Below are 54,988 nucleotides of genomic sequence, written 5' to 3'. Positions count from 1 at the left end.
CTAAGATGGAAGGGTGGCCGTTGATTGTCGCACGCCTTCGTTTTGGCAGCCGTGAAGGGAAGGCTGGCATGGCATGGATTAGGCGCGGCATGCCATTGACACATGTGGCATGGTCGGCATGTCTTGGCGTGGTTTAGGCGTGGACAAAATAGGGTTTTGGCGTTGGGCCAAAGGTTACCATGCGTTTTTTGGCGACCTTGGACGGGTATGTTTTGCATCTAAGATGGAAGGGTGGTCGTTGATCATCGCACGCCTTCGTTTTGGTAGCCGCATAGGGAAGGCCGGCATGGTATGGCGCGGCAAGGTAGTTGGCATGCCATTGGCACATGTGGCATGGCATACCTTGGCGCAGTTTGGCGTGGCCAAAACTAGAGTTTGGTCCAAAGGTTACCATGCGTTGTTTGGCGATCTTGGACGGCTAAGATTTGTATCTTAGATGGAAGGGTGGCCGTTGATCATCGCACGCCTTCGTTTTGGTATCCGCATAGGGAAGGCCTTCATGGTATGGTGCAACAAGGTGGTTGGCATGCCATTGGTACATGTGGTGCGGTTGGCATGCCTTGGCGCGGAGGTGCGGCTGACATGGCATGCCTTGGCGCGGAGGTGCGGCTGACATGGCATGCCATTGGCGCAGTGGTGCGGCTGGCATGGTTGGCATGCCTTGACGTGGAGGTACGGCTGGCATGGCATGCCATTGGCACAGTGGTGCGGCTGGCATGGCATGCCTTAGAGCGGTGGTGCGGCTGGCATGGTTGGAATGCCTTTGCACGGAGATGTAGCTGGCATGGTATGCCATTGGCACAGTGGTGTGGCTGACATGGTTGGCATGCCTTGGCGCGGTGACGTGGCTGGAATGGTCTGTCATTGGCACAGTGGTGCGGCTGGCATGGTTGGCATGCCTTGGCGCGGAGGTGCGGCTGGCATGGCATGCCATTAGCGCAGTGGTGCGGCTGGCATGGTTGGCATGCCTTGGCGCGGAGGTGCGGCTGGCATGGCATGCCATTAACGCAGTGGTGCGGCTGGCATGGTTGGCATGCCTTGGCGTGGAGGTGCGGCTGGCATGGTTGGCATGCCTTGGCGCGGAGGTGCGGCTGACATGGCATGCCATTGGCGCAGTGGTGGGGCTGGAATGGTTGACATGCCTTAGCGCGGAGGTGCGGCTGGCATGGTTGGCATGCCTTGGCGCGGAGATGTGGCTGGCATGATATGCCATTGGCACAGTGGTGTGTCTAGCATGGTTGGCATGCCTTGGAGCGGTGACGTGGATGGAATAGTCTTCCATTGGCAGAGTGGTGCGGCTGGCATGGTTGGCATGCCTTGGCGCGGTAGCATGAGAATTAAGGTTTGACATAAATGATGTCAGTCAGTGTTAAGGGTTCTGCCGTGGAACATGGCCCATGTAAAAAAAAAGAGTACCCCGGTAATTCTTACGTAGGCATGCTGATTGATTCAATAAATGTGCTAATGGTCATAGTGACGCCATGTCAGATGTACAGTTTTACGATTTTGACCCTAAGTTAAAAACCACCATCAACAGTAGTGTACCTGGATTTGCAGTGAGATGTGAAGTAGCACCAGTGTCCATATAGAAAGCATCGTCGTGTGATTGAAGAATTATGGAATTATACGCCTCCGCAATGTCATCCGGGTGAAGAACTTCAGTGGTGGGAATGAAGAAAGCTTGGCCACGGCCCAGTCCAGGTGACCTTCCGCGTTGCGTGCGCCGTTGGTGTTGCTGTGGGAAGCTGTTGTTGTTGTGCGGTCTACGGGGTGAAGAGGAGGGGTGAAAAGAGGGTGTTGTAGGGTACTGGTAAGGAGTGCTGGATATAGCAAACGCCAGATGTAATGTTTTTTTATCACCATCCATTGAGTTTTTTTTAGAAGATGACGAGGGATGGGTTAGGATGATACCTATAGTTACAGGAAATCCCACAACTACACCCTATTAATAATCTATAGAACAAACTATGAAATCATAATGAAGAAAACTAAGAAGAATTTTATTAAGTTTTAGAAATCAATACAAATGGATAGAGTAAAACTCTAACTTGGGAAACAAATAATCTTCTCTCTCCTAAAGTTCTCTCTTAGTTAACAAAAAGATCTCTCTTCAATACAGTGGTAGTTGGTCCTATATATAGGGTTTTACATAGTGGAGGACAACTAATAAAGCCCCTCTTTTCGGATCTGACGTGTGATGTCTTCGCACGCTTATGTTCGATCTTCTCGCACGTGCTTCTTGAATTCGCACAGATCTCACACTTTACTCGTGACTTTGTGACGTCATCAATTCCGTCATCCATAATATGCTGTGTGCGAAGGAACTCGCTCCCCTGTATTATTTTAACTTCGCACGATAGTTAGGTGTGCGATATTTTGCCCCTACATTTTGCCTCTTCTCTCAGCGATCTTGATTTAAAGAAAGAGCGGTGAGAGAATTCTTTCTAATTTTTCTCCTCGTGCCTTTGCATGGTGTTTGTCGCACACTATCAACCTTTCACATTCTTTTCAACCGACAAGTTTCCGGATTTTGGGCGCAACCGTTCACACATCCTTGTTTTTGCGCTTTTTACCGACACGTCTCCTTTTCCACCTGATTTAGACGGTTGTTTCCCTATTTAATCCCTGCGGGAGAGAGGAAATCACTTTTTTTTACTCTTTCATATTCATCAAACCTTTTCACCTTTGTCTTCTCTGTATCTTCAACCTCTTTACTCCTGCTAGTGTTGGCGTTCAAATGGCTTCTCCGTAAGTTCGTTTTCCTTTTACTATTATTATTTTATTTTTATTGTGTATGATTTGTCTTTGATTCATGATTTTTTTTATTTTTGTTGTACTTTTGTTGCTGTTTTTCACGCATCACTATCGTTATCCTATTACGGTTGTTGTTCTGATAGTTCCCGTATTGGTGTTGTTGCAGTAATGTTCCTTCCTCCGGCAAATCCCGTATTATCATTCAAAGCCCTAATTCTTCTTCAAACCCAAGGATGACAAAAATATCAAAAGGAAGTCTTCGCATGACAAGGTAGCATGAAATACCTTACTCTTGTAAACAATATTGGTGCCTCTGTTTCTTATCTGCATTGTCATTCGCAAGCTGAGATAAGAGATGTTAAGCGCGAGAAAAATGTCAGGAGAGTTAAGCAACCCCCGGTGATCAAAACCCAACTGGATCTTCCTAGTTTCAAGATGCTGCCTAGCTCCGCATCACAGGTCCCTTTGGGCGAGACAACTAATTCCTCCCTTCATGGTACTATTCCTTCCCTTCAAGCGAACATAACTACCTCCTCTTGTCCTACTACTTCTGCTCAAGCGAGCGTTATCGCATCCCTACTATCTTCCACTTCTTCGTTAGTTCAGAATCCTTGTATGGATGTTATCCCTTTAGCCTTTTCGAATCCCCTTCTTTCTTCTGGTATGATTTCCTCTTCCACAGAGTTAATGGTAACTACCCAAGCTATCACCTTTTCTACCGAGGAATCTACTGCCTCCCTCCAAGACATACCTATTTCTAACTTCGTGGCTATTCTTGTATATATGGACTGTCCCACCCTTTCCCTCTCGGAGGCTTCTACTGCTATTTCTTCCCCTAGCACTGTAATGACTACTTCTCCTCTTCGCACAGGTACCTCCTCCCATGCGAGTGTCGTTACTTCTGAGATGTATGCCTCTGATGGATCTAGTTCAGGGACAAGTCCTCTGCTTGGTATCGTTCAGCTTGCATGTTCGTCTTCTATGGATCCATCCCAGCGTCGTTTGTGCGAGTCTCTTGTCAAGCTACTGAGCGATTCTCCTCCAGATAAGTTGGCTAGGAGCGAGATCTTCGCTTAGATGGACCCATCGGTTAATGCAGATTTTGATTTCCTGGTAAATCCCTCATCCTTTCCTTTTCTTAAGTCTTCCTCAATTTATTTCTTTTCTCTTACCAATGTGTTATATCTTTTCCAGGAGTCTCGGCGTCGCCTTATTCAATCTGAAGGTTTTTCAGAATCTAGTTCCACCATCAGAGAACTTACCTCCCAGGTTGCCAGCTTGAAAGCTGATGTTCATGTTGGAAAGTCCTTAGTTGAGAACCTTAGCAACAAAAATAAGGAGATTAAAGGTGTGTCTTCTTTTCTTTTTATCGCCTTATTGTTTTACTTGTTTTCACTCTCTCTTTGAAATATCTTGTGTATTTCTTCGCATGCATGTTTCCTTTCTTTGCCTCTATTCTCACCCGGGTATAGATTTAAACCGGAAGCGTGTTCTGGAAAGATATTAGCATCAATTCTCAGCTGAAGACTCACGCAAAGAAAATGAGAAGTTGCGAAGTTAGTTAAACCAATTGATTAGCCATCACTCGTACACACTTGATCAAATTGATAACTTGAGAAACGAAAATTTCCTTCTTTGTAGCCAAAACGATTTCTGAGTTCTCAAACATCCAACCTTTCGGGGTTATTACATAGTGCTGATTTAAATAATCGAACTTTATCAAAAAAAAATCGTACTCTTGCTGAAAAAAACAGGCTCTTTTAAGCGAGAGAGCAAACCATGCGCAACAATATTTATCTCTCAGGCGAACTTGCAATGATCAGGAGGAATCTCTTCGCGTACTAAAGGGTGAGTATGACGAGATACCAAGAAACTATATTTGGAGAACAAGAAAATTATCAAGAGCAAAATAAAGATGACCGTGGAAATGAATAAGCTTCGCGAAGAGCATACACGATTAAAGGGGTCTTTTAATATATTACAAAAGAAGAATCTCGCTCTTTCTCAAGATGAAAAGAATATTCGCTCCCGTTTGAAGGATTAATAGGTGATGATTTTGACAAAAGTTTGGAGAGTATGAAAAATAGTGGTCTCGCTTTGTCACAAAAAATAGTGGTCTCGCTTTGTCACAATTTCTCAGAAGGAAGGTAGTCACGTTGTCCTGACTGCCTTAGTTAACCCTTTCTTTTCATGAAATTTTCCTTATTTTGTGCGATTTTATCGCTCTTGTATTAATTTAACCTTGTTTTTATTCGCAGTTAGTGAGAATCCAACCAGCTCATGATTCAGAAACTGAGATCTGAATTGGCAAGGGCCCATAAGAATCTTAAGACTCTCTCCTCCACACTTTCTGCTTCTCGTAACAGGACGGACAGAAGAGTCTTATATCTTGAGCATTTGATGAAGATCTATGTGGATAACGCTCAGAAGAATGTCGCGCGCCAAGCTCATCTCAGGTCTAAGGATTATGCAGATGAGATATGCATTGCCAACCAGCTTCCTCTGAGAGAAGTAGCGCTGAAAAAGCGGGGGTCTAACAACACCACCCAATATTTCGATTATCAATCTGTATGGACAAACTCGAATATACTTTTAAGAGAATCAACAAGACTCAATCAATTAAAAGTACATCAACGAGTTTATATCTCTCTCTCTTGATTTGATTTCCTCAAACAGAAACTGCGAGTACTAATCAAATACAAGGAATAACTTGGATGGTACCAAAGATCCATATCCAAGGATCAATCAATGACAATCAACAACCAAAGGTTGGATTACTCTAATTGATGATCTAACGCACAACCTGTATTATTTCAACTATAAAGATAAAACAATAATGCGGAAACTGAAATAACACAGACACCAGAAATTTTGTTAACGAGGAAACCGCAAATGCAGAAAAACCCCGGGACCTAGACCAGATTGAATACACACTGTATTAAGCCGCTACAGACACTAGCGTACTCCAAACTAACTTCGGACTGGACTGTAGTTGAACCCCAATCAGTCTCCCACTGATCCAAGGTACAATTGTACTCCCTACGCCTCTGATCCCAGCAGGATACCACACACTTGATTCCCTTAGCTGATCTCACCCACAACTAAAGTTGTTACGACCCAAAATTGCAGGCTTTGACAATAAACAAATCTGTCTCACACAGACAAGTCTATCAAAGGATCAATCTGTCTCCCACAGAAAAACCCTACAGTTTTTGTTCCGTCTTTTGATAATAATCAAGGTGAACAGGAACCAATTGATAATCCGGTCTTATATTCCCGAAGAATAGCCTAGATAAATCAGTCACCTCACAACAATATTAATCGTATGGTAGCGAAACAAGATGTTGCGGAATCACAAACAATGAGACGAAGATGTTTGTGACTACTTTTTATATCTTTCCTATCGGAGATATTAATCTCAAGCCAATCAATCTGATTGTACTCGTACGATAGAAGATACAAGATCAGATCACACAACTACGATAAAAGTAGTATCGGTCTGGCTTCACAATCCCAATGAAGTCTTTAAGTCGTTAACCTGGTTTTAGAAGAAGAAAACAAAATGTTAAAGGAGAAACGACTCTAGCACGCAAACTAGTATCACACGTGAGGTGTGGGGATTAGTCTTGCAGAGTTGCTAGATGTCCCCTTATATAGTCTTTCAAATAAGGGTTTCTCCTTGGTCACAAAGCAAATTATATCCACCGTTAGATGAAAACCTCAAGCTAATATTTCTCAAAAGTTAGATCAAAAACTTAGCTTGTTATACACAAATGAAATACACGCTTCTAGGTTTGTTATCCGTACCCAAACGTGTACATTGTTGGTTCAACAATAGTTAACCAAAAGGTTAGCCATATGATCATTCCGTACCAACCATATTCTTCTTCACCATAACTAGGTCAAATGACTCAATTGAACTAGTTAGAGAGTTTTTCAATTGCAAGGAAATCTTATGTACTAAACAAGACATAATTTAAGCAAAGATGAATTGATTCACTCGAATCGGTTCATGAACTTTATAGCCACGGTTTGCAAATTTCATTCCTTAGTATTTATAAGTTTAAGTTCAGAAATCATCTTCAGATATATAACCTTCTTTAGTTTGCACACTAGGTTTGCGGACTTAAGCAACCGAGCAGAGTTTACAAACTCCAGTAGAAAATCTCGGCAAAGACTTTCCGCCGGTTCGCGGACTGGTACTCACGTAACAAGTTTTTCAACTCCAGCAGAATTTCTCGGGATGAGAAGTTCGACAGTTCGCGGACTTGGAAACAAGCCATTCTTCCGGTTTCTCTTGATCAACAAAGTTCGCAAACTTTGGTTTAAGGGATAGGACTTATGCACATATGTGTTTCCGCAACAATACTTATGTCCATCATTGGTTATGTAATCTAAACTCCCATTCCAACCATTGAAACATTCTTAGAGGAAGTTATATAGTTGTTACACCATTTCTCGTCAAAGCAATTTTCAAAGTGATTGAAACATATCATGACTTTCGTCACTAGGTAAAGATAAACATGATCCAAGTGAAATGCTTACCAACACATATTTCGAGATATAGATAGGCGAGGTATACTCGGCTCGAAATACCAAATGTGTATAATCTAAGTCTATATATAGCATACGACTTTTTGTCTCAAGAAGTACGAGATAGAGCAGATAGACTTTTGAGTGACATATAAGTTCAAGTCTTCACATACCTTTTTGTCGAGAAGTTCCACCGGTTCCTTGAGTAGTTCTTCTTCTTGTATGATGAATCTCCATGAAGTCCTTGAGCTCAACTGCACTTTTTATCCTAGTCCGAGACTTAGCTATAGTAGACTAGAAATCAAGACTTATAGTTTTGATCACTAACATTGACAAATATGCTTGAGATAGCAACGCATGCGAGTTCGACCGAGAAATGCTCTAACAAGCGCCTCTTGATGTTTCTGACAACCAGGCCATCCCTGCACCTGATAGCGATTATGATTTCGAAAGTGGAGATGAAGAAACCCTTCTTCTTGAAGATCCACCCAAGTAGAATGAGTTTAGTGATGCTGGAAATCCTGGTGTTTTGAACTCTGAAGTTGCTCCATAGGTTGAGGAGGCTCCTGCTAAGGCCTCTATTCTTGCTACTAATGTTGAGGCTGATACTGAAGTTCTTGATTCGCATGATGATTTTCCGCGGAACAATCCGTAGTTTTCTTTTTGCTGCGTTTGGATCTTATTTTTGCTTGTTTTTCTGTTATTTTAAGAAATACAATTGTGTTTCTATGTAGAGTTATTTTCTAAGTGTGAGAATAATACCTTCTTTCCGTGATCCACTTACTTTCCCCTGTTATTCATCTTTGATAATAAACCCACCTTATTTTATGTCTCGCGCTTCGCTCCTACGTTACTCGTATCTGTAACCCATTCCATGCAAAGCATTTGTTTACAAACATATTTTATGCGAAATTGACAAGTTAAATAATAATATTTATGCGAATTCGAACTCTTTTAAAAGAATAAAATTATATGTTTTTTTACTTAAGTCTTGGGGTTTGATGATGAGGTATTATTGAGCTCTCTAAGTAGAGGTCTTAATCAGCCTCTCCTGTTAATAGGACTTATATTTTCCTCAGGGTGTTATTTTGGTTGTGCGATAGAGTCGCATGATGTCTTTACGTGTTCGCGTAATGACCCTTTGACCCTACCTTATCATCTTTCGTATTATTTCCTCTGCAGGATATATTAATGCGCTAATACAATAATACTTATTACCCCCATGAGCAAAAGACTTATGATATTAATGTCTTTGACACAATTCAGCTCCCTAATGGAGGGTGCCGTCCTTATATTCCCCCTAATTGCCCCTTCAAGGAAGAGTACCCCTACCAGGTTAGGGTGGGCCCCTCCTATCCAGTGATGCAACAACCAGTTGTGTTCGCAGCCTCTTATCCCTCAACCGATGTGGCTTATGGTTACGAGACTGCACCCTAGGTGGGGTTTCTTGAGGACCGAGTGTATCATAGCCAGGACTTGAAAAGAGTGGCGAGGTACGTTCCAGACACCCACGATACTCTTGACTCAACCTGAATAGGCGAGAGTACCCAAATATACCATATTCTAAAACTTTTCCACCTATAAGTCCTTTGTCCGAAAGTGATTGTCTATGGACCGAGTCGAAACAATACAAAAAATCGGTATCACACTTCGAGTGATCGTCTATGGATACGAGATCGAGACAATACAATCAACGAAGTATGTTTACTTGATATTAGGTTCGGACTTAACCAAATCTAAGGGATACTTATCAAGTAAATACAATCAACGAAGTACGTTTGTGTATTTTACTTCTAATTATAATAACAATTATAATCGCGGAAATAGAAAATTAAAAGACACAACAAGATTTTGTTAACGAGGAAACCACAAATGCAGAAAAACCTCGGGAGATAGTCCAGATTGAATACTCTCAGAATTAAGCAGCTATAGAAAATCTAAACCAACTTCGTATAGTTGAGACCAAGCAAATAACTCTATGGTTCACCTAGTTTCCTCAGTATCCCTGCGCCTCCAACTTCCAATAAGTCACGCACTTGAACAATTCCTTTGGTTCGTATTCCAAACAGTAAAGGAACAACAAATATGTTCGGTAACAACTCTTTTCAAACAAGTGATATGAGTCTGACAAAGGATCTCTCGTTTATCACATAAACATCTTTGTCGGGTCCTTAGATCTCTTTCTTACCAATCACAACAGTGATTGTAAGCCACAAGCAATCAACACTATTAATCTCAAAGAAGGGTGTTGATGCCGATCTACACAACTATCCAATCACCGATTATTACAAAGACAAATCGGATTATAGTCGGATCCCTTTCCAGCCGAAATATGTATTGTGTACACCAAATATTATGAACCCAAAATGTCTTCTTGTCTTCAAATCTTTCTTGATCTTCAATAAACACATGCACACAATAACCTTAAATCTCTTATGATAGATCCGCACAGAACGGAGTCTGTTAACGTCGGATTATCACAAGACGTCTTTAGATCTACAAACAGTCTAAATATCACCGTCTAAACTTCGATCCAGTTCGAGTGAATCTTATATCAGAAGAGAAGATTCTCAAGAATAAACAAACTAGGTGCAATCAAAGTTCAACCACCGTTAGTCAATCTAATCAATCGAAAACTAATAATAAACCGCGATTATCTAGTTTCCCACCAACGGTACTAATAGAGCTTCTCAATCCCAAAGAAGTATTTAAACCGAGCGGACGTAAGCGATTTCTCCTAATTAGGGTACTCTCCACTCCAATAGGCGGCTCCAACAGTAACAACACAACGTAGGTAGTTTTGGTGGCTCTGAGGATTAGTTTACAAGAGAAGCAAACTTCAGTATTTACGGACAAGGAAGTTTGGACACCAAGGAATTTCCAAAACCGAAAATATTCTCAAGATATGCAATAAACGCAGATTCGGTTTTCATAATTCCTGGAAATGCTTTGTCCAAATATTAACCGAAATTCACTTAAAAAATATTTAATTAGTAAATGCACATTACTAATTAATATTCTCTAAAGATATGTATTTAATTGCTGGAAATTAAATACCATATAAAATTAAGAAACCTTTAATAAAAAAGATTCTCAATTATTTTCGTTCATGGGATTCTCCGTAGCTATCAAGGAATATCTTTGAACAATTAATGATAAGAGTTATATTTCGTGTTCAAAGAATGACGACATCCTTACTTTGTAAGTCCTCTTTCATACTTACAATCTTAGAAACTAAAATCATTCGATTTCTAAGAACCATGTGATTGATCATCATATCAAACCACTAATCATGGGTATCACGGTTCTACCAAAAAAAGTTTCGGTTCTACCTCATGTGAGTACTTTACATAGTCACACTAGTTACCAAAACTCGGTTGACTAGGTACTAGGATCGGTTCCCCACGTAATATGGTAACTACCCGTAATTTGGTGCACATGTGCATAGGATCGGTTCCCCTCACTACTAAAAACTTGTTGCACATGTTCATAGGATCGGTTCCCCTCACTACTAAGAACTTGTCGCATCTCTTACAGGGATCGATTCCCTTCTTACAAAATTTGTTGCACCTCTTACTAGGATCGGTTCTCCTTTCACTAATAATAGTTACTATTTTGTAAGGCATTGATCATACCATGTTGAGTGATTTCTTAAGATCGGTTTACTAATAAAAGTTATACCAATAACTTAAGACAGGCATCCGTGAACAGTTTTACCAACCACATAAGCAAGTTTATGATGGGTTATACACATCACGCATATTGGTTTGTTCACAATAAATTTGCAATATGAATATTATTACCAATAAGCCTAGAGATTTCCCTTTCAATCCACAAAAGACTTTGTGAGCTTACTTCCTTTAAACGAATGTAAACATTGTTTCCTAGGATGAAATATTAACTCACACCCATACATAATCACAATAGCATTTAAACGATTATGTCGATGTCTTATATACAAAGTTTAATGGATAAGCAATAAACCTCGTATTGTATTCCTTAATACTATGTCTATCTAGAGTTCGTACACAGCTTCGCAGTTTCGTTATCAATATGAACGACTTGAAAGATACGTTAAGGAATGAAACAGTTCAAGTCAAATATTACTAACCTCAAGATGAAGGATGATTGTTGTCATTGTAGATCCATACTTCTTCACGTCTTCAAGTATTCAGTAATACTTGTGAGTCTAAAATCCTAATACTTTCAAGCTAACATATACGAATTTGACTCTAGTGGGTTCAACCGAGCAGTGCTCTAACAATCTCTCCCTTTGTCAATTTTAGTGACAAAACTCTTACATCATATGGATAAACAAATTACAAGAATTCATTATACACATACGCTTGATTCCAAGTTCAACAGCACATAACCTGCATTAAATTCAATCTTCAAATGCCGCAGCTGACACCATAACAACAAAGATAATACTCCCCTTAAAGGAAAGCTAGGTAGATTTTCAATCCGCGTAACTTTGTTATTCAACTGTAGTACCTCATAAATACATATCACATGGTATGCGACTCCCCCTTAGTCTATGCTTTCACTCTATTCGTTAGAATAAACGTTTTAGCACATATGTTCTTTGCCTTAGTGATACTAACTCATAGTAAGTCAATACCAGTTGTTTACTCCATATATTTCTCCCCGTTTTTGTCATAAAAATGACAAAGAAACGAAATAATAAAGGACAAACCGAAAGGATCTTACAAATCTCACAAAGAGTAGATGTAAACCTATAAGAGTTAAGCACGAGGGTTTTACACACCATCTTTAGATAATCAATACTAAAACTGAAACTACAAGTAATTTGATTTTAATATGTCATCTAGAACTCAATTGCATAAAAATATTGGATAGTTTAGCAAAACAAAAATCGACTAATCACATAGTTTTTTGCTAAACCGATTATATAAATACAATCACTTGTTCGACAAGACCAAAATAAAGATAAGAACTTAACTTTATTTATCTCATCAGGTTCTAATTTTTCACAAAGAAAAACTTAGACCTCCCCTTTTAACAAGACAGATACTAGGTTAGTTAACTAGTAATTCTCGTTAAGGTATTCGACTAGACTTGAATAGCCGGATCCTACCATTTTCGATAATTCTAACTTGGATCCGAAGATCTTAGTTTCTCTTATCCGGAAATCACTTGGACTAAACAAATGATTCCGAAACCAATTTTTGTTAATCCTTAAACAACCCATACAAACCAATAAATTAACTTGCATAATTGTTTATCTTAACCGGAAGCAATTGAATTAACATAGACATTATAAAGCACCGCAATTGCACATTCCTTTTGTAAGCTTAAACTATTGATATCAAAGACATCAATGGTTTTTCTTAACCAGAAACCAATTGAATCACACACATCAATTGTACCGATACTTTTGTAAACCTAAACAATTGAAATCAAAAAGATAACAAGAGTTTTTCTTAACCGGAACCAATTGAATCAACACATCAATTGTACATAACCTTTTATAAGCCTAAACAATTGAAATCAAAAGATAAGAAATGATTTTCTTAACCGGAAACAATTGAGACACACATCCATACACACACAATGGAATAAACAACAATTGTACCGAAATATTTTGTTAAGCAAAAGCAATAGAGATATAAAATAAAATCATGGCTTTTCTTAAACATGAAAAAGTTAACTAACAAGATTGTTACCTCCAGTTTCGCATCCTCAACTCCAAAATATTTGCATCTTCTTTCCAGGAGCATTGATAACGAAATATCATTATGTTGTCATCCTTATGCAAAATAAAAGAATAACAACAACCAACCTTTACCATAGAAAGGTTGAAAACCGGTTTTAACTATTGCAAGAAAAAGTTAGAACCTTGAAACACATATGATTTTATGTTAAACCGAAATCCAACATATTGTGACTTTTTCGCATATTGTTTCCCAGAACCCCTCTTGATCCTTTGATAAAGCCTACCAACAAGGGCTAGAACTTAAACCCGCTAAATCAAAAAGTCATGCAAACCACAAGGGTTATCACAATATCAGATCGAATATCAAGGTAATAAAACCGAAATCAAACATCTCATAAACATACATAGCAATCATGAAAAGCATTTAAGCACAGGCTATGTAAACCGAAACTATCACAATAAAAATTATAAACCAATAACTTATTCATAAATAGATAATTTTATTCATAATAGACTTTACAATTATTGAAAGCAATCAAAACCTGATGTCTATTCCAATATTGAAGATATTAATCTTCACATGTCTCTACGAACACTACTATCTAAGAAGAAATCTCATCAAGAAGAGACTGAAATTTTCATAAAACATCTTCATAATGACAAAGAGCATTGGAGTGATGTATAACATTGTTCGGGTTGTTAGCCACAACAGTTTTTATTACTCTTTTAAGATAAAGTAATCTTTTCCATTCCAAATCAACTCTTTTGTCAAGAAGAACTCTTCTTCCAATCAGGTCAAGAACACCATCGATAAGACTTGATGCATGCACTTTAGAAGAAGTTGAGAGTTGAATTCGATGATATCATGTATCGTTGCACAAAGTCAATCTATCAGAACCTAAGGAGTCAAGATATTTTTCAATCTTGTTAAGACAATAATCACTGACAATTTCCCTGCAGACAAATTCATTCTACTTATAGAAAATATGATAGCATTTTCCATAAAACATGCGAGCAAGTTTCTTGGTGAGAATCATTGTTGTCAGTTTTCTCCTTAGATCATCATTCGGTGTCCTCTTTGAAAATGAGCTTGTGAGCTCTCCTGGATGAATATTTTGAGAAACCAAAATATTTATCTTATTCGAAAGTAATACAAAAACTTGCAGAATAATCCAAGTTTTTATCTTCGAAAAAGAGAATATATCTATTTTTCGGTAGACATATTTTTGATAACAAGTTTACCTTTTTAAGGTAATAGTACCTTTTAATTATGTGGATTGTTAGAAAACCGGAAGATCCATAGGATCGAAAATTAGCCCACAATCAGTAGACAAAGTTCAAGAACATTCTGAACATAAGATAACTCTTCAAGTTACCGAATCCTTTCATCCAATCACAAGTTTCAAAGAAACCTGAAAAGGCGAGGGTACCCAAATATACCTCAAGCTAAAACTTTTCCTACCTATAATCCTTTCTCCGAAAGTGATTGTATATGGACTGAGTCGAGACAATACAACTAATCGGTTCACACTTCGTGTGATCGTCTATGGATACGAGATCGAGACAATACAACAACGAAGTATGTTTACTTGATACAAAGGTTAGGACTTAACCAAACACAATAGGATTTCTTATAAAGTAAATAGGAATTAACGTTTGTGTAATTTACTTTAATTATAATAAAATAATTATAATGCGGAAAATAAAAGTAAATGACACGGCAAGATTTTGTTGACGAGGAAAACTGCAATTGCAGAAAAACCCCGGGACCTAGTCCATAATTGAATACTCTTAGGATTAAGCCGCTACACAAAATTATACTAACTTCGTATAGTTGAGACCAAGTAACTAAACCTATAGTTCACCTAGTTCCGTCTGTATTCCCACCCCTCCAACTTATAAATAAGTCACGTACTTGGATCAATCCCTTTGGTTCGTATTCCAAACAGTAAATGAACAAGAAATCTGTTTGGTATCAACTCTATTCAACCAAGTGATATGAGTCGGACAAAGGCTCTTCCGTTTATCTCAACATAAACTCCTTCGCCAGGTCTAGATCTATCTTATGTTCAATCACCCAAAGGTAATCGATTAAGATTAAGCCAACAACACCTTTAATCCGAAGAACTGTGTTGATGCCGATCTACTCAATTAATCAATCCAATCTACCACAAGGATAAACCGATTATTAATTGGATCCTCTTTTACCGAAACAAGTATTGTGCACACCAAAGATTGTAAAACCCAAGTAAGATCTTAAATATCTTCTTTGTCTTCAAATATTCTTAAATCTTCAATAAAAACGTGCACACAATCACTTGAATCTCTTGTGATCAATCACGCACAAAATGGAGTCTGTTAACAATGGATTATCATAAGATCGTCTTTAGAACTAACAACAGTCTAAAGATCCCTGTCGAAACTCTGAACTATTTTGAGTGAATCTTATATCAGAAGAGAAGATTCTCAAGAATAAACAAACTAGATGCAATCATATTTCAACCACCGTTAGTCAATCAAATCAATCGAAAACAAAGATAAACCGCAATTATCTAGTTTCCCACCAACGGGTCGCGCTAGAGCTTCTCAATCCCAAAGAAGACTTTAAACTGAGCGGCCATAAGAGATTTAACCTAATTAGATTACTCTCCTCTCCGATAGGCGGCTACACCAGTAACAACAACCAAAGAGTAAATCTGATGTTACGAAGGATTAATTTGCTAGAAAGGCAAACTTCGTGTATTTATAGACAAGTAAGTTTGGAAACCAAGGAATTTCCAAAACCGAAAATATTCTCAAGATATTCATTAAAGCACAAATTCGTTTTCCATAATTCCTGGAAATGCTCTGTCCAAAAATAACGATCGAAATCTCTCGGAAAATCTAATTAGTAAATGCACATTACTAATTCTGTAATTTCCCTAAAAAATGAAATTAATAACCTTAATTAAAAGATTCTTAACTTACTTATGTTTCGATCCTGGGATTCTCTTCCCTTAGCCGTTAAGGAATATCCTTGAACAATTATAGAAATAAACATGCACATCACGTGTTCAAAGTTTGTCGACATCTTTACTTTGTAAGTTCTCTTTCACACATACAACCTTGAAACCAATTTGCCACACTTCCAGACAAGTTTAGAATTGGTTAATATGACTTTCAAGAACTATATGATTGATCAAACCAACATTCAATCACAATCATGGGTTTAACGGTTCTGCCAAAACAAGTTTCGCTTCTACCTCCATGTGAGTACTACGCATAGTCACACTAGCTTCCCAAATATTCGGTTTACTAGGTACTAGGATCGGTTCCCCACATATACATGGTATCTAACTTATATGTGTTGCACATCTCCATAGGATCAGTTCCCCTTTCTGCTATAAACCTTGCTGCACTCTATACAAGGATCAGTTCCCCTTGATGTACTGCACCCTTTACAAGGATCAGTTCCCTTTCCCTTACTAGGATCGGTTCCCTTTCCCTTACAAGGATCGGTTCCCTTTCCCCAAGGTCAGACATAATCTGATCATACCACAACTGATTACTTAAGATTTTTTTTAATAATAAAAGTTATACCAATACATAAGTCAGGACTTTGTGAATAGTTATACCAAGAACACAACAAGTTGTGAGTGGTTATACTCTATCACACATATTGGTTGTTCATAAGATATGCCATGAATAATAAAACCAATAACACCTGGCAATTTTCTTTTCGGTTCACAAACAAGTTTATGCACTTAATTCCTTAGAACACATGTAAAACATTGTTCCCTCGGATGAAATCCTCACCTCATACCCATACATAATCACAATAGCATTCAAATGATTATGGCGATGTCTTATCTACAAAGTTTAATGGTTAAGCGATAAACATCGTATTGTATTCCTTAATACTATGTCTATCTAGAGTTCATATATGCTTCGCAGTTATGTTTTCAATATGCACAACTTGAAAGATACGTTAGGGAATGAAACAGTTCAAGTCAAATATCACTAACCTCAAGTGGAAGGATGATTGTTGTCGTTGTAGCACCTTGCTTCTTCACATCTTCAAGACTTCGAGGGTACCCAAATATACCACACTCTAAAACATTTTCACCTATAAGTCCTTTCTACGAAAGTGATTGTCTATGGACTGAGTCGAGACAATACAACAAATCGGTATCACAATTCCAGTGATCGTCTATGGATACGAGATCGAGGCAATACAATCAACAAAATGTGTTTATTTGATATTAGGTTCGGACTTAACCAAACTATAAGGGATACTCATCAAGTAAATAGGAATTAAAATTTGTTTATTTTACTTCTAATGATAATAACAATTATAATTACGGAAATATAAAAGTAAAAGACACGACAAGGTTTTGTTAACGAGGAAACCGCAAATGCAGAAAAACCCCGGGACCTAGTCCAGATTGAATACTCTCAGAATTAAGCCTCTATACAAAATCTAAAACAACTTCGTATAGTTGAGACCAAGCAACTAACTCTATGGTTCACCTAGTTTCCTCAGTATTCCTGCGCCTCCAACTTCCAATAAGTCACAGACTTGGAACAATACCTTTGGTTCGTATTCCAAACAGTAAAGGAACAACAAATTTGTTCGGTAACAACTCTTTTCAAACAAGTGATATGAGTCTGACAAAGGCTCTCTCGTTTATCACATAAACACCTTTGTCGGTTCCTTAGATATCTTTTTTACCAATCACCACAGTGATTGTAAACCACAAGCAATCAAGACTATTAATCACAAAGAAGGGTGTTAATGCCGATCTACACAACTATCCAATCAACGATTATCACAAAGACAAATCAGATTATAGTCGGATCCCTTTCCAGCCGAAACAAGTATTGTGCACACCAAAGATTCTGAACCCAAAAAGTCTTCTTGTCTTCAAATCTTTCTTGATCTTCAATAAACATGTGCACACAATAACCTTAAATCTCTTATGATAGATCCACACAGAACGGAGTCTGTTAACGTCGGATTATCACAAGACGTCTTTAGATCTACACAAAGTCTAAATATCACCGTCTAAACTTCGATCCAGTTCGAGTGAATCTTATATCAGAAGAGAAGATTCTCAATAATAAACAAACTAGGTGCAATCAAATTTCAACCACCGTTAGTCAATCAAATTAATCGAAAACTAATAATAAGTCGCAATTGTCTAGTTTCCCACCAACGGTACTAATAGATCTTCTCAAACCCAAAGAAGTCTTTAAACCGAGCGGCCGTAAGAGATTTCTCCTAATTAGGGTACTCTCCACTCCAATAGGAGGCTCCACCAGTAACAACACAACTGAGGTAGTTTTGATGGCTCTGAGGATTAGTTTGCAAGAGAAGCAAACTTCAGTATTTATGGACAAAGAAGTTTTCACACCAAGGAATTTCCAAAACCGAAAATATTCTCAAGATATGCAATAAACGCATATTCGGTTTTCATAATTCCTGGAAATGCTTTGTCCAAATTTTGACCAAAATTCACTTAGAAAAATATTTAATTAGTAAATGCACATTACTAATTAATATTCTCTAAAGATATGTATTTAATTACTGGAAATTAAATACCATATAAAATTAAGAAACCTTAAGCAAAAAAGATTCTCAATTAATTTCGATCCTGGGTTTCTCCTTAACTATCAAGGAATATCTTTGAACAATTAACAATAAGAGTTACAACTCTTGTTCAAAGAATGACGACATCCTTACTTTGTAAGTCCTCTTTCACACTTACAATCTTATAAACGAAAATCATTTGATTTCTAAGAACCATGTGATTGATCATCATATAAAACCACTAATCATGGGTATCACGGTTCTACCAAAACAAGTTTCGGTTCTACCTTATATGAGTACTTTACATAGTCACTCCAGTTACCAAAACTTGATTGACTAGGTACTAAGATCGGTTCCCCACGTAATATGTTAACTATCCGTAATTTGGTGCACATGTGCATAGGATCGGTTCCCCTCACTACTAAGAACTTGTTGCACATGTTCATAGGATCGGTTCCCCTCACTACTAAGAACTTGTCTCAACTCTTACAGGGATCGATTCCCCTCTTACAAAATTTGTTGCACCTCTTACTAGGATCGGTTCCCCTTTCACTAATAATAGTTACTATTTTATAAGGCATCGATCATACCATCTCGAGTGATTTCTTAAGATCGGTTTTACTAATAAAAGTTATACCAATAACTTAAGACAGGCATCCGTGAACAGATTTACCAACCACATAAACAAGTTTATGATGGGTTATACACATCACGCATATTGGTTTATTCACAATAGATTTGCAATATGAACAACATTACCAATAAGCCTAGCGATTTCCCTTTCAATCCACAAACGAGTTTGTGAACTTACTTCCTTTAAACAAATGTAAATATTGTTTCCTAGGATAAAATCTTCACTCACACCCATACATAATCACAATAGCATTTAAATGATTATGTCGATGTCTTATATATAAAGTGTAATGGATAAGAAATAAACCTCGTATCGTATTCCTTAATACTATGTCTATCTAGAGTTCATACACAGCTTCGCAGTTTCGTTTTCAATATGCATGACTTGAAAGATACGTTAGGGAATGAAACATTTCAAGTCAAATATTACTAACCTCAAGATGAAGGATGATTGTTGTCGTTGTAGCTCCATACTTATTCACGTCTTCAAGTCTTCAGTATTACTTGTAAGTCTCAAATCCTAATACTTTCAAGCTAGCCTATACGAAGTTGAGTCTAGTATATAATCAAGCGACTCTTTAAATGAGTTTGATTCACTAAAATATGACAACCAAATTTTACATACCAACGCTTGGTGGGTTCAACCGAGCAGCGCTCTAACACAACCGTGTACCCCGGCGCCCTGATCGAGTTTCTACACTCCATGATAGATAACTTATTACCTTAATCTTTTGACTAAGGAGTCTCTACCAGATAGGCTTTTATTTATCCCCAAATATCCATGACTCAGGTTCCAGGGTAGGCATGGCTTTCGCCCAAGTCATGCATTCCTAGGTTTTCCCCAATTATGACGCCCGAAAGGGCTTATCTTTATTTTCTCTTGCACATGTGCGAACTAGGGTGCACGCCACAATTGGATGCCCAGCTTCCCTAGTTAGAGGTTTTAGATTTTCTTCCCTCCTATTAAGGTCTTATTTATGAGGTCTTATTGTTCCCTCTTTCTTTCGCTTGTATATTTTCGCGGTTCGTTATTTTGAAGGAGAATAAATTTCTTATTTACTCATATGTTCGCGCGTACATTGTAAATCTTCTTTTTTCTTCTTTTGCATACATAAATTTACCATTCTCTCTATGTATAATATTTTTTGAGGTACATTCTGTTCCATGGATGATCAAGTTTTTGCCTTATGTTCCTTCCATCTTTGTCCATTAAATCGTATGCTCCATTTCCCACGATTCTCTTTGTTATATATGGTCCATTCCACTTCTTCTTTAGTTAGCCATATCCTCCTTTTTGATAAGGTGGTATTTCTCTTAGCACCAGTTATCCCAGTTGAAACTCCCTTTGTCTGACACGTTTGTTATATTCTCTCACCACCTTTTGTGATAGTTTTACATGTGTTGCAAAACGATCTCTCTGTTTTCCTTCAAGTCGTCCAATTTTGAGAGAATCAGATCTGTGTTCAAGTTCTTCTCCCAATCTTCTTTCTTTTTCGTAGGTATGATGACTTCATTTGGCAGCACAGCTTCTACTCCATAAGTTAGGCAAAACGACGACATTCCTGTTGCTTCTCTTCTAGTTGTTCGGTAGGCCCACAAAGCATTATGTACTTTATCGCACCATCCTTTATTGTGACCTTCCAACTTCTTCTTAAATATATCAGCGAGCGTCTTATTGGTTGCCTCTGCTTTCCCATTACTCTGAGGGTATAATGGGGTTGATTTTCCACTTTGGATTTTAAAGGAATTTAGTAGCATTTTTATGTTCTCGCCCTCGAATTTTTTTCATTATCAGATACTACTGCACAGGGATCCAAAATCTGCAGACGATATTTTTAAATATGAATTTAAAAATATCCTTATCGCGTATGTGTTGGACTGCCTTCGCTTCTGTCCATTTAGTAAAGTAGTCTGTTGCGACGATTAGATATCTCTTTTGGCTTGACCCAGGTATGAATGGACCCACAATGTCCAGCCCCCACTTCGCGAAAGGACATACACTTGCTGACGAACTCAGTTCAGCTCCCGGGGCATGTATTCTTTTTCCATGCCTATGACATTCTTCGCATCTTAGAGATACCTCCTTCGCATATTCATGCATATATGGCCAGTAGTACCCTTGTATTTTCGTCCTGTAGGCTAGCGATCTTCCCCAGCTGTGATTTCCAGCGTCTCCATAATGTAACGCCTTTAGGATTTCTTTTCCCTCCTTCCTTGTTAAGCATCTGAGCGAAGGTCCAAGGAATGGCTTGCGATAGAGTATTCCTTCTCTTAGTTCATAATTTGTCGCCCGATTTTTTAATTTGCGTGTCTCCAATATGTTCCTTGGTATTTATCCTTTTGCCAGGTAAGAATGAAGTTGTGATCTCCAGTCCTCCTCCTCATCAACTCATTCTTCTTCTGTGTTTTCCACTACCATCACATCTGCCTTTTCTTCTTCCTTTTTGATAGATGGAAAATAGAGTGTGTTCACCTTTATAAATCGCGCAGCGGGATCTAGTATCATTCATGCAATGCCAGGGCATCTGCGATTTTTTTTCGTTACGACTTATGTGTCTCCACTCCAAATTTTTGATCTTCGCTGATAGTTCTTCCACAAGTTGCTTGTATTTCTGCAATGAAGGTTCGTTTGTGCTGTAAAATCCTTGTATCTGGCGAATTACCAATTGCAAATCACTGGTTATTCTGACATCCTCCAGTTCCACCTCCCCTGTTAACCTTAATGCATGCACCACTTCTTCGTACTCCGTCTCATTATTTGTAGATGCGAATTCTAATCTGAACATACGCTGTTAGAGCGTTGCTCGGTTGAACCCACCAAACGTTGGTATGTCAAGTTTGGTTGTCATATTTTAGTGAATCAAAACTTGTTAAGAGTCGCTTGATTATGTACTAGAGTCAACTTCGTATAGGTTAGCTTGAAAGTATTAGGATATGAGACATTACAATTATTGCTAAGTCTTGAATATGTGAAGAAGCAAGGAGCTACAATGACAACAATCATCCTTCCACTTGAGGTTAGTGATATTTGACTTGCGAAGCATATTTGAGCTCTAGATAGACATAGTATTAAGGAATACAATACGAGGTTTATTTCTTAACCATTAAACTTTTTAGATAAGACATCTCCATAATCATTTGAATATTATTGTGATTATGTATGGGTATAAGGTGAGGATTTTATCCTAGGGAACAATGTTTACATGTGTTCTAAGGAAGTAAGTTCGTAAACTTGTTTGTGGACCGAAAAGGAAATTGCCGGGTGTTATTGTTTTTGTTATTCATTGCATATCTTATGAAAAACAAATATGTGTGATAGAGTATAACCTCTCATAACTTGTTGTGTTCTTGGTAGAACTATTCACAAAGGCCTGACTTATGTATTGGTATAACTTTTATTAGTAAAACCGATCTTAAGTAATCACCTGTGGTATGATCGTATTTTGTATGTCTAACCAATTAAAATGAAAGGGGAACCGATCCTTGTAAGGGGTGCAGTACATCAAAGGGAACCGATCCTTGTATGGGGTGCAACAAGGTTTATAGCAGAAAGGGGAACCGATCCTATGGACATGTGCAACACGTTTTTAGGCAAAGGGAAACCGATCCTATGGACATGTGCAACACATATAAGTTAGATACCATATATATGTGGGGAACCGATCCTAGCATCTAGTCACCCAAATTTTTGGAAAGCTAGCGTGACTATGCACAGTACTCACATGGAGGTAGAACCAAAACTTGTTTTGGTAGAACCGTAAACCCATGATTCTGATTGAATGTTGGTTTGATCAATCACATAGTTCTTGAAAGTCAGATGAACCACTTCTAAACTTCTTTGGAAGTGTGGAAAATCGGTTTCAAGGTTGTAAGTGTGAAACAGAACTTACAAAGTTAAGATGTCGACAAACTTTGAACATGTGCTGTGAATGTTTATTTCTTTAATTGTTCAAAGATATTCCTTAACGTATAAGGGAAGAGAATCCCAGGATCGAAACATAAGTAAGTTAAGAATCTTTTAATTAAGGTTATTAATTTCATTTTGTAGGTAAATTATAGAATAGCAATGTGCATTTACTAATTAGATTTTCCGAGAGATTTTGATCGTTATTTCTGGACAGAGCATTTCCAGGAATTATGAACACCGAATCTGTGCTTTTATGAATATATTGAGAATATTTTCGGTTTTGGAAATTCCTTGGTGTCCAAACTTCCTTGTCTATAAATACTCGAAGTTTTCCTTTCTAGCAAACTAATCCTTCGTAACAAAAAATTTACTCTTTTGTTGTTATTACTGGTGTAGCCGCCTATTCGGAGAGGAGAGTAACCTAATTATGTGAAATCTCTTACGGCCGCTCAGTTTAAAGTCTTTTTTGGGATTGAGAAGCTCTAGCGTGTACCGTTGGTGGGAAACTAGATAATTGCAGTTTATCTTTTGTTTTCGATTGATTTGATTGACTAACGGTGGTTGAAATTTGATTGCACCTAGTTTTTTTTATTCTTGAGAATCTTCTCTTCTGATATAAGATTGACTCAAACTAGTTCAGATTTTCGACATGGATCTTTAGACTGTTCTTAGTTCTAAAGATGATCTTGTGATAATCCATTGTTAACAGACTCCGTTCTGTGCGTGATTGATCACAAGAGATTCAAGTGATTGTGTGCAGGTTTTTATTGAAGATTTAAGAAGATTTGAATACAAAGAAGATACTGAAGATCTGACTTGGGTTTTATAATCTTTGGTGTGCACAATACTTGTTTCGGTAAAAGAAGATCCAATTGATAATCAGTTTATCCTTGTGGTAGATTGGATTGATTAATTGAGTAGATCGACACCAACACGATTCTTCGGATTAAAGGTGTTGTAGGCTTAATCTTAATCGATTACCTTTAGGTGATTGAATATAAGATAGATCTAAGGACCCGACGAAGGAGTTTATGTTGAGATAAAGGGAAGCCTTTGTCCGACTCATATCACTTGGTTGAATAGAGTTGATACCAAACAAATTTGTTGTTCCTTTACTGTTTCGAATACGAACTAAAGGAATTGTTCCAAGTACGTGACTTATTTATAAGTTGGAGGCGTGGGAATACAGAAGGAACTAGGTGAACTATAGGGTTACTTACTTGGTCTCAACTATACGAAGTTAGTGTAATTTTGTGTAGCGGCTTAATCCCGAGAGTATTCAATTATGGACTAGGTCCCGAGGTTTTTCTACATTTGCGGTTTCCTCGTTAATAAAATCTTTCTGTATCATTTAATTTTATATTCCACATTATAATTGTTATATTATAATTAAATTAAATTACACAAACGTTAATTCCTATTTACTTGATAAGCAATCCTATTGTGTTTGGTTAAGTCTGAACCTTTGTATCAAGTAAACATACTTCGTTGTTGTATTGTCTCGATCTCGTATCCATAAACGATCACACGAAGTGTGAACCGATTTGTTGTATTGTCTCGAATCAGTCCATAGACAATCACTTTCGGAGAAAGGACTTATAGGTAGGAAAAGTTTTAGTTGGAGGTATATTTGGGTACCCTCGCCTTTTCAATTGGTATTAGAGCAGGCAAACACGAAAAGATATAACAATCTGTGTTTGGTGCAATCCAACCTATAAGAATTCAATCTAATGAATGATTCAGTTAACGTACAGCAAAACATCAAGAGTTCTTAATTAACACTTGATGATGGAATCTACGATTCAATATCTGAAGAAATCATCTCTAGAGATTCTACGAGACAAGTTAATCTTGTTAATAATGTAGAAACCGATGACGACTAGAAAATACGTCTACAAGAAGAACTAGATGAAATTTCCGATGATGATGACTCAGATTTTGAACAAGAAGTAGAAGAGGATATCTCAGAATACTTTAAATTGCTGGAACCCTTGACAAATGAAAATCTGAGAACTTCAGATTTTCTTGGTTTTATAACTCCTCTTTGTCGTGAGAACAAGAAATTGAATAAGGTTTTTCAAGGATATTATATTGGTTACCAAAATCGTGATTATCTTCTTAAAGATCGTACAAACGATCTAAATTCTAATCAATTAGAATGTGAAAATCTTCGAAGAGAACTGTTTTTGTCGGAAAAGAAACGTGCTGAATCGGAAGCAATGTTTAAATCTCGACAAGTACAGGGTCTTAAGAAAAATCAAGTGCTAGTGTCTCTGAAACAAAATTGGTAGAGAAAGAGCGTGATGTTTCTCTTGAAAAAATTCACTTGTTGGAAGAGAAACTTGTTCAATCTGATGCAAGGATTAACTCTCAACAAAATAGTTTTGAAGAAAAAGAAGGTGTATATCTCTCACGAGAAAAACGCCTTGAGGCTGATCTAGCCGGTGCTCTTGATAAAATCAAGACGTTGGAAGAACAAAATTTGGAACTGAAAAGTCCAATGAAATCTCAAACAAGTTAACCTCAATGTTAGAAGCAAGTAGAAATCATCGTGATACACGAGGATTGGGCTATAAGGGAATAGATGCTTCAAATATTAGCAAAAAGGTAAAATTTGTTAAAGCTACAATGTCTTCTAAACCAGAGGATTCCATTGATGACAAAGATGCTCATATTTCTTGTAAAGAAGAAAAGTCTGTCAAGCCTAAGATTAATGTTCAACCAGCAGTAATCGAAGAGGGAACTTCGGCTAATGTCAAGAAAGCAACAACGTTGAACAAAGATAACAGGAAGAAGAATAAGACTCGTCGAGCTCCAATGCAAGAGGATCCACAAAAAGGTAACATTAAAACTCATACTTCGTATATTTATACTAAGCATTGTTATCATTGTGGTAATAAAGGACACTTGCAATGGGGATGCAAGGTTCGTAAGATGCAAGATGCTCTTTCTTCTGTATCAAACGAATTGGCTAAGTTTGCTCCTCATAAGAACTCATATCGTTATTTTCCTAAGTTTAGGAAAAAGAATTATTATAATGATAGTTCAAATTTTGCATATCACTCGACAAGGTCATCCCATAAAAGACCCAATTATAGAAAGAAAGATGACTTTTTAAATGCAAAGACAAGATCTGATGTTCCAAATTGGAGAAAGGGTGTTTCGCAAAATATTCAAAAGGACAATGATCCTAATGAAATGAATGAGAAAGTTTGTCCTACAAAACCCAACACTAAATGGGTCCCGAAGTCCTCCATAGCCAAGAAGGGACCAAAAGTTAGTCACAAGAATGACTCTCAGCTGTCAATTGTTGGTGATAATAATTACATGAGTCTTCTTGAAAGACTAAAGAAAGACATTATGTCTGAAATCTCTTGTACTAGTAAAGGTTGTGATAATGACACTCTTCATCACAAGTCAAAGAATAAAAACAAGAGATGGAACAAGAGAAAACAAACCAAGCAAGAGGTAAAGAATGATGATTCTGTCTTAGTCACTCATGACGAACAAGAGAAGGATCAACTCAACACAACCTAGTTGTGTTGATATGTGCATGCTCACCTTGGTGCTCAATCTTTTGAAAGGTGAGGAAACACATGAGAAAACTGAGCACATGATCTCTCGGTTATTATATGACTAATTAACATCTTTAGGGAGATTGCTTTTCTTCTATACTCATACATTATCTATCTATATTTGATATTTTTATAGAAACGGTAATTGTGAGTTTATGATGTTGATATATACTGATCATATATGTGTAGCTCTTGTTTTTACTGTTAAAACGAGCCAATAATCAATGAATTCGGACATCGTATGCAAAAGTTATGTCGAAAACAATTTAGTGTTGTGATCTGTCACAAATAACTCTTGGGAACCGATCCTAGTACCCTGTCATAGTGAGGGAACCGATCCTAGTACCATGTCATGGTGAGGGAACCGATCCTAGTGAGAGGTCCCCTTATGAAGAAGTGTAAATTTTTTTTTGCGCATAACTTCTTCGTCCGAACTCGGAATGACCTCACTCTTTTTGCTTTGGTTTCATAATTCAATTTTTTAAAAGATTGAGGTAATTGCAATACTTGATTTTATGTTGAATATTTTATGGTGTATTGCAAATTTATTTATGGGATGTTTGATGTCGGTTTTACTACCTTAATATTCGATCTCATATATTGTGAACCCTTATGGTTTGGGTGACTTTTTGATTTAGCGGGATTAAGTATAGCCCTAGTAGGTAGGCTTTATCAAAGGATCATGAGGGGTTCTGATAGAAACAATATGTGAAAAAGTCACAATATGTTGATTCGGTTTTGATTTAGCATAAAAGCATATGTGTTTTGACGGTTTTCAAATTTTGCTTGCAATTATTAAAACCGGTTTTCAACCTTTCTCTGGTAAAGGTTGATGTGTGTTGTTATTCTTTTGTTTATGCATAAGCATGACAACGTGGTGATATTTCGATATCAATTCTCCATGGACGAAGATGCTATCATATTGGAGAAGTGGATGCGAAATTTGAGGTAAAAATCTTGTTAGGTAATTGTTTTCCTGTTTAAGAAAAGCCTGAGTTTATATTATATATATTTTTTGCTTTTGCTTAACAAAATTTCGGTTCAATTGATATTTATTCCATGATGTGTGTGTGGATGTGTGTTTCAATTGGTTCCGGTTAAGAAAAACCATTGTTATCTTGCTTTTGTATGATATCAATTGTTTAGGCTTACAAAATTACTGTGCAATTGCGGTGCTTTTAATGTCTATGTTGTTTCAATTGCTTCCGGTTGAGGTGAATAATTATGCAAGTTGATTTATTTATGGTTTGTATGAATTATGTAATTTGTGTACGGGATGAGTTGTTTAGTCCAATTCGATTCCGGATAAGAAACTAAGTTAATTCTGATCTTAGTTTGTCTTATCAAAGTGAGGTTTCGGTTATTCAAGTCTAATCGAATTTCTAAACAAGGAATGCTAGTTAACTAACCTAGTACTTGTCTTGTTTAAAATTGAAAGGTCTAAGTTTATGGGTAATTAGAACCTGATGAGAAAAATGGATTTTATCTTTATTTTGGTCTTATCGAATTAAGCGATTGTTTTTGAACAATCGGTTTATCAAAGGGACTAATGTGCTTAGTTGTTTTTGGTTTTCTAAACTAATTGGAAAAATTATTTCGGACAATTGTTTCCTTGGTAACATATCAAAATAAGAGTACTTGTAGTTTCGGTTTTGATATTGGTTATCAGAACGTGATGTGTGGAACCCTCGTGCCTAACTCTACAGGTTTGCAAGTCTATTCTGAGATTTGTAAGATTCTTTTTGTGTTGCCCTTTATTTTTTCGTTTCTTTATCATTTTTGTGACAAAAAGAGGGAGAAATATATGGAGTAAACAGGTGATGCTGGCATTGATTTTATATTGATTGGCATCGCTAGGGAAAAGAACATTGGTACTTGAATGTTTTATCTAACGAAAGAGTGAAAGCACAGACTAAGGGGGAGTAACATGTCATATAAATTGGTATAACAAAGACGTGCGGATTGAATATCTACCTATCTTCCTTAGGGGGAGTATTAGCTTTGTTATTATAATGTCAACAACGGCATTTTCAAGGATTGAATGTAAGAAGTTTTATTGTGCTGTTGAATCGAGAATCAAGCGGATTTTAATGAATTCTTGTAATTTTTTTATCCATATGATGTAAGAGTTTTGTCACTAAAATTTAAAAAGGGGGAGATTGTTAGAGCATTGCTCGGTTGAACCCAGCAAGCGTTGGTATGTCAAGTTTGGTTATCATATTTTAGTGAATCAAAACTCATGTTAAGATTCGCTTGATTATGTACTAGAGTCAACTTCGTATAGGTTAGCTTGAAAGTATTAGGATATGAGACATTACATGTATTGCAAAGTCTTGAAGATGTGAAGAAGCAAGGAGCTACAACGACAACAATCATCCTTCCACTTGAGGTTAGTGATTTTTGACTTGAACTGTTTCATTCCCTAACGTATCTTTCAAGTCTTGCATATTGAAAACATAACTGCGATGCATATTTGAACTCTAGATAAGACATCGCCATAATTATTTGAATACTATTGGGATTATGTATGCGTATGAGGTGAGGATTTCATCCTAGGGAACAATGTTTACATGTGTTCTAAGGAAGGAAGTTCATAAACATGTTTGTGGACCGAAAAGGAAATTTCCAGGTGTTATTGGTTTTGTTATTCATTGCATATCTTATTAACAACCAATATGTGTGATAGACTATAACCGCTCACAACTTTTTGTATTCTTGGTAGAACTATTCACAAAGGCCTGACTTATGTATTGGTATAACTTCTATTAGTAAAACCGATCTTAAGTAATCACCTGTGGTACGATCGTATTTTGTATGTCTGACCAATTAAAAGGAAAGGGGAACCTATCCTTGTAAGGGGTGCAGTACATCAAAGGGAACCGATCCTTGTATGGGGTGCAGGAAGGTTTATAGCACAAAGGGGAACCGATCCTATGGACATGTGCAACACGTTTTTAGGCAAAGGGGAACCGATCCTATGGACATGTGCAACACATATAAGTTAGATACCATATATATGTGGGGAACCGATCCTAGTACCTAGTCAACCGAAATTTTGGAAAGCTACTGTGACTATGCACAGTACTCACATGGAGGTAGAACCGAAACTTGTTTTGGTAGAAGCGTAAACCCATGATTGTGATTGAATGTTGGTTTGATCAATCACATAGTTCTTGAAAGTCATATGTACCAATTCTAAACTTGTTTGGAAGTGTGGAAAATAGGTTTCAAGGTTGTAAGTGTGAAAGAAAATTTACAAAGTTAAGATGTCGACAAACTTTGAACACGTGCTGTGAATGTTTATTTCTTTAATTGTTCAAAGATATTCCTTAATGACTAAGGGAAGAGAATCCCAGGATCGGAACATAAGAAAGTTAAGAATATTTTAATTAAGGTTATTAATTTCATTTTGTAGGGAAATTACATAATTAGTAATGCGCATTTACTAATTAGATTTTCCGAGAGATTTCGATCGTTATTTTTTGACAGAGCATTTCCAGGAATTATAAAAACCGAATCTGTGCTTTTATGAATATCTTGAGAATATTTTCGGTTTTGTAAATTCCTTGGTGTCCAAAATTCTTTGTCTATAAATACTCGAAGTTTGCCTTTCTAGCAAACTAATCCTTCGTAACAACAGATTTACTCGTTTGTTGTTGTTACTGGTGTAGCCTCCTATTCGGAGAGGAGAGTAACCTAATTAGGCGAAATCTCTTACGACCGTTCAGTTTAAAGTCTTCTTTGGGATTGATAAGCTCTATCGTGTACCGTTGGTTGGAAACTTGATAATTGCGGTTTATCTTTTTTTTTTCGATTGATTTGATTGACTAATGGTGGTTGAAATCTGATTGCACCTAGTTTGTTTATTCTTGAGAATCTTCTCTTCTGTTATAAGATTGACTCAAACTAGTTCAGAGTTTCGACAGGGATCTTTAGACTGTTGTTAATTCTAAAGAAGATCTTGTGATAATCCATTGTTAACAGACTCCGTTTTGTGTGTGATTGATCACAAGAGATTCAAGTGATTGTGTGCAGGTTTTTATTGAAGATTTAAGAAGATTTGAAGATAAAGAAGATATTGAAGATCTGACTTGGGTTTTATAATCTTTGGTGTGCACAATACTTTTTTCGGTAAAAGAGGATCCAATTGATAATCGGTTTATCCTTGTGGTAGATTGGATTGATTAATTGAGTAGAACGCCATCAACATGATTCTTCGGATTAAAGGTGTAGTTGACTTAATCTTAATGGATTACCTTTGGGTGATTGGATATAATATAGATCTAAGGACCTGGCGAAGGAGTTTATATTGAGATAAACGGAAAAGCCTTTGTCCGACTCATATCACTTGGTTGAATAAAGTTGATACCAAACAGATTTTTTGTTCTTTTACTATTTGGAATACGAACCAAAGGAATTTTTCCAAGTACGTGACTTATTTATAAGTTGGAGGCGTGGGAATACAGAAGGAACTAGGTGAACTATAGGGTTAGTTACTTGGTCTCAACTATATGAAGTTAGTGTAATTTTGTGTAGCGGCTTAATCCTGAGAGTATTCAATCCTGGACTAGGTCTCGGATTTTTCTGCATTTGCGGTTTCCTCGTTAACAAAATCTTGCTGTGTCATTTACTTTTATATTCCGCATTATAATTGCTTTATTATAGTTAAAGTAAATTACACCAACATTAATTCCTATTTACTTGATAAGCAATCCTATTGTGTTTAGTTAAGTCCGAACCTTTGTATCAAGTAAACATACTTCGTTGTTATATTGTCTCGGTCTCGTACCCATAGACGATCACACGAAGTGTGAACCGATTAGTTGTATTGTCTCGACTCAGTCCATAGACAATCACTTTCGGAGAAAGGACTTATAAGTAGGAAAAGTTTTAGCTTGAGGTATATTTGGGTACCCTCGCTTTTTCATCTGCGTCATCCTTGCACCTAGTGGTGAGATGAACACTATTCCTCTTCCATTTCCTTCTCTGTTTTTTGACCCATCCACCAGCATTTCCCATCTTTTTGAATTTCGCTCCTTTAACAGGTTTATTGGGTTCCCTTGATCTTCATCTATTTCCATCATCTCTTCAACACTCTCGTCCTTTTCTAGGGGAAATTCTGCTAAGAAATCCGCAATAACCTGCGATTTTGGTGAGGATAACACTTCATATTTAACTTCGAATTGCTCCACTTGGGAATTCCACCTTTTTATTCGTCCATATCTTTTGGAATTCGTCATTACAGATTCAATTGGTACCTTCGCCAGAACTCTAATATTATGGGCCTGAAAATATGTGCGAAGCTTTTGAGTTTCGCATACTAGCGCACGTATTAGTTTTTCAATTTTCGCATAGTTTTTCTCCGCTGCGTTGTACGTTTTACTTATGTAATAAATTGGCTTCTCTACTCCTCCATCTAGGCGAAGTAGTACAACACTTAATGCATGCGGTATTGAGGCTAGGTATATTAATAATTCCTCTCCTGGTTCATATTTCTGCAAAATAGATACGTTCACTAAATAATTTTTTATGCTCTGTAATGCCTCTTCGCACTCAGCCGTCCATTCGAATTTTGTTCCCTTCTTTAAAATGTTGAAGAATCGCTTGCATTTATCTGATGAGCGAGAGATGAATCGCCCCAATGATGCTAATAATACATTCATCTTTTGCACATCCTTTACCGTTGTTGGTGTTGGCATATCACGAACCGCTTGTACCTTCTCTGGATCTAACTGTATTCCTTCCTTGGACACGATATACCCCAGGAATTTTACTGATGCTACTCCAAAGGTACATTTCGCAGGGTTTATCTTCATTTTGTACTGCCGCATTTGCTCGAACATTTCTTCCAAATGGTTTACATGATCTTCATCCTCCTTGCTTTTTACTAGCATGTCATCCACATATACTTCTAAAGTCTTGTGGATCCACTTTGCGAATATCTTTTCCACCATCCTCTGATATGTAGCGCCTGCATTTTTTAATCCAAAAGGAATTCTAGTGTAACAGTATAACCATCTAGGCGCGAAGAAAGCCGTATGTTCCTGGTCCTCTTCCGCCAAGGGGATTTGATTGTAGCTTTTGTAACCATCCATTAGTGATAATCTGCCATTTCCTGATGCTGCCTCCACCATCTATGATATATCTGGTAATGGAAAGTTGTCCTTCGGGCAAGCTTTGTTCAAGTTGCTGAAGTCGATGCAGATACGTATCCCATTGTTATTTTTCGGCAACACCACCATGTTTGCTATCCATTCTAGATATTTAGCTGGTCGGATTATTCATGCGTCCAACATTTTCTGCAACTCAGCCTCTATCTGGGGGTTATATGTCATTGTTATTTTCCTTATTCTTTGATTGAATGGCTGCACATCCTTCCTGATATCTAACATGTGGCATGCGACATTAGAATCTATACCTGGAATCTCATCCATATCTCACGCGAAGACTTCACTGTACTTTCGCAGAAGGTTAACTGTCTCTTCTTCTTCTTTCGCTCCCATTCCGGTTCCTATCCTTATCATTTTTTGGCTCCTCTTCAGTTCCTATATTTACTTCTTTAGTTGGTTCAACTGCGATAAAATTCTCCTTTGGTTCACCTATAGGGGATGGTTCTTTGATCTCCTTTGCTTGTGTATTTTCTTCATCTGTAACTTCGCTTGGTATCCCCTTGCCTTCTTTCGCTCGCACCATATATATCCTGATTTCTTATTCTTTCTTTAATTCTCTTTCCTTTATCCACCTATCTTTTCGCTTCTTCGCTATTCCTTCATAATTCTTGACATCTATCTGGTTACAGACTTTCGCCTTCTCTACGTCACTTCTGATTTCGCCTATTCCGCTTGGTATTGGGAAACGTACACATTGATGAGGGGTGATGCCACACTTTTATACCATGTACCCATGGTCTTCCCAAAAGCATGTTGTATGGTGATTCCACATCCACCACGCATACGGTTACCTGCATTTCTATTTCGCCTAATGGTATGTTTATAATTAATTCCCCCTTTGGTTTCGTCACTGCTTTGTTGAAACCATGGATGTTGTATGTAGACGGCATTAGGTCTGCGTCCATCGCCTTGAATGTAGGGTAAAACAGGATGTCGACTGAGATCCCTGTGTCCACCAAAGTTCTTTCTATCACCCATTTGTCCGACTCTTTCACGTCTTCATCTTTCCCCATTCTTCGCGCAGGTACAGTTATCACCAATGGATCTATTCACCCCCAACTTCTTTGCGTTATGTCGTCTTCTTCAAACGTGATATTTTTCTTTTGCCATTATTTTAGGGGCGAAGCTTTTTCAACAGTCAAGATCTTCTTTCCCTCGTAATCATGTTAATTCCTGCATGAAAATCATGAGCATTCGTCTCTGACTTTGTTATCATGCTACACTTTAGACGCCCGCTTCCTTTTTTCGCTCCAATGGTCTCTATTCTTCCTCTTGCGACTTCGCTTTTCTTCATACTTGCGTTGGTTTGCTTTGCTTTTCTTTTCCCACCAATCTGTTCCTCTTTTGTCATCAAACTGTTTCAATTACCTTGTTCCTGAAATGATATCTTTTTCACAGATTAAGTTTACAAAATCTTCTTTGTGAGATAAAAACTTCGAAGATTTGAAAATTTTCCAGAGATCTTTATACTAATGAAATTTCAACGAAAACCACCACAGCTCTTTAGAAACATCCACCACACTTTTCTTTGAGAACACTTTTTTCTGAAAAACTGATGAGAAAATCGTTTTTAAAATCTTCACAAACAGGTGTAATCCCTCACTCCCTGTTTCTAGCGCCAAAATGTAGTTGCAGGAAATCCCACAACTGCACCCTACTAATAATCTATAGAACAAACTATGAAATCATAACGAAGAACACTAAGAAGAATTTTATTAAGTTTTAGAAATCAATACAAATGGATAGAGTAAAACTCTAACTTGGGAAACAAATAACCTTCTATCTCCTAAAGTTCTCTCTTAGCTAACAAAAAGATCTCTCTTCAATACAATGGTGGTTGGTCCTATATTTAGGGTTTTACATAGTTGAGGACAGTTAATAAAGCCCCTCTTTTCGGATCTGACGTGCGATATCTTCGCACGCTTATGTTGGATCTTCTCGCACGTGCTCCTTGAATTCGCACAGATCTCACATTTTACTCATGACTTTATAACGTCATCAATTCCGTCATCCATACTATGATGTGTGCGAAGGAACTCGCACCCCTGTACTGCTATAGCTTCGCACCATAGTTAGGTGTGCGATATTTTGCCCCTACAATACCATCTTGGATTTTGATTAAACTCCCTTATCGAATACAGCAGTTAATGAAGAATATGTCAAAGATAAAGGTAAGAATGGAAACAGAACAATATCTAATCAATTAGGAGCAACGGTGGGTAATAGAAAATATATACACGTAAAAGTGAAAGCATATCTCGAGGTATTATTATTGATGAGCAAATCATTCTGTTTGCAGCCAACACGAACAGTTACCCTAAAAGGCTTAGTTTAACAACTCAAGATGTCACTTAGTGGATTTTCGTAACAGCAACCTAATCTTCCCATGTAACTACTCCTACCACCAACTTAAGTAAGCTCATCACAAATCCAAAATCTCGCTTCTTGACGGCTTCACTGTCAGAACCCCTCTGCATCCACAACGGCATCAAATTTCGTTACATTTCCAAGATAACCCATACTTGTACCTGATTTTAGTGCAACACTCAAATACCTCAATTTTGAATAAGTGTGAGTGGTTTCTGACCCTCCTATTGGCTGGTAAGGTCTCTTTTTCTGACTGCAATTTTTATGCATACAAGTTAACAGGATCAAATGAAATATAGTTTTAGCTTCAAGTTCTTTATTCGTAACACGCACCATAGAACACACAATCATGCCTTTTATAGGCTATTACATATATAGAAAGACTCTAGACAGTAGTCAATGCCCGCTACTCATGCTATTATTAACTATAAAAGACCATAGAACTTCTGTAACACATGATTGAGATCATTCGAGGTATCCAGATTAGACCCTTGAGTTTCTGTAACTTTTTAACTTTATTTTTGATACTATTTATTTCCAACGTACAGGATCAGGAACTTCGTAGTCATCATTTGAGGGAGGTGAATTTCTTTTTCCATTTCTTTTTTTGCTAGGAGCAGGTGAATTATTAACATCGTTATTTGAGGAAGTAAGAGGAGGAGGAGGAACCTCAGACTCATTTCTTATGGGAGGAGAGCAGGAGGAGGAGGGAAGTTGAGCGTATTTTCTTGAGGAGGAGGAGGAGGAGGAGGGAAGTTGAGCTTATCATCTATAGAAGGAGGAGTTGGAGGAGGGAAGTTGGGCTTATCATTTATAGGAGGAGGAGGTGGAGGAGGAGGGAAGTTGGGATTATCCTTTGGAGGAGGAGGAGGAGAAGAAAATTGTGGTCTAGGATGGGTATTTGGCTGCGGAGATGGCGGCAGTGGCCGACGACGCCGCTTACTTTCTTCGATTAGAGCTGTATATATCATTGGAGATAAAAAACAGTGATGATCAATAATCAATACAAACTTTAGTATTTAACAAAAAAAAAAAACAGATGTTGAGTAAAGAACAATCGAATTAACGAAATTTTAATGGCATGTGATTAGAACCGTACCTGCACTACAGATGGTAGTTAAGAGGATTAAGCTAATTAGAACAAACAACATTATGGTAATGCTTGGTTCGCCCCTTCTTTTAAGTAAGAACCCCATTGCTTTGGGAGAAAAAGAAATGATGAACGTATTGATCAGATTAGTATATTCATCTGGTTAAGTAATAACTTATCATTATTATCATTAAAATTGAGAAGTACATATCCATTTAAACAATTCTGTTAAAGGGGCGGCGGATTCCATTATAGATGCGGCAGTGAATAGGACAAAAAAGACCACTACACAGTACACGGTAATTCGAAGTGCCCCTTATAAAAAAAACTGAAAATAATTAATTAACCCTTACATAGTTTAGTGTTGATAATCTAATTTAGTTTTGATAATCAACTTTCACTTATATTAACTCTAAAACAAAACAAAATCCGATTTTTAGAGTTAAAAAAAAGTTTAGAGGAGAAGAAAAGAAAAACTTTTGTGATGTTTGTGAAACCCTAGATTTTGATTCACTCAACCAAAATGAGTGATTCCAGTGACAAATTTGAGATGGGTAAATCTCTAAATTAGTTCTCATTAGCTTTTTGTCGCTCAAAATTATCTAAAGTACGTAAAAAAATCGAAACTTTTAAAATTTCAGAAGAACTTACGGTTGGAATTTAGCTCGTTACCAACCGTAACTCGCAGTTACGGTTCCAAAAGTATCGAATACCAACCATAACTGGCTCAATTTGGGGAAAACCCAATCGTAATACCAGTTACGGTTGGTAGAATGACAACATATAGCAACCGTAACAAATTACGGTTGGTAACTAGTGAATCGGGATCAACCGTAACTAACCTAAGATTGGTAAGGTTATTTGAGTTATAAGTCGTAACTCAAATATGGCTGATAACAGTAATGCAATTATAAACCGTAAAAAGAAAATGAAACATCCAGGACAAATTACGGTTCGTAACTTAAGTAACGAGACCAACTGTAAGTAATTTACGGTTGCAAAAAAAAAAAATCGTAACTGAACATTTTATCTCAAAGTCAAGAACTTACGGTTGGTATTTGATTTAAATGAACCGTAACATCAACCAAATCTATAGCTACGGTTCCAATTGGAGTTATTACCAACCGGAACTCACATGCAACACATAAATTTCAATTTCAATTTTGATCCAAAACCCAAATTTTTGATACAAAACTAACTTAAATCATACACAATAAACTAAACCTTAACTGGGTTTTTCGAAATATAGTTTTCAATCAACGATTATCAATTTTTCAAATCGAGGATGATGAAAATTTCAATATTAATGGAGGAGGAGAAGAGAAGAGATCTGATTCCATTAGGTTAATTAGTCCATTTAAGATGAAAAGGTAATCTAGTCAATTTACACTCCCTATAAGACATCCCCTAACCAATTAGAAAGACATTGTTATCACACTTACCACCCCTCTAATGGAACATACCGCGGATTTAACAGGATTGCATTTAAAACATAGAGCTTGGTATGGTCATTGAGTGGTTGGACTGGGTTAATGCTGCAATTGTAAAAAGTCAGAGAATTGTGTTAAAAGTGATTAGGACACTCTCAAGGAAAAAGAAGAGTATACGGGTTGTCATTATATACAGTAGAGCTGTCAATTTATAACCCGGCTTGTTTCAACCCGGCCCGGCTTGGCTTGTTGTCTAAACGGGCCGGGTTAGGGTTGGCATATACAACCCTACTAGAAAACAAGCCGGGCTAGGGCCAACCCGCGGGTTACCCGTCAACCCGTCAAAATTAATAAATATATCCCTCAATCCCACCAACTCTTTAAAATCCATGATTTGCAAACATATATTAGAATTAGTTAATTTTAAATCAATAAATAAAGCTAATTTTGGATATACCCAAACAAATATAACAATTTTTAGATTTTAAATAATCAATCAATAAATTAAATTACAACTTAGATTCATCAATCACATATTTATTCGGGATGTCCTAAATTGATAAAAGGACTAGCATAATTTAAACAGTGAGTTAGTCTTACTCACATTAATTTAAACTTATAAAATGATAAAAAAAAAAGTAAAATGCTTAGTTGATGTTAGGGTTCTCTGCCTAAGAAAACTAAAGCGCCGTAATCGGCTATATCGTTGATTAAGTGGCAATAAAAACGTCCACTTTACAACTCAGTGGTGGGGCTTCTAGTTAAACACCAAATTGACCTAGGTTCGACCTTTACTAAATGAATAATCCTAAACAATCCTAAATTTTAAATTTAATTTTTAAATTGATAACATTAACAAGCCAACCCGCCAACCCGTCAGGGTTGACCCGTCTAGGGCTAGGGTTGGGGTTTTGAGCTTGTTCGTGAATAGTACTAGGGTTAGGGTTGACCCTAACCCTAGTACGGGTTGGCAAGCTAGGGCCGGGTTGACCCTAGCTTGCCCGTTTGACAGCTCTAATATACAGACAACATCAATAAATAGAATGGATTGAAAGGGAAAGATTGTGTCCATCACTGAACTTCCATACCAGTTTTACTTGGTGTCGTTCAGTTTTTTACTAATGCTGGAACAACAGTATTAACACTCCTCACAAGTGTACGGTATCCATTATTAATAGTGAATTTATATGCAGCAAAGTTAGGTAATAGAAAGTGTATACACTTATTAATGAAATATCTTATCCAGGTAATGTTCGAAAAATTTGTTATTTAGGTGCTTACGTGGAAGACAAAACATATCTCAGAGTATTATGCTTCGAAAATAAATAATATCTCTAGGTATTAATAAATGTAGGGTCCGGAGAAGGTAAAGAGATGGACAATTAATGATGAAGAGAAGAATACCTCTTAGAACCAACCGACAGTTAGATACTAATGAGGAAGAACTTATTTGATCAAAGCCAAAACAGTATATCTTTATCAACTCAAGTTTTGGTTCTCTGGTAAACATAGATTGCAGTTTAAATAAAGGGAAATAGTATAAATATCCCCAATTTTCATAGGCCTCGCAAATATCTTTATTCATCACTGATTATACCTTTAATTTTCAAAAACTTAATTAATTTAATTTTAAATTATAACTCTAATCTTCTAAAAGGTAATTAATTAAATTTTGAATCCTATAAATATCCTTTCAATATGAAAATAGTCTTTTTATTTATTATTTTACATGAAGGCGGCGGTGGTGAAGGCGACGGTGGAGGTGGTGGTGACATCACATTTTGGTATAACTTGTGTTGTTGACATTAGATTTTGGCGTCAATTTGGGTTGTTAACACCGTAATCTGGGCCTATTTAATTCTGAATTTTTTATTTTGGTAACAACTTGGGTTGTTGACATGAGATATGATACCAACTTCGGTTGTTAACATCAAAATTTGGTGTCAATTTTGGTCGCTGATACAAAAATCTGGTATCAACTTCGGTTGTTGTCACAAAAATTCGAACCTAATTTATTTTTTATTTTTTAATTATGCTATCAAGTAGATGAGGACTCCACAACGATGATGGTGGTGGTGATGTTGGTTGTGGGTTGTTGGTGGTGGTGATCCTGTGACAGTGAGTTGTTGCGCAGTGGTGATGGTGGGATGTTGGTGGTGGTTGTGGAGTGGTGGTGGTGCATTGCTGGTGGTGGATGTTTGTACCATGAGTAAAAATGCTACATAATGGGCAAATTGCTACTTGAATCACCATTTGGTCCTCATCCAAGCCTGCCATCCAGCCAACTGAAATAGCTACCAGCTAGTCCACCGTTTCGTAAAGTCAACGATCGGTCAATGGTCAAAGTCAACATCTGGTCAACATTCAAAGTCAACCTATGGTCAATGGTAAAAGTCAACCGTCGCGCTTCTAGAAATTTTCCAGCCAAGTTGTCTGTTGCCAACCAGTTTCCAGCCAAGTTGTCAGTCGCAATGTCAACTAGTTTCCAGGAAAGTACTCAGTCGGCTGCCAGCCATCCTTCATCCAGTCTCCATCCATGTCTCCAGTCAGGGCAGTCTTTCAGTCAAAGATCGATAGTCGCAGTCAATAGCTAAAATCAACCTTGCCAGTCAAAGTCAAGGTCGTTGGTTAAACCCGCAAGCCCATGCCAGTTTGGCCCGTTCCACCGATTCAGTGCAAAAACCCTAGAAGAATATTCAGGAAGTTTCTGGAAGACTTGTTGACCAAGTTACTTGCATAGGAAGTTTATCTCGAAATTAGGGTTTCACCCATGTATTCAACTGTATAAATAGAGGGGAATCTCAACCCTAAAATGGAGGACCCATATAGAGAAAAATATACCATCAAATCCTAAAGAGGGTCAGAAATCCATGGTAACCCAACATCAGTAAAATATCTCATCCTACGGGGGATTCGTCCGTGGATGTAAACAAACCATGCCGAACCATTTAAAATTCGTGTTTATCATCTTTATGATTGTTTTGTGTTATTAATCCTAGTTTTCATCATCATTACTAAAATCATCGTGTTTAGTGCCTGCATAAATTTCTTGACACAAACAATGGAGTTGAAACTGGTGGAGTGATTGAGAAAGAGAATTACTATTTTTTGAAATAAAGAAAAATATTATATGTGATAGATTAGTAAAGAAATTTATTTTTAAGTAGATAAGGTTTTCTATAAGATATGGAATTTATAATGTAGTCGGGGTATTTTTTGACGGTATTTAAATTCCCTTTAAATAATGGAGGTATCTATTCTATTATATAAAGGGAACATCCCTTACTGTAGCAAGTGAAGCTGCAATTTTCAGTTTCCATTTTTACTCTTGATTCATTTTCATTTTAGGACATTGGATAAATATGTAGGGGGCATTAATGTAATTTGGAGTATCTCAAAGATTAATTTTCCCTACTGAATCTTCGATTGTTCTTCGGTTCTTCTAATCAAAGTTCTTCTAATTAGTATTAGTATCATCTTCGTTGATCAAATCAGTTCGTTGAACATATGTTACATTTCAATTAACTAAATCAATGAATAACCAATCAATATATAAATTCATCAAATAGAACAAAAAAATAAATCTATGATTTTGTTATCATATTCATATGGACTGATAACAGGGAGAGAGGTAAGGATCATATGGTTCAAAAGATAAGAAGGAGAAGAATGTTATCATATGATTCAAAAGAGAAGTAAAAATGACGGGGAGAGAGGAAAAAAGAATAGGAAGAAGATGGTGGTATCGTGGAGGCGTGGAGCAGAGAAAGAAGAAGGAAGACTAAATAAGTTGGATTTAGGTTTAGGGTTATTAAAATATTGCGAAGTAAATTCCATGGATAAGGATGACTCTAGATAAGTTATAGCACGTGCAGGCATTCTTGTTTATATAAGTTCTTTGGTTCCAAGAATTTTTGGCCTTCAAATATGCACACTTGGACACAAAATGTGATCAAATATACAGTACCAAGTGTACATGAACTGGAAATGTACAAATAGTTAATCTAGCCAATTTTTTCTATCCTGGAAAACGTATTAAAATGATATAATTTTTTTTATCCTGGACACATCTCCATTGTTGGGGAACAACAATCCTCATCCTTGAGGTGTGTGAACACGCAGATCAAAGTGATCTGAGTATTCACAAACAATGCGCGCAGATTCATGACAATTCAATAAATAGGCTGCGCCTGAAGGGAACAGATTGGTATGTCGAATCCTTGACTCAGAGTTCTAATACTCTTCCTCGTCTCATCAATTACAATCATTGTCCTTAGCTCATACAATAAGATAAATAATGGACGAAGTATAAAATGTACGAACATGATATGCTATAAGTAACGAATTGAATATATAAAGTATGGATGCATGAACATAGACGAAACGATTAACTTATATGATTCTCACTCAGATCCCTGTCTCCGAGATTGGGTTTTTCATTATATGGTGGGGATTACCGAAATAGTCGAATGACTTTGAGACTAATATAAGCCTGCGTAGCAGGAGGAACCTCACTTACACTTTCTCTATTTCTCTGTCTCTCTCCTCTTCTCTTCTCAATGTTCTCCCCCCCCTTTTCACTTGGGAGAGAGGGGTATTTATAGGGTGGTTACATGGGGTTCACTTCTGAAGACCGTTATAACCTTATCCTCTTGTGTATTGTGCCGCTTACGTAGAGGTCTTCGTGTTCTTGGTCTTCTCTGCGTGTTCCGTTTGAATATTCAGTGCTATCTGCGCTTCCTCCACAGGCTGACTGACACGTATGTTGTTTGAGGGTATTTAATGCGGGTAGTTGAGATGTCTGTCCGCGGTAGACAGTTGTCCTCTTCCCCTGTCTCGTCTGCATCAGTTTGACTATCCCCAGCCGTAGATCTTAGATCTTTCTGGGGATAGGATAAAGTGAATCTCGGGTTATCCTTCAGTGCTTCGCAGTGTTCTAGTGTTTCCGTTTTCCTCGATCCCCTACCGTTGGATCTGGTGGGTGGCGACGCTATCTTGATAAGGCGCGTCTCTTGGATGTCCACGTGTGATATCATATCTTGATATTCTCAGCCGCATGTCCTCCACGTGTGTCTTTGTGGACACGTGGAGAAAGATGAAATGTGTACTTACAATTTTCCCCTTTTCATCCTACTGGGCGGTTAGTCGAAGTGGGAAGAAAAAACGTGTTACTCTCTTCATCTTCTCTTTATTATTTTCCTAGATTTTAGGGCACGTTCCCCACTATTTGCAATAACTTCTTCTTGGGTAGTGGGGCGGTTTTATTTCTCTTTGTATATATATATGAGAAGGAATATGAAAATTCTCTAGTCATAAATTTCATTCCTTCTCTTTCCTCAGAACTTTTGTTTTCTGCTTTTGTTTCCTTGTTATTAATTGTTGTTGTTGCTGCTGTTGTTTTTGTCTTTGTTGTTGCTGCTGTTGTTGTTCCTCGGAGATTTTCTGCTGTTGTTGTTGTTGTTCCTCGAAGCTTTCTTTACGACCCTGATTTTTCCTTTATAGGTAAGTGGTTTTACTGTGTATGATTATCTTTTGAAAAATATATTCATTTTCTGTTGCTGCTATATGTGTTTGTGATGAACAACATATATATATAGATGTGTGTATGATTGCCCCTGTTCGTCATTATAAACAGTAATGATATCGTCCTTCGTGTATGGTTGCCCCTATTTGTTATTTCCTCTTTTTATTTAGGTTTTGTTCTTATTTTCCATCTGGTTCATGATTATGATGAACTGGGTGAAATTGGGTTTTTTGATTTTCGTTTTGTATCTGAAACTTGTTTGTGTACTACGCAGACATGGCTGATCATCCACGGGTTTCTTATCAAACTCCACCGCGTAGTCCGCGTAGATCTCCTCCGCGTAGGGATCCTGATGTTTCTCCGCCTGGTGGAGGTTCGTCTAAGTCTTCCCAAGGTGATGCCCGCGTTCATAGGGTTTCGTCTTCTTCTGGTCAGAGGCGCTTAACTTCTAAGAGGAGTGAGTCGCATAGAGGGAATACGCAGAAGGGGGACCGGCCAAAAGAGACTCCTGGCTCCCGGTATGCAGTTTCTCGTCCCTCATCTAATCCGCGTGATGATCCTAAGAGAACGCGGGATGTCCTACCTCTTCGGTCAGTGGCGCCTCCTTCCGCGTCTCACCAACATCCTCTACCTCCCCCTCCAGTGTCTCAACCCAAGGGGAGGTCTTCGAAAGAAGTGATTTCGAAGACTGATGCATCTAAGGTTCAGCCTAAGAGAAAAGCTTCCGATGGAAACCCTTCGACGGATTCTGCGCCTGATCCCGTGGAGGAGGAGGATATTTCTCAGGAGATACGCAGCGTCGCTGTTGGGGAGAAGAAAGTGACCTTCAAACATATTGATTTGGAGGTTTTCAAGGAAAAACATGGTCTTCAACTATTCGATGTTCGTTTTCACGCTGATGATGATGATATTACTTATGAGATGATATCGACGTATAAGTTTGATGAATTTCATCTGCTGACCACGGTGGGGTCCTTTGAAGCGGTTCTTATGTTGCCTTTGTACAAGTATGGGGATTCTTTTTATTATGATGTGCTGGCTGGTCGAGAGGGTTTTATTCGAAGAACACACACTGTCGCTCTATTTCCCAACTTCATGGGAATTATCTTCGTGAACTGAGGGAGTGTTATCTTCGGAGCAAAGGAGAGACAATGATGACTCTTTATGTTCCCAACCCTGAGGTAAGGGAGTGGTATACGCCTGAGAATTTTAACAAGTCTTTCGGTGACTATGTTAACAGTAGGAATCGTAAACCGTGGAGTGTGAGTCTTCGGAATATTTCCGCTCCTCGTGGTGAGATACGCCTTATGAGTGAAGTAAGTGGTGCTAAGGTGAAGTACGTCCCGGGTACAGAGAATTATACTAACAAACTGGTGTTTCCTACTCGTGAGCGGATCAAGCGTGATCATGACTATGAATGGCATGTAACTGTTATTGAGGTTGTTGGTCCATGGGCTTGGGGGTGGGTTCCAGGTCCGCAAGCATGGCGTCCTACTGCAGATAGCCAGATACGTACGGCTCCTCCTGCTCGTTATGGGAATTTCCGTCCTTGGCATTTGAATTTTGAGGTCATGAATTTCCAATATGCCCTCGATGTTGTTGATGGAGATGACGAAGAGAGTTCCGATGCTGATCTTCAGGCGAAGAATGCTGCGGTTGTCAAGGTAAGATTTCTATATGCCTTGTCCTTTAGTTGAGGAAGTTTTAATTCTTTTCAAAGTTAGGGATTTTTATTCTTGTGCCTTGTCTTTTTAGGCGACGAAGAAGAGGAGGGTAAATCCCAAGCAGTCCACCACCGCAACAATCGAGGAGGCGGAGGTTTATGAAGAAGTTAACAGTCCTGTGACTGACCTTGGCGATGAGGAAGATGTGTATGACATAGAAGAGCGTACTGATACATCCCCTCCCGGTCATGATGTTGATGAATTTATTGAAGGGAATACTACCGCCGGTGGCAGCGGTATTGGTGGTGAGATTAATCCCGCTGGGTGTTATGATGCTGGTGTCGTAGCTAATCCTACGGGTTGCAGTGATGCTGGTGATGATAGCACTGGCCTTGGTGATGAGGGTGCTGGTGGTGAAATTCCTGCTATGTCTCAGGAGTTTTCCTCCGCGTAGGGATCCTGATGTTTCTCCGCCTGGTGGAGGTTCTTCTAAGTCTTCCCAAGGTGATGCCCGCGTTCATAGGGTTTTGTCTTCTTCTGGTCAGAGGCGCTTAACTTCTAAGAGGAGTGAGTCGCATAGAGGGAATACTCAGAAGGGGGACCGGCCAAAAGAGACTTCTGGCTCCCGGTATGCTGTTTCTCGTCCCTCATCTAATCCGCGTAATGATCCTAAGAGAACGCCGGATGTCCTACCTCTTCGGTCAGTGGCGCCTCCTTCCGCGTCTCACCAACATCCTCTACCTCCCCCTCCAGTGTCTCAACCCAAGGGGAGGTCTTCGAAAGAAGTGATTTCGAAGACTGATGCATCTAAGGTTCAGCCTAAGAGAAAAGCTTCCGATGGAAACCCTTCGACGGATTCGGGCCTGATCCCGTGGAGGAGGAGGATATTTCTCAGGAGATACGCAGCGTCGTTGTTGGGGAGAAGAAAGTGACCTTCAAACATATTGATCTGGAGGTTTTCAAGGAAAAACATGGTCTTCAACTATTCGATGTTCGTTTTCACGCTGCTGATGATGATATTACTTATGAGATGATATCGACGTATAAGTTTGATGAATTTCATCTGCTGACCACGGTGGGGGCCTTTGAAGCGGTTCTTATGTTGCCTTTGTTCAAGTATGGGGATTCTTTTTATTATGATGTGCTGCTAGTCGAGAGGGTTTTATTCGAAGAACACACACTGTCGCTCTATTTCCCCACTTCATGGGAATTATCTTCGTGCACTGAGGGAGTGTTATCTTCGGAGCAAAGGAGAGACAATGATGACTCTTTATGTTCCCAACCCTGAGGTAAGGGAGTGGTATACGCCTGAGAATTTTAACAAGTCTTTCGGTGACTATGTTAACAGTAGGAATCGTAAACCGTGAAGTGTGAGTCTTCGGAATATTTCCGCTCCTCGTGGTGAGATACGCCTTCTGAGTGAAGTAAGTGGTGCTAAGGTGAAGTACGTCCCGGGTACAGAGAATTATACTAACAAACTGGTGTTTCCTACTCGTGAGCGGATCAAGCGTGATCATGACTATGAATGGCACGTAACTGTTATTGAGGTTTTTGGTCCATGGGCTTGGGGGTGGGTTCCAGGTCCGCAATCATGGTGTCCTACTGCAGATAGCCAGATACGTACGGCTCCTCCTGCTCGTTATGGGAATTTCCGTCCTTGGCATTTGAATTTTGAGGTCATGAATTTCCAATATGCCCTCGATGTTGTTGATGGAGATGACGAAGAGAGTTCCGATGCTGATCTTCAGGCGAAGAATGCTGCGGTTGTCAAGGTAAGATTTCTATATGCCTTGTCCTTTAGTTGAGGAAGTTTTAATTCTTTTCAAAGTTAGGGATTTTTATTCTTGTGCCTTGTCTTTTTAGGCGACGAAGAAGAGGAGGGTAAATCCCAAGCAGTCCACCACCGCAACAATCGAGGAGGCGGAGGTTTATGAAGAAGTTAACAGTCCTGTGACTGAGCTTGGCGATGATGAAGATGTGTATGACATAGAAGAGCGTACTGATACATCCCCTCCCGGTCATGATGTTGATGAATTTGTTGATGGGAATACTACCGTAGGTGGCAGCGGTATTGGTGGTGAGATTAATCCCGCAGGGTGTTATGATGTTGGTGCCGAAGCTAATCCTACGGGTTGCAGTGATGCGGGTGATGATAGCACTGGCCTTGGTGATGAGGGTGCTGGTGGTAAAATTCCTGCTATGTCTCAGGAGTTTTCCTCCGCGTAGGGATCCTGATGTTTCTCCGCCTGGTGGAGGTTCGTCTAAGTCTTCCCAAGGTGATGCCCGCGTTCATAGGGTTTCGTCTTCTTCTGGTCATAGGCGCTTAACTTCTAAGAGGAGTGAGTCGCATAGAGGGAATACGCAGAAGGGGGACCGGCCAAAAGAGACTCCTGGCTCCCGGTATGCTGTTTCTCGTCCCTCATCTAATCCGCGTAATGATCCTAAGAGAACGCGGGATGTCCTACCTCTTCGGTCAGTGGCGCCTCCTTCCGCGTCTCACCAACATCCTCTACCTCCCCCTCCAGTGTCTCAACCCAAGGGGAGGTCTTCGAAAGAAGTGATTTCGAAGACTGATGCATCTAAGGTTCAGCCTAAGAGAAAAGCTTCCGATGGAAACCCTTCTACGGATTCTGCGCCTGATCCCGTGGAGGAGGAGGATATTTCTCAGGAGATACGCAGCGTCGTTGTTGGGGAGAAGAAAGTGACCTTCAAACATATTGATCTGGAGGTTTTCAAGGAAAAACATGGTCTTCAACTATTCGATGTTCGTTTTCACGCTGCTGATGATGATATTACTTATGAGATGATATCGACGTATAAGTTTGATAAATTTCATCTGCTGACCACAGTGGGGGCCTTTGAAGCGGTTCTTATGTTGCCTTTGTACAAGTATGGGGATTCTTTTTATTATGATGTGCTGGCTGGTCGAGAGGGTTTTATTCGAAGAACACACACTGTCGCTCTATTTCCCAACTTCATGGGAATTATCTTCGTGCACTGAGGGAGTGTTATCTTCGGAGCAAAGGAGAGACAATGATGACTCTTTATGTTCCCAACCCTGAGGTAAGGGAGTGGTATACGCCTGAGAATTTTAACAAGTCTTTCGGTGACTATGTTAACAGTAGGAATCGTAAACCGTGGAGTGTGAGTCTTCGGAATATTTCCGCTCCTCGTGGTGAGATACGCATTCTGAGTGAAGTAAGTGGTGCTAAGGTGAAGTACGTCCCGGGTACAGAGAATTATACTAACAAACTGGTGTTTCCTACTCGTGAGCGGATCAAGCGTGATCATGACTATGAATGGCACGTAACTGTTATTGAGGTTGTTGGTCCATGGGCTTGGGGGTGGGTTCCAGGTCCGCAATCATGGCGTCCTACCGCAGATAGCCAGATACGTACGGCTCCTCCTGCTCGTTATGAGAATTTCCGTCCTTGGCATTTGAATTTTGAGGGCATGAATTTCCAATATGCCCTCGATGTTGTTGATGGAGATGACGAAGAGAGTTCCGATGCTGATCTTCAGGCGAAGAATGCTGCGGTTGTCAAGGTAAGATTTCTATATGCCTTGTCCTTTAGTTGAGGCAGTTTTAATTCTTTTCAAAGTTAGGGATTTTTATTCTTGTGCTTTGTCTTTTTAGGCGACGAAGAAGAGGAGGGTAAATCCCAAGCAGTCCACCACCGCAACAATCTAGGAGGCGGAGGTTTATGAAGAAGTTAACAGTCCTGTGACTGAGCTTGGCGATGATGAAGATGTGTATGACATAGAAGAGCGTACTGATACATCCCCTACCGGTCATGATGTTGATGAATTTGTTGAAGGGAATACTACCGTCGGTGGCAGCGGTATTGGTGGTGAGATTAATCCCGCAGGGTGTTATGATGTTGGTGTCGAAGCTAATCCTACGGGTTGCAGTGATGCTGGTGATGATAGCACTGGCCTTGGTGATGAGGGTGCTGGTGGTGAAATTCCTGCTATGTCTCAGGAGTTTTCCTTTGGTCGGATTTATTCTGCGGAGGATGGTTTTGACATAAACGCTGCCCTGGGCCTGGCTTCTGAGTTCAACCTGCTTTCCCCCAACGATGATTGGGATGTGCTTTGTAATTCTAACAAGGTGGACGGGAAGGGTAAGGGAGTCGTGGATGCTAGTGATGTTCCAGAGGGGAGCGGTGCTAGAGACCTTCCAGATTTGGACGCAAGAGTAGCCTCGAACTCTTCGGGTGCTAAAATTCACGGACATGGGTAAGGCCTCGGTTGGGTCTCCTGGAGATGATTTTCCAAAGTCACTGATCCTGGAGGGTGATGCCATCTTAGCTTTTTTTAAGAAGAAGAACTTGATCTTCGTACCCAATCCAGCCCCTGTGGTGGAGGGTGAGAAGAACTCTGATGCCTATACCCGTAAGATGATGCAATTGTCTCCCGAGGACCAGGTTGCAGTAGCGTGGGATAAGAATCTTCGGGCCTCGGAGGCTGCTCTAGTAGTCGATGCTCCCTCGACTGTTGATGATATGATGGCGTTGGCTGATGGGTATCAGTATGGATTTCCCCAACATCGGATGTTAGAGGTGAGTTCTCTTATCATTTTGCCTGGTATCAGTTTTTAGCAATTTTTAGAGTCAGGGTGTTCTAATCTTCTGATTCACAGATGATGAGGAGTGAGCATTGCAATCACATGTTGTACAAGTTTTTTAAGGCCAAATCCCTTAAGTTGGAGTCTAAGCTTCGTCTTCGGGAAGAGGAGCTTACTGCGGCTGAGACTGTCATCGTTGATAGGCATAGGGAGATATGTGAGTTGAAGAGTCTCCTCAAGGCTAAGGAGAAAATAGGCAAGGAGGAGGAGAAGCTTGGTATGGATCTTGCTATGGTTAGTAGTGAATTGGAGGAGGCCAAGAAGAATTCTTCAGCTGTTACAGGTTTGATTATCTGTTCTCTTCCTCGCTGTTGTCCTTTACCGTAATTAGTGTTCTGTCTGAGTCTCCCTCCCCCACCCTATCTTCAGTGGGTGGAGTTCCTGAGTTAGTATGCCTTCGGAAAGAGCGGCAGCGTCAGAAATCTCGCATCGCAGAGTTGGTAGAGAAGATAAAGAGCGAGGCTGATAAGTGGAATGCTCGTTCCGATGAACATAATGCTCTGGCATAGAAGTGGCGGGTCAGGCGAGTCCAAATGATTGATTTGCATAACCAATATAACAATGATCGTTGTTTGTTTGATGAAACATTGTTGTGGACGCGTGATAATCTTCGTGAATCCCGAGAACAGGTCTCATTATTGGAAGCTAAAATCAATCTCTTGGAAGAAGAATTGCGTCAAGCTCGTTCTTCTCAGACCTCTGATGTTAAAGATTACCTTCAACGTCTTGCTAGGGAGAGAGATGACGCTAGGGCTGAGGCTGGTGCTCTCAGCAAAGCTTTAGCTGCTTCTAGGGCTCATGTGGTACGCCAAGCTGAGGCTAAGAGGAATCTTGAAGTAAATATGTATCGGATCAACAAGGGTCTGGAGGATTTAAACAATGAGGTCAATCATCTTCGTCACTTGGATTCAATGAAACAGGTAGCATTAGATGCGAGTCAGTACGCCCTTTCAACCCTTCAAGCGGATTATAAGAAGTTGTCAGATGAGTATGATTTTCTTGGTGAAGCCCGTATGCTGCTGTTTAACGAATATGAAATAGCTTCGGCGAGAGTCGAAGGTATATGCTTATATTATCGAGTGTGATTCTGCAATTTCCTGGACCAAACCATCTGCGTTTTTCTTTTCCTTGCAGAGCTCCAGGGACATCTTCGTACTGCAAATGAAGAGCTTGCGGAGGCTCAATCTCAATTAGTGCATCAGGAAAGTCAGATTAATTATCATAAAGGTTTAGCTACAGCAAGGGACGAGGCTTCCCAATCCGATTCGAAGGAAGTGAGTCGCCTTTCCTCGTTGTTGTCAAAAGCTGAGATGATGAATACTGTTATTGCGTACAAGGCTCGGTTTCAACTAGTGGAAGAGACCAACAAAATTCTGGATGGCATTGAGTATGATCTGAAGACCGAGCATGGCCTTACCAGGAGCTATCCGTGCCGTGAGAAACCCCCTCCCCCTACATCTGGTTCTTCAGGCGCTTCCTCGGGTGGGAGCGTACCTTCAACGTAGAAGGGGAAGATTGCTAAACCTGCTGGTGGGGTTGAATCATCCGAGTAGATTTTTGTAGAGAGTTGATCTTTGTTGATTATGAGGCTTCGTGAGATTCTTTTTGTATTTTCTTGTTTCCGCGTACCATTGACAAGCATGTAATCAACTTTTCATGAATTGATAATTGTTATGGTTAATTTGGAATATAACCGACTGTAACCAGGTATAATGAAGTGTTTGGGTGCGAACCCGAAGATGTGTGTCTCTTCGTGAACGTCTTGAGACCTGTTACCCCGATGGATAATCCTGGGCAGAGGATTCCCAGACGGTGGGGGTCGGGCAGCGTTCTAGGATATGAGTTGTTTGGAATGTATGTTCATTCCGTCAACCCGCTGCCATAAGATTGGTTGGGTATCTCTTTCTGCTGGATGCCTTCCCCATGGTCCTACACTTATAGACGCTGATAGGGGAGTCCCGAGAGATTGTAGGTGACTACTTTCCCCAAGTAAAATAGAACAATTAACATCAGTGTCTACGTGGTTCGACAACAGAGTGCCTACGTCCACAGGTGAAAGAGGGTTAAAGTGTCTATTCAGTTGTGTTACATTTAGAAGAATTCCATTGATGGAACCTCTGAGGTAGTAAATAGTAAAAAACAGGAGGATGAAGTATTGACGCGGAGGCTGTATTTACAGGTGTAGGGTTCTCGTGAGGTGTTATATTTACACGCAGTCGTCTTGTTACATGTCGCTCCATGTATTGCCTATTTTTTGCCAAAAGTTTGCTTGATTGATAGGTTGAGGTTTGCTATTCCTCTCTCAGAGATAGAAACATGTCGATCGCAAGCGTCGTTTTCTTCTTCTGGTGTTCTTCACGTAGATGCAGGTCTGCGTTGCCCTCTACGGGTAATATAGCTTGAGATATTTTGCATTCCATGGGTGTTTGAGGATCTCCCCTTTTAGGTTGCGCAGATAATACCTGCAACATCATGTATGACGAAGGGTCCCCCCCATGTTGGTGCTAATTTTCCCCACTTCTTTTCTCGTTGGTATTGGGGAATGGTCCTCAGCACATACTGCCCTTCTACGAAATTTCTAAGCTTAACCCTCTTATTATACTCCCTTGCTAGTTTCCTTTGATAGTTTTCCATTTTTTGTAGTGCTGCCTCCCTCCTTTCTTCTAGATCATCCAACCTTTCCAACATCATGTCCGCTGTGAGGTTCTTTTCCCATGCTTCAGTCTTCGTAGTTGGCATGATTATTTCTGTTGGGATAATAACTTCGGCTCCATAGGTGAGTAAGAATGGGGATTCTCCCGTGGCTGATCTTCGAGTTGTCCTATAAGCCCACAAAACGTTGTGTAGTTGCTCACACCAACGCTTCTTGTATTCGTCCAACTGCTTTTTGAGGATGAGTGCGAGGGTTTTGTTTATGGCTTCTGCCTGACCATTGCTTGCCATTGTCGGATACAATCTCAGCTGGTATGCCAAACCTGTAAATGATGTTTTGAAAAATGAATGTGAAGACATCTGCGTCTCGAATGCTTGCCAGGGCTTTAGCCTCTACCCATTTGCTGAAATAGTCCGTGGCCACTATCAAGAATCTTATCTTCCCTGATCCTTCGATTAGGGGACCCACGATGTTTATGCCCCATTTTGAGAATGGCCAAGGGCTGTCTACTGGGTTTATTTTTTTGGCGAAATGCTGGCATTCTTCGCATCTTCGTGACATTCTTGCAGCGTCTCGTATCATTTTTGTCCAGTAATATCCTTGAGTTTTCGCCTTATCTGCTAGTGATCTCATTCCGCTGTGATTGCCTGCGTCGCCGCGGTGTATATCTTTCAAAATCAAATGTCCTTCGGATCTGGATAGGCAATGTAATAATGGTCCGAAAAAAGATTTTTTGTACAAAATTTCTTTGCTCAGATCATATCTTCCTGCCTTTGACTGTATTTTTCTGGCTTGCTTTAGGTCTGAGGGTAGAATTCTTTCTTTTAGGAAAAGATGAATCTCAGATCTCCAATCTTCTTCTTTGCTGAAGTCTTCATCTTGATCTGCCGTAGCCATGATGTCGTCTTCTTGGAAATCATCCGCGATGAATTCTCCCACGTCATCATCTGCCATATCTTCTTCTGCGTGGTTCCTCTGTTGTGCAGCGCAGAGTTCTTGAATATCAATTGAAGGCTCGTAAATCCTGGTTACTTTGATTGCTTTGACGTCCTCGTTTCTGAGCATCGATGATATGTAGGCCAGGGAATCCGCGTGCCTGAGTTCTTTGCTTGCCAGGTGTCGGAATTTGATGTTTGGGATTTGTGATGCCAGTGTTTTCACCAATTCCATGTATGCTGACAATGTTCTGTCATAAACATTATATTGCAACCCTATTTGTCGGATGACTAGCTGTGAATCGTTTGTCAGACGCACGTCAGTTATGCCCATTTCTATTATCAACTGAAGTTCATGCACCACTGCTTCATATTCAACTATGTTGTTGCTATGCCCCTTGAATTCTAACTTGAAAGCATGTATGATCCCGTCTCCTGTTGGGGTGGTGATTACGATGCCTATACTCGCCCCTTCTTTATTTTTCGACCCATCTACGAAGACTTCCCATTTCCTAGGATTTTTTGGTTCCAAGATATCTATAGGGTTTTTACCTTCGTCCATCTCTGGTAGTCCTGCTGCCTTTCGTCCTTCGATGATGACTTCTTCGCAGTTATCCAATGGTAAGTCTGCTAGGAAATCTGTTAATACTTGTGACTTCTGAGAGTGCTGTAGTTCATGGATGATATTGAACTGATCTAGGTGAGTATTCCATTTTGCAATTCTGCCTACTTTTCCTGCGTTTTTAAGGACTGCTTCTAGCGGAGCTTTGCATGGGACGCGGACGTAGTGAGTCAAAAAGTAAGTTCTGAGTTTCAGGGTTTCCCATACTAACGTCGAGATGAGCTGCTCGATCTTCGTATAGTTTCTTTCTGCTTCGTTCAGAGTCTTGCTGATGTAATGGATGGGCTGCTCTATCTTCGTGTTGGTTTTAACCAATACTGCGCTGACTGCATCTTCTGTTGCTGCTATGTATAGTGCCAACACTTCATCAGGGTCTCGTTTTTGTAATATAGGGATCTCAGCCAGGTAGTCTTTGATATTTCGAAAAGCTTCCTCGCACTCTGCCGTCCATTCGAATTTGCTTCCTTTTTTGAGAATGTTAAAAAAGTGCTTACATCAGTCCGAGGACCTGGAAATGAACCTCCCCAGCGCAGCCAGCGAACCATTGAGTTTCTGAACCTCTTTTAAACTCTTTGGGGATGGCATTCTTACGATGGCTTCAATTTTAGCGGGATCGACTTCAATTCCCCTCTTCGTCACCAAATATCCGAGGAACTTTCCGGAAGTGACACCAAAAGTGCACTTCTCAGGGTTTACCTTCATGTTGTGCACAGTCAATGCTTGGAAAATATCTTTTAGGTCTTGGTGATGATCTTTGCGCAACTTGCTTTTAACGAGCATATCATCCACATATACTTCCAGCGTACTTCCAATCCATGGTTTGAAAATTGCATCCACCATTCTTTGGTAGGTTGCCCCTGCGTTTCGCAATCCAAAGGGCATTCTTACGTAGCAATAGAGGCCGTGTGGTGTATAGAGTGTTGTATGTTGTTGATCTTCTTCTGCTAGGAATAATTGATTGTATCCAGAGTATCCATCCATGAATGACATTTCTTCGTATCCTTCAACTGCCTCAACAAGTTGGTCAATGCTTGGCAGTGGATAGCTATCTTTAGGGCAAGCCTTATTGAGGTTGGTGAAGTCGATGCATATCCTTACTCCGCCATTTTTCTTTGGTACGATGACCATGTTAGAGATTCATGTTGGGTACTTAACTTCTTTGATGAATCCTGCGTCCAGTAGTTTGCGGAGTTCCACTTCAACTGCTCGATCGTATTCTGGAGCTACTTTGCGCACCTTCTGCCTAAAGGGGGGGGGG

The 54,988-nt window shown here is 39.1% G+C and overlaps 1 protein-coding gene and 1 long non-coding RNA gene across 5 annotated transcripts; one reads left to right on the top strand and one right to left on the bottom strand.

The window, feature by feature from the left end:
* Positions 1–2,668: 2,668 nt before the first annotated feature.
* Positions 2,669–5,320, top strand: LOC113320742. Of its 4 annotated transcripts, none has more exons than XR_003346270.1 (6): positions 2,669–2,748; positions 2,921–3,025; positions 3,626–3,867; positions 3,949–4,102; positions 4,227–4,901; positions 5,013–5,320. It is a non-coding gene; the product is annotated as an uncharacterized LOC113320742 (long non-coding RNA). The 4 variants fall into 4 exon arrangements; XR_003346268.1 differs by having other exon boundaries at positions 2,921–3,250; XR_003346269.1 differs by having other exon boundaries at positions 2,921–3,867; positions 4,509–4,901.
* A 30,548-nt stretch (positions 5,321–35,868) lies between these two features.
* LOC113323980 (sulfated surface glycoprotein 185-like) lies at positions 35,869–36,381 on the bottom strand. Its single transcript, XM_026572326.1, has 2 exons — positions 36,285–36,381; positions 35,869–36,143 (listed from the first exon to the last, which is right to left on the bottom strand). The coding sequence occupies exons 1-2, from the start codon at positions 36,379–36,381 to the stop codon at positions 35,869–35,871; spliced, it is 372 nt and encodes a 123-aa protein (XP_026428111.1).
* Between the last annotated feature and the right edge of the window lie 18,607 nt (positions 36,382–54,988).

This window comes from Papaver somniferum, chromosome 11 (assembly GCF_003573695.1).
Source record: "Papaver somniferum cultivar HN1 chromosome 11, ASM357369v1, whole genome shotgun sequence".
Classification (NCBI taxonomy): Eukaryota; Viridiplantae; Streptophyta; class Magnoliopsida; order Ranunculales; family Papaveraceae; genus Papaver; species Papaver somniferum.
The sequence above is the reverse complement of the archived record's forward strand: the minus strand, read 5'-3'. Positions and strand labels throughout refer to the sequence as shown.

Bases quoted from the DNA above. Each gene is read 5' to 3' on its own strand.
- LOC113323980 (XM_026572326.1), bottom strand. From the start codon at position 36,381: ATGGGGTTCTTACTTAAAAGAAGGGGCGAACCAAGCATTACCATAATG. The intron at 36,144-36,284 runs GTACGGTTCTAA...TGATATATACAG, and splicing joins AACTACCATCTGTAGTGCAG to CTCTAATCGAAGAAAGTAAG.